The sequence below is a fragment of the Natator depressus genome, chromosome 13 (genome assembly GCF_965152275.1).
Source record: "Natator depressus isolate rNatDep1 chromosome 13, rNatDep2.hap1, whole genome shotgun sequence".
Taxonomy (NCBI): domain Eukaryota; kingdom Metazoa; phylum Chordata; order Testudines; family Cheloniidae; genus Natator; species Natator depressus.
This window is the reverse complement of record NC_134246.1, coordinates 35,839,636-35,911,724: the sequence shown is the minus strand read 5'-3', so window position 1 is coordinate 35,911,724 and position 72,089 is coordinate 35,839,636. Positions and strand designations below refer to the sequence as shown.

Sequence of the window (72,089 nt, the reverse complement as noted above, 5' to 3'; positions counted from 1 at the left end):
TTATCACTGCTGCTGGAGAAATCTAAACATTTTCCTCAGCAATATTGCTTGTATATTTCTCTTGCCACATGATCCATTGCTGGAGTGACACCTCTCCAATGCACTGTGGGTGGGCTGCATTGTAGCATGGAACTCAGAAGACCTGGGTTTTGTTTCCAACTTTTGGTCTGTCATTTCACCTCTCAGCCGAGAGACCATGCACAATGTTCTGCATTCAGAAATATAGAAACAACTTCCTCTTGCCATCATAGAATCATAGAATCATAGAATATCAGGGTTGGAAGGGACCTCAGGAGGTCATCTAGTCCAACCCCCTGCTCAAAGCAGGACCAATCCCCAATCAAATCATCCCAGCCAAGGCTTTGTCAAGCCTGACCTTAAAAACTTCCAAGGAAAGAGATTCTACCACCTCCCTAGGTAATGCATTCCAGTGTTTCACCACCCTCCTAGTGAAAAAGTTTTTCCTAATATCCAACCTAAACCTCCCCCACTGCAACTTGAGACCATTACTCCTTGTCCTGTCCTCTTCTACCACTGAGAATAGTCTAGAACCATCCTCTCTGAAACCACCTCTCAGGTAGTTGAAAGCAGCTATCAAATCCCCCCTCATTCTTCTCTTCCGCAGACTAAACAATCCCAGTTCCCTCAGCCTCTCCTCATAAGTCATGTGTTCCAGACCCCTAATCATTTTTGTTGCCCTTCACTGGACTCTCTCCAATTTATCCACATCCTTCTTGTAGTGTGGGGCCCAAAACTGGACACAGTACTCCAGATGAGGCCTCACCAATGTCGAATAGAGGGGAACGGTCACGTCCCTCGATCTGCTCGCTATGCCCCTACTTATACATCCCAAAATGCCATTGGCCTTCTTGGCAACAAGGGCACACTGCTGACTCATATCCAGCTTCTCGTCCACTGTAACCCCTAGGTCCTTTTCCGCAGAACTGCTGCCTAGCCATTCGGTCCCTAGTCTGTAGCTGTGCATTGGGTTCTTCCGTCCTAAGTGCAGGACTCTGCACTTATCCTTATTGAACCTTATCAGGTTTCTTTTGGCCCAATCCTCCAATTTGTCTAGGTCCCTCTGTATCCTATCTCTGCCCTCCAGCGTATCTACCACTCCTCCCAGTTTAGTATCATCCGCAAATTTGCTGAGAGTGCAATCCACACCATCCTCCAGATCATTTATGAAGATATTGAACAAAACCGGCCCCAGGACCGACCCCTGGGGCATTCCACTTGACACCGGCTGCCAACTAGACATGGAGCCATTGATCACTACCCGTTGAGCCCGACAATCTAGCCAACTTTCTACCCACCTTATAGTACATTCATCCAGCCCATACTTCTTTAACTTGCTGACAAGAATACTGTGGGAGACCGTGTCAAAAGCTTTGCTAAAGTCAAGAAACAATACATCCACTGCTTTCCCTTCATCCACAGAATCAGTAATCTCATCATAGAAGGCGATTAGATTAGTCAGGCATGACCTTCCCTTGGTGAATCCATGCTGACTGTTCCTGATCACTTTCCTCTCGTGTAAGTGCTTCAGGATTGATTCCTTGAGGACCTGCTCCATGATTTTTCCGGGGACTGAGGTGAGGCTGACTGGTCTGTAGTTCCCAGGATCCTCCTTCTTCCCTTTTTTAAAGATTGGCACTACATTAGCCTTTTTCCAGTCATCTGGGACTTCCCCCGTTTGCCACGAGTTTTCAAAGATAATGGCCAATGGCTCTGCAATCACATCCGCCAATTCCTTTAGCACTCTCGGATGCAACTCGTCCGGCCCCATGGACTTGTTTATATTTATCATGTCTGCTGTTTATATTTATGCCCATCAGTGTAGATTTTTTTTATAGCCATTTCACTCTGATCATTCTTAATGGAGGACAGATGGAAGGGTGCCTTGATTTCTCTACACTGGACCTTTTGGCAACCATATCACTTTACAACCACTCATTTTATTTTTAGTTTTTCCCCATATCACCCTTGGAGCCCAATAGTGCAATGAATGGAAGTCAATGGGACTGATTATAGTGTGCAAAATTAAGTACGTGGGCAATCTTTGTAAGATCAGGGCCTTAATTGTGATACCATAGTGATGTAGATAGATAGATAGATAGATAGATAGATTTTTCTGTCCTTGTTGCTAACCTCTCGCTCTGTCTGTTTCCTTCTGTCGTGTATGTCATTCAGAGATGTATTTGAAAATACTTTGGGTATTTCATTAACATGCCCCTTTCAGATAATTAACTCAGACGTTAAATGAAATGTGAGGTAACACTGGCCCTCTAACTTCCATTTTTTTTAAATCAACGCCCACTTGTATGGTCTGTTGGCCAATTCTCCACCACTAGCATTTCTCGAGAGGATTGAATAACAGAGAACAAAGAAGTTATTGCATGAATTGCAGCTTTTCATCATTTCTATTACTTTCTTTTTTGAATTGTCTGAGAACAGAAACAAAAATTCTCCAATATATTCATGATATAAAAGTGCTCATAGAGTTCATCAGTAAAGAATATTTTGTCTCCAGATCATTCTTAGAAAATGTGTTATTCAAAATTTACACAGTGCTGTTCTGTTACATTTCTCTGACGGTGTTTCCTCCACCCTTCATTGGATGACTGCCTAGCCTGGCATGTACTGTATGTTGAGGCTTAAAGGTATCATTTAACTTTGTCTCCTGGGCTGTATTTCAGCTTGTTAATCTTAAGGGTCATGTCCTCAGCTGATATAAATCACAATAGCTCCACCGGCATTAATGCAGCTACATCAGTTTATATGAGGTGTGGGTTTGGCCTTGTGTGCTCAAATGTTCATGGAACGCAAATGCAAAAGGGTTGTGTGACCGAATGCACCCCTCTATTGCAGTAATCTTGGTACAACTTATGCCTTGTGAGGTATCATTTGAAAACTAATAACTTGCTGGTCAATACTATCATGGTGAAATGTATGTAGCAACATGATATGTCAAGTTATGAAATCCCCCGCTTTGATGTTATAAGCCCATGTTCAAAAGCACATAGCCCTAAAGAAAGAAATGCATGTTTACCTCAGTTTACATATAAATAGTAAACAGGGTCCTCTGGACAGCAAGAGGGGGTAGACTGGTTTCTCAAAGACAAAGGACAAGCTGATGCCTCTAGCCATGTGTTATCAAAGTTGATGGGCAATTGCCTTTCAGGTGGCCATTCTTTGAGCAACTGGTTTGGAATGTAGTATCCAAAACAGAGATGAGAAAAGTATGGAACAAAGCAACAAGTTATGGAGCTGTTACAAACTGGTGGGTTGGATTTTCATGATGTATAGCATTTTGTAACTTGTCAAACCGTATTATAAAGGTAACTAGCTTCAATGCATATTTCTGGAGCATATCTTTTGATTTCCACCCTCTTTGTCACAGCCCGTCACATATCAGAAGACTGTTCTCAGGTCCCCCCTCGCTCATCTTTTCTCAAGCGTGAACACACCCAGTTTTTTTAACCTTTCCTCACAGCTCAGGTTTGCTAAACCCTTTGATCATTTTCATTGCTCTCCATTGGACTCTCTCCACTTTGTGCACATCTTTCTTAAGCCCTACACACAGTACTCCAGCTGAGGCCTCACTAGTGCTGAGATAATTACTTCTTGTATCTTACAGACGACACTCCTGTTAATACACCCCAGAATATTAGCTGTTTTTTCCGCAAATTCAATTTGTGATCCACTCTAACCCCCAGATCCTTTTTAGCCATAATTGTGCATTTGATTTTTTCTTCCTAACTTTGCATTTGTCTTTATTGAATTTCATCTTGTTGATTTCAGATGAAATCTCCAATTTGTCAAGGTCATTTTGAATTCTTATCCTGTCCTCCAAAGTGCTTGCAAAGACTTCCAGCTTGGTGTCATCTGCAGATTTTATAAGCATACACTCCACTCCATTATCCAAATCATTAATGAAAATATTGGATACTACCAGACGCAGGACAGAACCCTTTGGGACCCCACTAGATACATTCTCCCAGTTCAACAGAGAACCACTGATAACTACTCTTTGGGTACATCTAAATGGCAAAAACAAAACAAAACAAAAACACACCAAAAACTACTCAGCAGCAGTGAGTCTCAGAACCTGGGTCTGCAGACTTGGTCTTGTAGGGTTCATTCTGCAACAATAAAAATAGCCATGTAGACATTCTGGCTTGGGCTGGAGGTCAGGCTCTGAAACCCATTCCTCTCCCTGAGCTTCAAACTGGTAGTCTACATGGCTATTTTTAATGCCATAGCATAATCCCCGCAAGCCCAAGTCTATAATACGGGCTCTGAGACTTGCAGACACAGGGTTAGTTTTTTTGCTGTGTGGACGGACCCTTTCAGTACAGCCTTTCAATCAGTTTTTTACTCATATTATAGTAATTCAATCTAGATCACATTTCCCTGGTTTGCTTATGAAAAAGTCATGGAGGACTGCATCAAACGGCTTACTAAAATCAAAATATATCTTATCTATTGCTCCTCCCCTATTCAATAGACCAGTTTATATACATGTGAACATAAAAACAATGATGCACACAAGCATATGAACATGTGATCGTAATCACCAAAAATGCAATCAAATGCACGAGCACAATTCTATTCACATATATACACAAGGATGCAGAAACCTACAAATGCAAACACGCGGATGTATATATATACAAGGACATGACCCAAAAATATAGAAACAGATAAAACATGTTGGCTATAATTTATTAAACCATCTAGGGGATTTAGATACTTATTTCCCATTGGCAATTAAAAGCATAGATTATTTTTTCAGACATTCCAGTCGAAATGTAAACCTTTCAAGTTGGATGGGTGAAAAAATGTTTTGGGTTTGGTGTGGGTTTTTTGTTGTATTTTTCCCTTGTGGAAAATTTCAACTGTTCATTGAAAAACAAAAAAATCTCACAAAGCACTTTTTTGGGGGTACTTTTGCAACCAAACCTCCAAAATTTCCACCCAAAACCTGAAAATTAATCTGTTTTCAGGTTTTCTAATTATATATATATATAAATTTCATCCATTCCCCTCTAACTTACCTGCTTGGGAGCAAATTGCTTCTGCTTCAGCACAATTCTCCAAGTGACAAAAGGCACCCATTTATATACATTTTGGTGTTCACCAGGGAGGTACCCTGAAAGAGGCTCTGCTGTGATGTTTCCAAGCAACCAGAACTGCCCTTAGTTATCATAGATGAAGAGCGGAGGCTTCCAGACTTACACAGCTGGCTACACCTGATGTAGCGAGCTATCAAAAAAATGGGCAGCTTAGATCAGTCTGGTTTAGGCTCAGAGAGCTGGTGAGTTGGTTTGTGTTTGAACCAAGCCGTGAGTGATGTCATGCTGGGTTCCCGACCATTGCTTTGCAGTGATTGTGACTAGGGTAGCATCATGAAACACTGATGTCACCAGGACGCAGGCACTGTCGAAGCCACTGCCACTGTTTAGTGACTCCCAAGAAGTAATCAGTGGGTCCTCATGGAAATTGAACATGTGTAGTTGATTCTTTTTTTTTGCACTAGAGAAACACCCAGAGGCCCAGAGGTTAGAGGTCACAGAAAGTCCATCACAGCCTCAGAACGAGGCGGTATTTCTTTTTATGGCCACATGTTGCTGTAGCTTTTCTGCATTAGGATATATGATCAAAGCTGCCTTGCTAGGGTATGTGCAAATAATAGGCTTCCATGTGTCTCAGCTTACACACCACAGGCTCTAGAGGCCTCATAAAGCTCTGCCAAAGAGAAAAGAAGAAGGTGTGGGCTGGGGACATGGAAGAGGAGTCAGGGCAGAGCAATTGTCCAACTTACATGGAGAGTGTTGGCAAGAAATTTGGGCCCCATTAAAGTCAAAAGCAAAACTTCTGTTGAATTAACAATAGTAGTGACACAAGTTACTAGAGACTAGAGCAGATCTTGAATAAAGTGGAAATGAAATTGTTAAGGTGGATGCTTGGAGGTATAAGAATGGGCCATGCTTGGAACGAACAAATTAGAGGAAGTGTGAAGGTGGTACTGATTATAGAAAAGCTAAGAGAATCCAGGTTTAGATGATTTGGGCGTGTGAAAGGAAAACTGGAAGAACAGATGGGAAACAGCCTGTTGAACTTAGAAGAGGAGGGTAACAGAATGATGATCCAAAACTAGATGGATGGATGTCCTACAAAAGGATCTGGTTAGCTGAAAAGTTTCAGAGGAACTGCTTCAAGACAGACTGGAATGGAGAAGAAGGACTTGAAGAGCTGACTCTGTTTAGGTGGGATGCAAGCTAGAAGAAGAAAAGCAGTAGTAACATGGGTACAGGTTGTGGTGATGATGGTGGAATAGGTCACAGAAGCAGTAGTAGTATAATTAGTAAATGGCTTAATCGTGTCCTCACCATGAGCTCAGCTCCTGGATTAGACCAAGAGGCTGATTCTGACCGATATAGTGCTTCTCTGGTAAGGGGCTATGACTGATCTTCTCCTGGGCCCATACCATCCTCCGGTATCCAGTGCAGGAGTATACGGGGGTGCCCTGCACCCTTTCCATTCTCAGGGTTGGAGCAATGATCTGAAGGCTTGCTGTAGGTGCCTGGCTGGGGCTAAATGGTCACTACATTTGGGATTTGGAAGGCCTTTCCTCCAGGTCAGATTTGCAGGGACCTCATGGGATTTCACCTTTCTCTTCAGCATGGAGTGTGTGGATCACCTGCTAGGATCAAATGGTCACATCTCAGCTGATCAATTCCCTGCCACAGGGACCTCAACCATTCACAGCACCTAAGTCTATTTACCCCTTCCCATAACACAAGAACTAAGGATCACCCAATGAAATTAAGAGGCAGCAGGTTTAAAACAAACAAAAGGAAGTACTTTTTCACATCACATACAATCAACCTATGGAACTCATTGTCATGGGATGTTGCCAGGCCAAAATATAACTGGGTTAAAAAAAGATTGAGATAAGTTTATGGAGGATAGGTCCATCAATGGCTATTAGCCTAAACAGTCAGGGACTTAACCCCATGATTTAGGTGTCCCTAAACCTCCAACTGCCAGGAACTGGGATTGGATGACAGGGGATGGATCATTGACTAATTGCCCTGTTCTGTTCATTCCCTCTGAAGCACCTGGCATTGGCCACTGTCAGAAGACAGGATACTGGGCTAGACTGAACAATGGTCTGAGCTAGCATGGCCATTCTTATGTTCCTGTTCTGTGCCTGTGGCATACAACAGTTTAGTCTTCTGAGGGCTGAAATACCTTTAGTTTAACTGAAATCATTGTGCTTAGTATGTGGGTGAAGCATAATGACCTGTGATAACAGAAGGGCAGAATGGATGAGCTAATGGTCCCTTATGGCCTAAACCTTTATGAAACTATAGAAACCTTTGCCCCCTTTAGTACCACGGAATAACTCCTGCTGTGAAGTGTCCACGTAAATGTAGTAGCAGCAACAAGAGTAGTAATGGGCACTAAGATAATGTCCATGTTTGACTGCTTCTACGTCATTTACATATGCAGAACATCCTACCCTGTGTTCAAAATCCAATATGAATATTAACCAGGTAACCCCATCACACTCCTCTTACAAACTTTGGCCATCCATAACTCAAGCTATACGCATATTAAACCCCCTGGCAGGAAGGAAACATGAAGGAATCTCAAGCTTCCTCTTTTGTAATGCAACTGGTTTGTTGTGTGGTGATGTAACGTACACTATCCTTTCAGACCACTGATGGTTAGCAAGTTGTCTTTTTCCAGTTCTGATGGGGACTTGGATTTACACTGGGGTCTGTGATACATGGTGGTGTATTTGGATCCCTGTTCTCTCAATACCAGGTCCATTTTAGAAGACTATAGTGAAAGAAAGATATTGTTTTATTGATGTGTCTAAGATACAAGAGGTTTGTATCTATGAAACAACAAGGAATAGGGGAGAGAGAATATTTTATTTTATTTTAAAGAGAGAGAGAGAATCTGGAGTAGATTATGATGATGACAGACAGATTGTTAGAGAGGTTGGTAGATCGATAGATGAATGTGTGGAGGGATAGATCGATAGATAGATTGATACGTCATTCTTTACTGTGTTATTACTATTATGCAACGTAATTTAGAGTAGAAGAAAAGAGAGCTTTCCTGATGTGAAGATATCCTGAGACGCGTTTTTTCCCCCAATTATTTTTTACCATAATTTTGATTACCTACTCTGTCCATTCAGAAGACAGGATACTGGGCTAGACTGAACAATGGTCTGATCTAGCATGGCCATTCTTATGGTTCTTATGACTAGGGCCCTAACAAATTCACGGCCATGAAAAAGGCATCATGGATTGTGAAATCTGGTATCCCCCTGTGAAATCTGGTCTTTTGTGTGCTTTTTGTGTGCACTGTCTTCAGAGCTGAATGGCTAGAGAGCAGCAGCTTTTGGCTGGGCACCCAGATATGAAGGTAGCGCCCCACCATCAGCAGCACAGAATTAAGGGTGGCAATACCATTCCATGCCACCCTTACTTCTGTGCTGGTGGTGGCCCTGCCTTCAGAGCTGGGTGCCCAGCCAGCAGCCCCTGCTCTCCAGCTGCCCAGCTCCGACGGTAGCTCCACTGTCATCAGCAGCCCAGAAGTCAGGGTAGCAGTACCCCAACCTGCCCCCCACAATAACCCTGTGACCCCCCCACAACTCCTTTTTGGGTCAGGACCCCTCCAACTACAACACTGAGAAATTTCAGATTTGAATAGCTGAAATTATGAAATGTATGATTTTTAAAATCCTGTGAACATGAAATTGACCAAAATGGACCGTGAATTTGGTAGGGCCCTACTTATGACCAATAAGAGAAAAAAAATTACGAAAAAATTCAAAATTGCAAGAATCTGCGCATTTCCAAAGGTTTAAAAGAGTTTATTTCAATAGTTTTTCTAGAGTTTTTAACACAATTTTCTTCTCAATGTTTTTTAAACAATATTGAAATGACTGTTGAACTTTTGTCATTTACAAAATACCATGTAAATGAAACATTTTGATAACCCTTTAAATGGTATTTTCTCTTAAACTTGATAAAAATGTCATGATATATTTGTAGAGAATGAATATTTTTGAAAATCTTGGCTGTATTTTAGGGGTTATTTTCATTTCAAAGATGGACATTTTTGAAGTGAAATATTAAATATTTATTATTATTATTAACATTAATGCTAAAATAGTACATATCCATGAATACAAATATTCACATAACATAGCTACATAACATTTAATTTCATTATATTTTTAAGGACCTGTTTTCTATCTATACATGCACACACACATGTATGTGTAGAGAGATAGATATCTTTATACAACTACATGTGCCAGTGCACACATTTTGGAACTGGCATTATTTATGTTCCTCTTTTTATTTATTTCACTGATGTGCAAAATTTCAGTGTCAGAAGATCAATCAGACACTTTTTATCTCTTCACTTACACTCTGTCCCCACTTCTTCCATGCCCCTTCCCATCCCAGGACTTCCTGTATAATTTCAAATACCTCAGAAACTTGAAACAACAATCATATTTTCATTTAAAATCAACCTCTCACAGAAAAATATATTTTAATTTCCTATCACCCCATTCAAAATTACAGTGCCCTGGGGAGCGTTATGTCATGAAATCTTGAACTAAAATAGATATGATCAAAATTTTTTGAGAAGAATGTTTTTCCAGTGAAAAACAGCTTATCTTGAAAATTCAGCTTTCCATGAAAAGCTGTCCCCAACTTTGAAATGTTTCCATTTTCCACAAAAGTTTCAGTGACATTTTAATCTATACAGCAAAAACAACAAGGAGTCCTTGTGGCACCTTAGAGACTAACACATTTATTTGGGCATAAGCTTTCTTAGGCTAGAGCCCACTTCATCAGATACATCTCTAAGTTAGTCTCTAAGGTGCCACAAAGATTCCTCATTGTTTTTGCTGATGCAGACTAACACTGCTACCACTTTGAAACCTTTAATCTATATATTACTGTGGAATCAGCATTGTACAATTTTATTTGATAGATAGATAGATAGATAGAGCTTCTCAAAAAAATGGAAAATTGGAGTTTTGGCTAAAACTAAATTTTTCACAGAAAATTAAATTTTCATCAGAAAATCCAAAAAATATATATATACTTTTGTTTTAGAGCTGAAATATTTTCACTTCTTGGTAGTTTTTTGCCCTTTTTTAAAAATTTAAAGTCAAAATTTACTGGTGCTAATTTTCCCTATTGGGAAAAAAATCAACCAGCTTTGTCAGACAGTTAGATACATTGATTAAATGGCTAATCTTGCACACAATGTGTGAAAATATCCAATGGATGGAAGCTTATTCTAGAGAAATTCAAACTGTAAATAAGTAATATCTCTTCAACAGTGAGATTAAGTAACAATTGGAACTACTTATCCAGGGATGTGATGGATTTCTATCACCTGAAGTGTTTAAAGTATCTGGCTGGTGAATCTTGCCCATATACTCAGGGTTTAGCTGATCGCCATATTTGGGGTCGGGAAGGAATTTTCCTCCAGGGCAGATTGGAAGAGGCCCTGGAGGTTTTTTCCCTTCCTCTGTAGCATGGGGCACGGGTCACTTGCTGGAGGATTCTCTGCTCCTTGAAGTCTTTAAACCACGATTTGAGGACTTCAATAGCTCAGACATAGGTGAGGTTTTTTGCAGGAGTGGGTGGGTGAGATTCTGTGGCCTGTGTTGTGCAGGAGGTCAGACTAGATGATCATAATGGTCCCTTCTGACCTTAGTATCTATGAATCTAAAGCAAGACTAATGTAGGAAGTACTGAGAGAAATTATATTCCATATAGTATGCTGACTAGATGATTGTAATGGCCCCATTTGCCCTTAAAATCTATAGAAAGATAGATAATTCTTCACTGTATTGGAACTGACCTGCAAGGTAAATTGTTAAAGGAAAAGAGTGATTTCCTGACCCAAAGACATAGTGAGAACAAGGTTTTCTTCCCTGATGAATTTGCACATTTCGAGAAAATATTGTGTTAAGACAAAATTAAAAAATCGGGAATATTTTCATTTCAAGGAGTTAAAAAAAGTTTATTTCAATAGTTTTTGTACAATTTTTTCAATCCATTTTTTTCATGTTGTTGAACATATTATTGAAATGGCTATTAATTCTTTTCATTTACCAAACAGTGGATAAATGAAACATTTTAAGAATCCTTTAAATGTGATTTTCTTTGAAAAAATATTAAAAATGTCATGATATTTTTTGCAGAAAATTACATTTTTTGATTATTTTCATAGGAAAAAACACATATAACTAAGGACCACACACATGAACAAGAGTTTACCAGAGGGGTGGGTGTTAAGGGATGGGGCACAGCATGCTGAGCTCTGATTGGGCAGGGATGGTGTCCCTAGCCTCTGTTTGCCAAAAGCTGGGAATGGGTGACACAATGGGAGACACAACGGGTATCACTTAATGGTTACCTGTTCTGTTTATTCCCTCTGGGGCACCTGGCATTGGCCACTGTGATAAGACAGGATACTGGGTTAGATGGACCTTGGGTCTGACCCAGTATGGCCATTCTTATGTACCTCCATTTCATGCAAACGTTAGCAAATCGAGTTTGCCTTTACTGATTTTTGTGGGAAAGGCACACATTTCACAAGAGCTTTCCTCAGGGCCCTCTTCACCTCCTTGTTTCTCAGGCTGTAGATGAGGGGGTTGACCATGGGAGTCAGGACTGTGTAGAAGACAGAGAATACTTTGTTCAGGTTTCCCACTGTAGCACGATCTGGAAGCATGTAGACAATCATTAGCGTTCCATAGAAAATTGTCACCAAAATGAGGTGAGAAGAGCAGGTGGAAAAGGCCTTTTGCCTCTTGGTGGTGGAAGGGATTCTCAGGATAGAGGCGATGATAGAAATGTAGGATGTCACAGTTAATAGGAATGTGGGAAGGGTGAAGATGGAGGAGAGTATGAAGGTCACAAGTTCCATCTGGCTGGTGTCACTGCAGCAGAGTTTGATCAAAGGGGTGAAATCACAGAAGAAATGATCAATTTCATTTGGGCCGCAGAAAGTGAACTGTGCTAACAAAGATGTTGTGACAGTGCTAGCCAGAAAGCCACTAATCCAAGACAAAGATGCCATCTGGAGGCACAAGCTGACATTCATCTGCATTGCATAGTGCAGGGGTTTACATATTGCTAAGTACCGATCATAAGACATCACTGCTAGGAGAGCACATTCTACAGCTACCAGGGAGCTGAACCAATTAAATTGCATGATGCACCCACTAACAGAAATGGTTCTGTCCCCTGTCAGGAGACTGGCCAGCATCCTGGGCAGGATGGTGGAGGTATAGCCGATCTCCAAGCAGGACAGGTTCCCCAGGAAGAAGTACATGGGGGTGTGCAGGTGTTGGTTAGCCACAATTAGAACAACAATGAGGATGTTCCCAGACATGGTCACAAAGTAGATCACTAGGAACAGCGGGAAGAGAAGAATCTGTAGTTCAGGGAGATCCCCAAATCCCAGCAGGATGAATTTTATGATGGGCGTTTGATTTCCAGCTTCTGCATGGGTCTGGAAGTGAAGCTGGGGGAAGAAAAGAAACTTTATAGTATTCTTAGTATTAACTAAGTATCAACTAGTATTGCAAGGAGATCAGTTTTATACAAAATTGGTTTACATGTGTTCCAAATTGTATTTTTATTTTTTCTTGTGGCGTTTTCACTCGGATCTCTCCTAATGGCAATCATATGGAGGCTCAGTGTCTCTACAAAAAACATTACTGGCTTTATTGGTAACTCGATTATACTGAAAATGCATGTCCACTTTTTTGTCCTTTGATAAGGCACTCAGACACCGCAGCAATGATCATGTGAGAGAGAGAGAGGTTGTTTGAATCAAAGAATGGGAAGTCAGACAAACAGAGATAGATTGAGATCGATGGACAGAAGAATGGATAGGCAAACTGACAAAGAGAGAGACAGAGTGACACACACTCAAGAATGAATGAGCAGAGAGAGAGAGTAATTGTTGGACGTGAAGTATAGTGAGGCAGATGAACATAGATAGATATCTTTCATTATTCCCGCTTTCCAGGTTTTGCCCTCTGTCAAGGTTCCTTCCCCACTCTGAACTCTAGGGCACAGACGTGGGGACCTGCATGAAAAAACCCTTAAGCTTATTTTTACCAGCTTAGGTTAAAACTTCCCCAAGGGACAAACTATTTTACCTTTTGTCCCTGGACTTTATTGCTGCCACCACCAAGCGTCTAACAAATATATAACAGGGAAAGAGCCCGCTTGAAAATGTCTTTCCCCCCAAAATCCTCCCCAAACCCTACACCCCCTTTCCTGGGGAAGGCTTGATAAAAATCCTCACCAATTTGCATAGGTGACCACAGACCCAAACCCTTGGATCTTAAGAACAAGGAAAAAGCAATCAGGTTCTTCAAAGAAGAATTTTAATTGAAGAAAAAGTAAAAGAATCACCTCTGTAAAATCAGGATGGTAAATACCTTACAGGGTAATCAGATTCAAAACATAGAGAATCCCTCTAGGCAAAACCTTAAGTTCCAAAAAGACACACAGACAGGAATCTACATTCCATTCAGCACAGCTGTTTTATCAGCCATTTAAACAAAACAGAATCTAACGCATCTCTAGCTAGATTACTTACTAAGTTCTAAGACTCCATTCCTGTTCTGTCCCCGGCAAAAGCATCACACAGACAGAGAGAACCTTTGTTTCTCCTCCCCACCCCCTCCAGCTTTGAAAGTATCTTGTCTCCTCATTGGTCATTTTGGTCAGGTGCCAGCAAGGTTATCCTAGCTTCTTAACCCTTTACTGGTGAAACGGTTTTTCCTCTGGTCAGGAGGGATTTTAAAGGTGTTTACACTCCCTTTATATTGATGAGACCCTCTAATTCAATACATATTAATTTTGGCTTTCCCTCTCTGAATTGCCTGCATCTTCCCAGGCTGAATTTTGTTTTCTCCTTTTCTACCCATATTTCTAACCTCTGACTCTTTCTTCATCCTGACTTCAGACGCTCAATGGAATTCAGTTCCAAACCAATAATGGAGGAAGACATTCCTCTGAAACTCCTTCTACTTTCCCTCTGGCTAATACTGACTCTAAATCAACCCAGTGTGTTCTACATACATTTGCTACTCCCTGGTGAAGGAAATGTCAAAAAAAAGGTTATGTCTCCTTTCTGTCTAAAGCATTATGACCCCAATTCAAGAAGATACTCAACTTGCACTAGCTTTTAGCACAGGAGCAGTCCGATTAACTTACATGGGATTGCTCATAAGCTTAAAGTTATGCATATGTTTAAGTATCTTTCTGAATCAGAGTCTATAGTGGTTTCCAACTTAGAGGGGCAAATGTTGCAGTGGAAACAAAGGATTCGGCAAGATGATCTATCAAATCTTTTATCTTCCCTAAAGAGGATAGAAAACTGTGGAGCTACTTACAAATGGATGTGATATAGTCTCTGTCACTTAAAGTTATAAAAGTCATGACTGAATATGTTTCTTAAAGGTATGCCCTAATTTCAACCAGAAGTTGTCATTCTATGCAAGAATCACTGGCTGAAATTATCTTGCCTGTATTATGCAGGAGGTCAGACTAGATGACCATAATGGTTCTTTCTGTCCTTAAATTCCATAAATCTGTAAGTTGGTTTACCTTTAAGAAGGAGGTATTACCAGACAAAATCTCTGATGTGAACTCTTCACTCATAGTATTGACACCAGGATATGGGTTCTGCTGTCTATCTTCCATCCTCCTCATCATCATTATGATGCACGGGTGCTGGCTTCCTCTGGAGGAGCACCCATGGAGTCAGCGCCTATGTTCAGGTGAGGTCTTTCAATAAGGAGCCCTGCCTATGCTTGACTATATGTGTCAGTTCTGCTACCCAGCTGCATTCATTTTGCCTTCTATCCGTCTATTGAATGTCAGTGTCTCTCCTAATTCCTTATTTATTCGTTGTGGGAGAAGGGGAAACCTCCCTTGACATTTTAGCTGATGGCGGCAATAACAATGGCAGGGGTTTCCATGTGGGATTTGAACACAGTCCTCCCTTTTGTTCTTTTGAAAAAATCAGCCATTTTATTTATTGTTAGATATAGAGATGGTCCAGACTCTTTTTTAAAAACTTTTGTTTTCCACTGGAAAATGCCAGTTTATCAACACTGACACTGTTCTTTCAGAAGAGAAAGTTTTGACACATTTCCTTGTGTTGGGAATCCAAAATGACTGAGCTTGTCCAAACACCTCGTCTCAACATTTCCTAAATGAAAAGCTTCCAATTATTGTTGCAGCCACATTTGCATTTTTGCATTTCACATTGAAATTTATTTTAACTTATTGTAAAAAATAAAAAGGTCAAAATTGAAATGAAACATTTTGAAATTATGGGAGCAATGCATGTCAGCCGACCCAATCCCAGTTTTGTGGGGGGTGGGGGGGATTATCTTTTCACAGTAAAATTCAGGTTGAGATTTTCAGAGCTGCCCAAGGGAGTTAGATGCCTAATTTCCATTAGAAGGAAGGGGAATGGACATCCCATCCCTTAAAGGGCTTTGAATCTTTCATACTATCCATGTCCACTGATCAAAGGCAAACTATGTTATCTCAGTATGGTTTCTATATTTCTGTTGTTATTGGTCTAATGCCAAGAGATCTCAGCTGAGACCAGGGCCCCATTGTGCTAAGTCCTGTGCGTGTACATAGTAAAAAATCCTGCCGTGCTGAGAGTACAATCTAAATGGATTAAAGGTGGGAGTGGAAACTGAGTCACATAGCAGGGAAGTGACAGTGCTAGAAGTCAGTGGTAGCGCTAGAAAAGGAGCCCAGGTTTTCTGACTCCTTGTCCCAGGCTCTATAAAGTGTGCACAGCATTACTTCTACAAACTTTTGGCATTATCGAGTCATTTAAAGGCTCATATTTTCAAAGTTGCCCAGGAGATACGAACATACAGTTCCAACCACATCATGTGGGCATCTCTAAAAATCCCAGCTAAAATCTGTACATTTAACCCCGCAGGAAACTCAATATTTGTGACTTTATTTAGTCACAGGAACATTCAAACTCAGAGTGACCAAAATCACAAACACTTTTAGAGCTCATGTAGTGAATTTTGTGGATCTCAATTTAAATGTCAAGGTGCTGTTAAGTTATCAACATCATCTCTATGTCGATCTCTGCAGAGATTCTTTATAGCCTATGGACTCAGGCTTACAAGCACTTTCAATAGACTATGTACCTGAGAAAAGTTACTCATATGTATGTGTTGGTATGACCCACTCATGAATGTATGTTACCAGCCTCCGTCCCTAACCCCTAAGCCCCGTGCTGATCCATAGAGTATATGACTTTTACAGCCCATACTTACAAAGGTTTGGCTTTTTAGCTCATTCTGTACTGGTTCATATATTTAGCCCTTAACACTCCCTGTTCAGTTCTGGATGTGCCAGCCACAAGGGTGGTTGGAATATTTAGGACTAGGTCTCTATGAACATATATTAAAGCAGCAATCCTAAAAGTACAGTGCAAACCTTTGATCCTTAACATTTGAGGGTTTCCAAGCTGCCTAGGAGAATGGGCCCCCAATTCCCATTAGATTTAATGGGATTTGAGTATCCATATCACCAAGGCAGCTTTGAAAATCTCAGCTAAAATCTCTAAGTTTAAAATGACATGAAACTCAGCATTTATAATTCTATCAAGCCATATTAAGATGCAAAATTTGGACTGACAAAAAACACAGAAATCTTGTCCCTTTTTTGCTTGCAAAAAACCCCATAACTACCAAATAACAAACAAACAAAGAAACAAAAAACCCTCTTAACTGAAAAATCTGAAAACCAAACATTTTCAGTCCAAACACAACTTTTGTTTTCAGCTGAAATGTCTTGGTTTCCAACCAAACCCCTAATATTTTCATCTTGAAAACCCTAAATATATTTTATTTTGACAAAATTTTTTTTTTGGTTGGGGGAGCTAAAAGAAAAAAAGGATTGTCAGGGTTTCTTTTTGATAAGCAGAGTCACTTCTTTCCAGTATAAGTCCCCCATCCTGCAAGTATGACCAGTTTTTCTTTGTCCTAGATATATAACCTCTATTCAGCACTGGTGAGGCCACATCTGGAGTACTGCATCCAGTTTTTGGCCACCCACTACAGAAAGGATGTGGACAAATTGGAGTATGGGCTGTAAAAGTCATATACTCTATGGATCAGCAGTGATTTTGTATTTTCTTCCAGATCTTTGATGAAAATGTTGCAATGCTGCAATGACCTATCGGCCATGTTAAAACTCTCCTGTAGTGATACACACCAGGTCAGGCTGGTTACCTTTGTGTTGGTGTCTGTAGGGACATTACCCCATTTCTGCTACCTGTGGCCTCCTACGTTTATACCATCATCAGCATCCTGAGAATCAAGACCACCACCGGGAGGAAAAAGGATTTCTCCACCTGCTCCTCTCACCTGATTGTGGTGACCATCTTCTAAGGGACCTTGATCGTTATGTATCTGTCACCGACAGTTGACACTTGGAGAGAGCTGAATAAAGCCTTCCCTCCCTTTCACATGGTCCTGACTACCGCGATCAATCCCCTCATCTAAAGCAGTGAATCAGTGCATGCCTTTCAAAAGAAGCCACCATGTTCCATGTGTATTTTAGAGGCTTTTCAATGCTGAGATAAAATGGTCATTTTAAAAATAGCACGGGAAGACAATGAAAATATAGCTTGTCTTGTCATTTATTGAGCTTCTGTTTCTTCTCAAGAAAGTCATATGGGGAAAATTCTGCATGGCCAACACAATTATTATTATATACAGTAGAATTTCAGAGTTACAGACACCTCGGGAATGGAGGTTGTTCGTAACTCTTAAGTGTTCTGTAACTCTGAACAAGACGTTACGGGCTTCAGTGGGGGGAGGGGGATTGGATTATTTTATATTACAAATTGTATATTATAGTCATGCCTAGAAGCCCTACCTGGGATTGGGGCTCCATTGTACTAAGTACTGTACATACAAACAGTGAGAGACAGCCCCTGCCCCAAAGAACTCACAGTCCAAATAGACAAGGCAGACACAGGGTGGGAGGAGGAACAGAGGCACTGGGAGGGGAAAGGACTTTCCCAAGATTACACACTCAAGCCTGGGCTACACCTAAACATTAGGTTGACCTAGCTACATCGATGAGGACTGTGAAAAATGTCATGTCCTGTGCGATTTAGGGGGTCTAATGAAGACCGACTAAACTGACAGAGGAGCAATCTCCGGTCGACCACGGTACTCCAATCAAAGAATCATAGAATCATAGAATATCAGGGTTGGAAGGGACCTAAGGAGGTCATCTAGTCCAACCCCCTGCTCAAAGCAGGAACAATCCCCAACTAAACCATCCCAGCCGGGGCTTTGTCAAGCCTGACCTTAAAAACTTCAAAGGAAGGAGATTCCACCACCTCGCTAGGTAACGCATTCCAGTGCTTCACCACCTTCCTAGTAAAAAAGTTTTTTCCTAATATCCAACCTAAACCTCCCCCCCCTGCAACTTGAGACCATTACTCCTTGTTCTGTCATCTGCTACCACTGAGAACAGTCTCGATCCATCCTCTTTGGAACCCCCTTTCAAGTAGTTGAAAGCAGCTATCAAATCCCCCCTCAATCTTCTCTTCCGTAGACTAAACAATGCCAGTTCCCACTCCTCATAAGTCCTGTGTTCCAGTCCCCTAATCATTTTTGTTCCCCTCCGCTGGATGCTTTCCAACTTTTTCACATCCTTCTTGTAGTGTGGGGCCCAAAACTGGACACAGTACTCCAGATGAGGCCTCACCAATGTCCAATTGAGGGGAACGATCACGTCCCTCGATCTGCTGGCAATGCCACTTCTTATACATCCCAAAATGCCATTGGCCTTCTTGGCAACAAGGGCACACTGTTGACTCATATCCAGCTTCTCGTCCACTGTAACCCCTAGGTCCTTTTCTGCAGAACTGCTGCCGAGCCATTCGGTCCCTAGTCTGTAGCTGTGCATGGGATTCTTCCATCCTAAGTGCAGGACTCTGCACTTGTCCTTGTTGAACCTCATCAGATTTCTTTTGGCCCAATCCTCTAATTTGTCTACGTCCCTCTGTATCCTATCCCTACCCTCCAGCGTATCTACCTCTCCTCCCAGTTTAGTGTCATCTGCAAACTTGCTGAGGGTGCAATCCACACCATTCTCCAGATCATTTATGAAGATATTGAACAAAACCGGCCCCAGGACCGACCCTTGGGGCACTCCACTTGATACCGGCTGCCAACTAGAAATGGAGCCATTGATCACTACCCGTTGAGCCCGACGATCTAGCCAACTTTCTATCCACCTTATAGTCCATTCATCCAGCCCATACTTCTTTAACTTGCTGGCAAGAATACTGTGGGAGACTGTGTCAAAAGCTTTGCTAAAGTGAAGGAACAACACGTCCACTGCTTTCCCCTCATCCACAGAGCCAGTTATCTCATCATAGAAGGCAGTTAGATTAGTCAGGCATAACTTGCCCTTGTGGAATCCATGCTGACTGTTCCTGATCACTTTCCTCTCGTGTAAGTGCTTCAGGATTGATTCCTTGAGGACCTGCTCCATGATTTTTCCAGGAACTGAGGTGAGGCTGACTGGCCTGTAGTTCCCAGGATCCTCCTTCTTCCCTTTTTTAGAGATGGGCACTACATTAGCCTTTTTCCAGTTGTCCGAGACCTCCCCCGATCGCCATGAGTTTTCAAAGATAATGGCCAATGGCTCTGCAATCACATCCACCAACTCCTTTAGCACTCTCGGATGCAGCGCATCCGGCCCCATGGACTTGTGCATGTCCAGCTTTTCTAAATAGTCCCGAACCACTTCTTTCTCCACAGAGGGCTGGTCACCTCCTCCCCATGCTGTGCTGCCCACTGCAGTAGTCTGGGAGCTGACCTTGTTCGTGAAGACAGAGGCAAAAAAAGCATTGAGTACATTAGCTTTTTCCACATCCTCTGTCTCTAGGTTGCCTCCCTCATTCCGTAAGGAGCCCACACTTTCCTTGACTTTCTTCTTGTTGCTAACATACCTGAAGAAACCCTTCTTGTTACTCTTAACATCTCTTGCTAGCTGCAACTCCAGATGCGATTTGGCCTTCCTGATTTTACTCCTGCATGCCCGAGCAATATTTTTATACTCCTCCCTGGTCATTTGTCCAAACTTCCACTTCTTGTAAGCTTCTTTTTTGTGTTTAAGATCAGCAAGGATTTCACTGTTAAGCCAAACTGGTCGCCTGCCATATTTACTATTCTTTCTACACTTCGGGAGGGTTTGTCCCTGTAACCTCAATAAGGATTCTTTAAAATACAGCCAGCTCTCTTGGACTCCTTTCCCCCTCATGTTATTCTCCCAGGGGATCCTGCCCATCAGTTCCCTGAGGGAGTCAAAGTCTACTTTTCTGAAGTCCAGGGTCCGTATTCTGCTGCTCTCCTTTCTTCCTTGTGTCAGGATCCTGAGCTTGACCATCTCATGGTCACTGCTGCCCAGGTACCCATCCAATTTTGCTTCCCCTACTAATTCTTCCCGGTTTGTGTGCAGCAGGTCAAGAAGAGCTCTGCCCCTAGTTGGTTCCTCCAGCACTTGGACCAGGAAGTTGTCCCCTACTCTTTCCAAAAACTTCCTGGATTGTCTGTGCACCGCTGTATTGCTCTCCCAGCAGATTTCAGGGTGATTGAAGTCTCCCATGAGAACCAGAGCCTGTGATCTAGTAACTTCCTTTAGTTGCTGGAGTTCCAGCTCTCCAAGAAGACTTAGAGGGGAGATGATAACAGTTTTCAAGTACATAAGAGGTTGTTACAAGGAGGAGAGAGAAAAATTGTTCTTCTTAACTTCTGAGGATAGGACAAGAAGCAATGGGCTTGAACTGCAGCAAGGGAGGTTTAGGTTGGACACTAGGAAAAACTTCCTAACTGACAGGGTGGTTAAGCACTGGAATAAATTGCCTAGGGAAGTTGTGGAGTCTCCATCACTGGAGATTTTTAAGAGCAGGTTAGACAAACACCTGTCGGGGATGGACTAGATAATACTTAGTCCTGCCTTGAGTGCAGGGGACTGGACTAGATGACCTCTCAAGGTCCCTTCCAGTCCTATGATTCTATGTTTTTGACACAACTTTGTTCAAAAACATAAAGAAAACCAAATAAACAAACAAATAAAAATGGAATTCACTATGGTTGAAATATTCCGTTTTCACTTTATTAGGATGGAACATTTTGATTTTTTTATTTGAAATATCTTCTTTTGTTTAGAAATGTATTTTATGTTATATCATAACTTGTAGTGGAATATAATGTAAAATACTATACAATGCAATTAAAATAACATAAAAATAAAATATCAAAATTCGAATACAAAAATAAAAGTAAAATTATATATAATAAAACTTTAAAAAGTCAAAATTGAAACAATGTGTTTTATTATTTTGTATCAGGTCTATCTCTGCTATATACCAGAAAGAAAGAAAAAAATCCTGACCATCATTTGATAATCACATTGGTTGATAGCGCTAAATACGCCAGCTTGGTTCACTTCAGGTGCTATTCCCATTCATTCTCACCACCAAATATATTTTTTACCATCTTTTTAAGCCACTGGCCTGTATAACATCCTCAGTTAAGGATGCACTGAGAAGAAGTGGACTTTCACTTACTCTGCTTTTAACCTTATTTTCTATTTTATTGTTTCGCTATTTCTTTCTCTTGAGAAAGTTTGGCCTTCTCTAATAATTCATTACATTATATATGGGCTGGTCAAAAAAATTCTGCTGAAACTTCTTTTGAACAGAAAATTAGATTTTCAAGGAAATATTTCATGAAAAGTGTCTTTTTTCCATAGAAAATTGCCTTGAAAAATTAATACTCTAAAGATTCAATGGGAGATGGGCACCTAATTTCTATAGGAAATGTCCTCAAATCTCAGGGACATCAGAGTTCTCAGTGGGAATTGGGAGCATTTAAGGGCAATTCCCAGCACCTTGCAGGATTGAGCCCTGTACAGTTGTGGTGTTTTCAATCTCTCTGGCTGGGATTCTCAAAGAAACCCAAAAGATCAATGAATCTGTAAACTTCAGGGGTCGTACCCTATGACCGGAGAATTGCTAATATAGGTCCTATTTTTAAGAAAGGGAAAAAAGTGGTCCAGCAAACTGCAGACCTTTTAGTTTGACCTCAATTGTATGCAAGGTCTTGGAACAAATTTTGGAAGACAAAGCAGTTAAGAACATAGAGGTGAACAGTAATTGGGATAAAATGCAACACAGTTTTACAAAAGGTTGATCATGCTGGACCAACCTGATCTCCTTCTTTGAGAAGATAACGGATTTTTTAGACAAAGGAAATGTAGTAGATCTAATCTACCTGGCTTTCTGTAAGGCATTTGATACAGTTCCACCTGGGAAATTATTAGTTAAATTGGAGAAGATGGGGATTAATATGAAAATTGAAAGGTGGACAAAGAACTGGTTAAAGAGGAGACTACAATGGGTCATACCAAAAGGTGAACTATCACGGTTGAAGGAGGTTACTAGTGGAGTTCCTCCGGGATTGGTCTTGGGACCAATTTTATTTGACATTTTTATTACTGACCTTGGCACAAAAAGTGGGAGTGTGCTAATAACATTTGCTGATGACACAAAATTGGTAGGTATTGCCAATTTGGAGGAGGACCAGAATATCATATAAGATGATCTGGGCATCCCTGTAAACTGGAATTAATAGAAATGGAATGAAATGTAATAGTGCAAAGTGCAAGTTCATGCATTTAGGAACTAACAACAATAATTTTTGCTATAAACTGGGGACGTATCAGTTGGAAGTGGCAGAGGAGGAGAAAGACCTGGGCATATTGGTTGATCACAGGATGACTATGAGCCACCAATGTGATGCAGCTGTGAAAAAGGGCTAATGCAGTCCTAGGATGCATCAGGAAAGAAATTTCCAGTAGAGACAGAAAAGTGTTAATATATTATACAAGGCACTGATGAGAGCTCATCTGTAATACTGAGCAATTCTGGTCTCCCATGTTTGAGAAAGATGAATTCAAACTGGAACAGGTGCAGAGAAAGGTTACTAGGGTGATCAGAGGAATGGAAAACCTACCTTGCAAGAGGAGGCTCAAAGAGCGTGGCTTGTTTACCCTAACTAAAAGAAGACTGAGGGGAGATATGATTGATCTCTATAAATACATCAGAGGAAAAATATCAGGGAGGGAGAGGAGTTATTTAAGTTAAGCCCCAATGTGGACACAAGAACAAATGGATATAAACTGGCCATTAACACGTTTAGACTTGAAATTAGATAAAGGTTTCTATTCACCAGAGGAATGAAGTTTGGAACAGCCTTCCAAGGAGAGTGGTAGGGGCCAAAAAAACCTAACTGACCACCTTATTTGGGACTAGGAAGGAATTTCCCCCAGGTCAGACTGGCAGAGCCCCTGGGGGCTTCCACCTTCCTCTGCAGAATGGTGCATAGGTCACTTGCTGGTTTAAACTAGTGTAAATGGTGAATTCTCTGAAACTTGAAGTCTTTAAATCATTATTTGAGGTCTTCAGTATCTCAGATGGAGGTTAGGGGTCTATGAGAGGAGTGGGTGGATGAGGTTCTGTGGCCTGCAATGGGTAGGAGATCAGACTAGATGATCATGATGGTTCCTTCTGGACTTACAGTTTATGAATTTATGAGTCCCATAGCGGTATTTAGGTGCCTAAAAAAGCAGCTGGGTGTCCAGAGGGATATTCAATAGTGTCCAAGCCCCTAACTCCCTCTTGTATGCCTTTAAAAACTGTCCCTTATGCTCCTAAATCACATAGGTGCTTCTGTAAATTGCACTTGTTAGCTTCCAGTTTCCCGAGCCCTTACAAAGTCCTGAGGTGGGCTGCGGCTGCAGGTGCTACCATGATACAAACCATAAATTATCATAATAAAATATTGCTCTTTGGCTCAATCTGCCACAGTCCCAGTGATTTTCCCTGTGACCATTCCTGCCCAGCAATTCTCAGCTGCTAGTTCAGTTGCAGAGCTTCCCAAGGGGCTTTCCTGGTACTTGTGTACATGGAAAATGCTGTGAATGACCCAGCTCGACTCAAATCACAGGGGATGCACAAGGAGAGGGTGGTTTCACACATAATTCAATTATGGGCTCTGGCCAGGGATGTGGGACCCACAGTGAGAGGTTGATTAGATGTGAAATGACAAGCAATGGGAGTGTCAGTCATTGCAGTTACAGACACATCAAAGATGCTCCCAGCTTTGCCTCTGGGATGCCCAGCTGGTAAGAACCCCATTCATATAGTCTAATGAGACCCTACAGGACATGCACAGCTATACCGTTTCCTTGCCATGACTTCCTACCTTAATTAGCAGGGAGGCAATTTTTAACCAAGCTCTAAAAAGTCCCTGTAGACCCAGGGCACTGACTGGGCTTAGGGCCAAGAAAATCCTTCACCTAATGAAACACTCAGAAAAAAAAAAGGCTTCTGATTTTATTCTTTCACAGCTTGGTTCCCAACTAGCAAAAGACAGCAGAGAGACAAATCTCTGTTAGCATGCCTGCTTAATACATTAGGTGAAAGCAAGAGGAACAATCACAATACAAACACAAACCTATTGTCATTATTATTAATAAATTGGGCACATATTACAACAATAGTTTACTTTTATAGTCTTATTGATGATGATCAGAAATTGGCCTATGTTCATATGCCTATTGTCATATAGTGATAATAATAATTGGAATTGTGCTGTCTCTCTGCACAAGGGATGGAGTTTCCAAAGGGCCTAAGGGAGTTAGGCACTTTACTCCATTGTGATGCATTAGGAGTTGGGTGTTTTAACTGAAAATCCCCAGCTTGGGGAATTTCACCCAAAGTGATATCAAATGCATGTATTAGACAAAGTGACTCAGTCGAGGACAAGACAATTTTCCTCTAAACTCTTTCCAGTCTACCAATCTTAGGTGTCCGGCAACGACAATCGTTTATATTTAGGCTCAGAATGATTTGAATTTTATTAGTAAAAGTTGATTTCATCACATACATACAAACTGATGTAAGGTCTGAATGGAAAAGTTACAATTCATAAAATATTATTATCCTGGTTAAATCTATGTGTCATCTTTATAGCTAAAGTAATGAATATTGACTATGTATTTGTATCTCAAATGTGTCTGTTCTTCGGTGACACTTCAAAAATAGATTCATAGCAAGGCCAGACAGCTATGTGTTGATTTCCCATTGAGGACACCTCATTCTAACAATGGGCCATAGAAGAAACTCATTCCACCCAGATAGCTCTCCGTGAGGATGCCTCAGACACTGACCACCAATGACCACCCCCTGTGATTCAGCCAACTATGTAAGGACATGTGATATGCTCATGTGACCCTGGACACCATCTTGCTCCAGTAACTTTCCAAAACAGGGGCCGATGTCTGTGTTTGGAACAGTAATTTTCCACTCACATTGCAGAGGGTATAAACAAACACCTGAGACATCTCCATTTTCTCTTTATTTCCTGCTTCATTTCCCTGGGCCAGATTTCTACCAAGGAAGATCTAAAGAAGGTCTCATGACCCCCAATCTGTTTGGGTGATTCCAGAGAGACTTTTGTAAACTAGCAGTTTATTCCATTATTGCTGTAATCCTGAATTATGAATACTGAAAATCACTTGTATGTATATGATCGTTTCACCATTCAATAACAACCTTCTTTTCTTTCTTTTTTTATATTATTAAATGTTTATTTTTTGGTTACTAAAAGGATTGGCATCCGCCTGATTATTAGGTAAAATCGGAGTTATATATTGACCTGGCTAAGTAGCTGTCTCTTGGGATTGGAAGCACCCTATATCTGATAAAATTGGTTTTCAGCAACCACGCATCATAAAGTCCAGTGGCTGGGTGGTGAGCCAAGGGTTGGACTATGTAAGGAGACTGCGTTTTTGACTTCTTGTTAACGAGTGTGGTGAGACAGAAGTTCACTTTTGTTGCTGGCTTGGTATAATCTAATGAGAGTAAAACCACAAGTTTGGGGTAATCTGCCCTATTTCTCATCAGTTTGTCCTGAATTTGGCATTCTCAGTTGTGATCTATAGAGGCACGGAGACATAGCTTATTGCCCTTCCCATGGGGGAATAAGTGATACTGATATAGAGCACCATTGTACAGCATAACTGCATCCACACTGGGGTGGGTGTGTGTGCTGGTTTATATCAGTATTGCTAAAGCAGTATAACTCTGGTGTAGAGACAGCTCAGGGTGGCAGAGTTTGGGCTTCAACCCCCGTTATCTGCCCAGGGAAGCAGGGATCCGGCTCTGGCTCCAGCTCTGGCCACATGTCCCCTCCCGGGGTAATGTAGTCATTTTTGTTGTCAGAAGCGGGTTGCAATGAAGTCTGAAAACTGCTGCCTTAGTCATTGACAGAGATGGGACTAGAGCCTCAGGTTACATCTACACTGCAAAGTCGGTGGTGCTGAGTCTGAAAGCCTTGTTCAGTTGACTCAGATTCATGGGGCTCAGGCTGTGGGAGTGTAGACATTCAGTCTTGGGCTGGAGCCCGATCTCTGAATCCTGTTGAGGGGTAAGGGTCTTGGAGGCTGGGCTCTAGACCAGCTGGGTATGTCTACACTGAATTGTTTTGTTCTACAGCCCAAGCTCTGCGAGTTCTCATCAATTGTCCCAGGCTCTAAGACTTGGTGCTGTGTGGTTTTCGTTGCAGAGTAGACATACACACTGTCCCCTAACCTAATACTCGGTTCCCTGGATCACACTAGCAGTCCACTACAGAGGTATGCAGGAAATGGTTTTCCCATTGCACTAAATTTTTCAAGTTATGGAAAAAATGTTCCCATCCAGAACTGGGATGAACAGTAGAAATCTCAGAAATGTTCCTGAACAGAAAATCTGCAAAAAACTTTCCATTTGTGTCTGTTGAAAGATTTTGTTTTGATAATTTCCAAATGTGTTGTTTCAGGTTTGACCATTGCTTACATAGTTTTCTCTAATTAGCTTAAATTTTGAAAAGAAAGGTAGCTTTGAACTGGAAAATCCCATTTTCTGACCAACTCTACCAGTTATCACTCCACCTCTTTGCTAAATACCTCTACACACTCACTTTGTTAAGAACACCCTTTAAGTTTGCCTTCACTCTACTGCTGTTGGCTTGTGTGTCTGAATACTTTAACATTTGCAATGTTGTTGTAGCCATGTTGGTCCCATAATATTAGAAGAAGAGCTCTATGTCTCTTTCACCAATCGAAGTTGGTCCAATAAAAGATATTACCTCACCCACCTTCTCTCTTTAATGATTTAAATTATCTCATCACACAATAGACCACATCTCACTCTCAGATATACTGGTAACTCCAGACTACTCTAAGCACACAGGAATTGCAGGCTAGTGGTTAAGACTTTTCAGGAGACCAAGGTTCAGATCTTTCCTCTGCTATAAACCCCCTATGTGATAATAAACAAGTCACCTGGGGTTGGTTTTTCAAAGGTATTAAGGCACCTAGTGGGATTGTTAAAAGCCTTTCGGCACCTACAGTGGATAACAGGCAATAGAGGTGCCTTACATAGACTGACATTAAAGAACTTACTCCAGATTTACACAGGTAGAGTTGAGAACAAAATTTCCCCAATGTCTTTACACCGCTGAGATGTATTATTTATACCCCACAGTGTCCTCTGCCTCCTGTTATTTGATTTTGTGCTAAACATTCTCTGTAGCGCAAATGAGTCAGACTCTTCCCTCACAACTAGTGTAAGTGCATTAACTCCAATGGAGTTACTCCTGCTTCACACTAGGGGCCATGAGTTGGGAATCAGCTCCCTTGACTCCAATAGCATTATTGGAGAATTAGAGCAAGTGAGAGGGGAATCAGACTCATAGACTCTCATGGAGTCACTCCTGATTTACACCAGGATGGGTGAGGAGAGAATCAGGCATGTTAGAACTTCTGTTCAAGGAAGGACTTCAAGATTAGCACCATAGGCAGTGACTCCGAGGGTGCTCTGGGGCTGGAGCACCCACAGAAAAAATTGTGACATCCCCCCAGATCAGCACCTCTTCCTCCCCGCAGCACCTCTTGCCCACAGATCAGCTGTTTAGCAGCGTGCAGAGGGTCTTGGGAGGGAGGAGGAGGAGAAGGGAAGGAAGAGGTGGGGCAGGGTGGGGGCTTGGAGAAAGGGGTGGAGTGGGGGTGTGGCCTGGGATGGGAAGAAGTGTGGTGAGGTGGGAACTTGGAGGAAGGAGTGGAGTGGGGGGTGGGGCGGAGCGGGGGTTGAGCACCCCCCAGGATCTGCGTAAGTCAGTGCCTATGATTACCATTATAAAATTGATGTGAGAAGCATTTCAATAACACACTGATAGGTGCTATATACAAAACTAAAACACATAGACAGACAGAAAAGGAGTACTTGTGACACCTTAAGATAGACAGGTTATTATCAAATGATCAATTGCTCAATCCATAGGGATCATCGCATTCTGGGGAAGTCTGCTAAAGAAAGCCACTGAAAGTGACACATCAGGTGTTACATTTTCTAACCATTCACCCAGGGATTAGTTACTCATTAAATATTTCATTTCGAAACAAAATATTGAAATTTTCAATTCTGACAATGGAACGTTTGAACCTTGTCAGGTCCAATTTCTATGCCCTGTACTATACAGGCGGTCAGGTTACATTATCACAATTGTCCCTACTGGCTGCAGAATCTATGAATCGATTAATGTTTTTTTCCAATTTTTTCAAAACAAAAAATTGGCACATTATCATAGAAAGTTTCAGTGTCACTGAAACAGCAGTTTCCGATGGAAAAACATTGCACTGGAAAATTTTTGACCAGCTCCAGTCAAAACCGGCTTCAGTGAGGCGCTGACTGCACACAAGCATGCACTGTTTTAACTGAAGGTGTGTTTGTAAAACAAATGTCACGTGAGATTTTCCAAAGCACCTAAAGGTGTTAGGAGCAGAAGTCTAATTGAGATTAGCCTCTCTTAAATCCAAATAAAAAACATCCGCACATGGTTTTACACTGGGTCTGCTAAATAAGTTTCAAACCAATTTAAATAGAAACCAATGCAACTCTGAATATGGACAAGGTCGGGCGTTGGCCCTGATAGAATAACATCAAACAATAATCTCACAACGCGGGCAGTGGTAAACTTGAAAGGAGTGGAGTACATAGATATACATATTCCAAGGCCAGAAGGGACCATTTTGATCATCTAGTCTGACCTCCTGTAGAACACAGGCCATAGAATTTCCCCACAATAATTCCTAGAGCAGATCTTTTAGAAAAACATCCAATCTTGATTTAAAAATTACCAGTGATGAAGAATCCACCACGGTCCTTGGTAAATTGTTCCAATGGTTAATTACTCTCACTGTTAAAAATTTAGACATTTTTTCCAGTCTGAATTTGTCTAGCTTCAGTTTCTAGCCATTGTATTGTGTTTTACCTTTCTCTGCTAAATTGAAAAGCCCAGCATTAAATATTTGTTCCCCATATAGGTACTTGTAGACTGTAATCAAGTCACCCCTTAACCTTCTCTTTGTTAAGCTAACTTGATTATGCTCTTTGAGTCTATCACTACATGGCAAGTTTTCTAATCCTTTTATCATTCTCATGGCTCGTCTCTGACTCCTCCCCAATTTATCAACATCCTTCTTGAATTTTGGATGCCAGAATTGCTCACAGAATTCCAGCAGCAGTTGCACCAGTGCCATATGCAGAGGTCAAGTAACCTCTCTACTCCTACTCGAGATTCCCTTGTTTATGTATTCCTGGATCACATTAACCGTTTTGCCCACAGCATCTTGATGGGACCTCATGTTCACCTGATTATCCACCCCCCACCAAATCTGTTTCAGAGTCACTGCTTCCCAGGATTCTGCCCCCCATCGTATAGACATGGCCTACATTCTTTATTCTGAGATTTATGTTTACATGTAGCCATATTAAAATGCAAAAGTTCTCCCACATTTGTTCATTGATCTTGGAAGTGTAACAGGCTGAGAGTAATTGTCTTGGATTTTCAGTGGAGCCCAAGGGAGTTGTGTTCCCAAATCACATTGAAATTCAGTTGCCTATGATCTCCATTTTTAATCATCTCCGTTCCGTAGCCCTTCAGGAGTGAGACGTCTGCATATTCTATATTATATATCTGCTGATAGATCACACGTAGGTAATTATAGACTATGATCGAATCACCCCTTAACCTTCTCTTGCTTAAAATAAACAGATTTAGCTCCTTGTCTCTATCGCTGTAGGGCATGTTTTCGAATCCTTTAATCATTCAGATTCGAAAAGCATATGTGGTTTTGCCAACAGGGTTCCATATAAAGGTCAAACATTCCATTCAACATTTGTTTTAAAAAGTGGTCAGTTTTGACATCTTCAGCCTGATCTTCACCAAGCCAAGATGAAAAATGCAAATACTGTTTCATTTTTAATGCCCATGTTATGTTTTGATGATGAGTGTGTGTAATTTTTACATTTCTTAAATCTAAAGGTTTATAAGTCCAGTCAAAATGAAAATCTGTCATGTCATCTTCTCTATATCATCACTAGCATCCCCATTAATAAACATAACAATTCATAATAATGGTTCCCAAGTAGAGTTGGTCTAAACTTATCATTTGTTTGTTTGTTTGTTCATTCTTCTTAGGAAAAGCTGGGTTTTGACTCAACAAAATTGTTCATTGAACGTGTCTGCTTTCCTTTGAACTGTTTAATTTTTCATCAAAAAATTATGACCCCAAAACAAAACAAAACATTTTAAATCCCCCCAAATTTTTTTCACAGTTTTCAGGTGTATTCTTTTCAATATTTGGTTGTGAGAAACAAAAACATTTTTGGTTTTCAGGTTCTTAATGAGCAGTCAAACTTTTCCACTGAAAACTTAGCCAAAAATGAGTCCTCCGACCATCATTTTCACTAAACTTTTCCATTCTGGGGCAAAAGAAATATCTGCCCACTGCTATTTGCCACAGTAGATTTACTAAGCACAACCATAATAAAAACAATAACATCAACGATATTGTAGAATTCTAGGCATAGCTCTAAAACAATTAATAATGACAATGGTCAATTAGAAAGGTTCCCTAGAGTGTAATTTCCAGGCAATATTGTAATGCAAATAGTAAAATATTCAATAATTAATATGGTCCAATATAGTGTATTTTCAAGTGCATCTTGCAAGATTGTCCCTTAAAATTTACTGTCCATTTCTCCACTTCCATTGACAATATCAGAGATACTTTTTGAGTATTGTCTCTACTTTATTCATTTTTTCCCACAGAGAAGCTTTCTTTCCAGTGCTTTCCTCAAAGCAGATTTCACCTCCTGATTCCTCAGGGTGTAGATCAGGGGGTTCAGAACTGGGGTGACGATGGTGTATATGAGGGTGATGATCATCTCCCTTTCTGAGGAGCCTCCCACAGAATGTGGCATATAATTGAAGAGGACCGGCACATAAAGCAGTGCCACCACGGTGAGGTGGGAGGTGCAGGTGGAGAAAGCCTTTCTCCTGCCGTCCTGTGATTGGACCTTCAGGAAGAGGAAGAAGATGATGTAGAGGTAGGAGAGGAGCGTGATGATGAAGGGACTCAGAGCAATGGTCCCAGTGACGATGTTGAGGAGGCTCAGGTTGAGGCTGGTGCTGCTGCAGGCCAGGCTCAGCAGGGGCTTGATGTCACAGAAAAAGTGGTGCACACGGTTGCAGCCACAGAATTGCAGTCGGGAGGTCATGACCATGTGCAGCAGGGCATGTAGGAAGCCGGTGGTCCAGGTGGCTGCTGCCAGGAGCAGGCAGACCTGTGGGTTCATGACCAGCATGTAGCGAAGCGGGTTGCAGATGGCCACATAGCGGTCGTAGGCCATGACAGCCAGAAGAATGACCTCACTACTTCCCAGGAAGTGGAAGAAATGGAGCTGAGCCAGGCAGTCAGTAAAGGAGATGGTCTGGTGCCCTGAGAGGAAACCAGCCAGCATCTTGGGCACGGTGACTGTTGAGTAGAAGATGTCCAGACAGGAGAGGTTGCCCAAGAAGAAGTACATGGGGGTGTGAAGCCGGGGTTCAGCCATTACAATGGCCATGATTGCCCCATTCCCCAGAATGCTGGCCAAGTAAAGCATCAGGAAGAGAATGAAGAGGAAGCACCGCAGCTCCTGGAGATTGGTCAGGCCCAGGAGGATGAACTTGCTTATCTCCGTCTGGTTCTCCATCACTGGAATATACAAGAAAAGGAGACAGAATAGCTGCAGGGTGTCTCGTATCGCTCCACATGAGGAGTAGAGCTGAAAGTTTTCTTTTTTGAATAAAAAATTTAAATGAATAATTTCAAGAAAAAAATAATTCTTTTGAAATTTACTTCAGCATTCTCTTAGTTTGATAGAATCTCAGAATCAGTTATTATATTGGAGGCTAATAAATGTTTTCCTTACATTTTTAAAAGTCCTTAGAGGTGATCCAGGGAATTACAGACCAGTAAGCCTAACATATGAGCCCGGTAAAGGGGTTGAAAGAATAATTACAGATAGATTAATAAAAGACCCAGAGGATCATGATATGATAGTGTCTAAGCAGCACAGATTTTGCAAAGGAAAATTGGGTTTCACTTATCTAATAGAATTACGTGACTGTGTGACCGAAACAGTAGATAAAGCAGAATGGGTTGACATTTATTTAGACTTTCAAAATTCCTTTATGTGCCTCACAATAGGCTATGAAAGGATCTATGCGGTCATGGGGTGAGCGGCAAAGTATGAGAGATAACAAAGGGCAGCATTAAAGGGCCAATTTTCATGAAGTAACAAGCTTAGCAGCTCTTCACTCTTTGGATCCGTCCATTGGCTTCCCACTGGATATTGTGTCAAAGCTCAGGTTCTAGGCACCAGTTGGAAAGCTCTAAGTAACTCTGCCTTTCCCTGTATATCCTCCCTTGTCATGCTTTCTGATGCCTCCAATTCCTTCCACTCCATCAACGCTCTCCAGTTCACAGTCCTTCTGTTTGTCCCATTCTCACACCGTACCATGTATTGTAAACCTCTGCAAACTCATCCATAAATCCCCTATTCTACCCGCATTTATGTCCCTCTCACAGCCCCATTTCTGCTGTGTTGCCGGCTGTGATCAAAGCTGACTTGTTCATACACTAAAAAGTTGGAGAGGGTTCAGAAAAGAACCACAAAAATGATTATAGAAAATGCCTTTCAAAGGAGGCTTGTCTACACGAAAGCTGTATGTTGACCTAAGTTATGCAGGCCAAGACTATAACAGGGTTCAAAAAAGAACTAAATAAATTCATGGAGGATAGGTCCATCAATGGCTGTTAGCCAGGGTGGGTGGGGATGGTGTCTCCAGCCTCTGTTTGCCAGAAACTGGGAATGAGTGACAGGGAATGGGTCACTTGATGATTACCTGTTCAGTTCATTCCCTCTGGGGCACCTGGCATTGACCACTGTCGAAAGACAGGATACTGGGCTAGATGGACTTTTGGCCTGACCCAGTATGGCCATTCTTATGTTCTTACGTATAAGTTACATAACTGAAGTCAACATAACTTAGGTCAACTTACAGTGATGTCTACACCACGCTATGTTGACAGGAGACACTCTCCCAATGACTTACCTTATGCCTCTTGGGGAGGTGGAGTACAGACATTGATGGAAGAGTGTTCTGCTATCGACTTAGCTTGTCTTCACCAGACCCGCTAAATCGATATTGCTGCATTTATCACAGCTGTGCTGATTTAGCTGGAAGTATAGACAAATCCTGAGTGACTTGAAGAGCTCAATCCATTTAGTTTATCAAAAGGGAGGCTGAGAGGTGACTAAGTACTTTCATAGGGAGAGGTTTCAGAGTAGCAGCCGTGTTAGTCTGTATTTGCAAAAAGAAAAGGAGTACTTGTGGCACCTTAGAGACTAACAAATTTATTTGAGCATAAGCTTTCGTGAGCGACAGCTCACTTCATCGGATGCATTCAGTGGAAAATACAGTGGGGAGATTTATATACATAGAGAACATGAAACAATGGGTGTTACCATACACACTGTAACCAGGGTGATCACTTAAGATGAGCTATTACCAGCAGGAGAGCGGGGGGTGGGGGCGGTAAACCTTTTGTAGTGATAATCAAGGAGGGCCATTTCCAGCAGTTGACAAGAACGTCTGAGGAACAGAGGGCAACAAAGAAAATAATAGAATGCCACTAGCCATCACCTTCATCCCCCAACTAAAGCCTCTCCAACGCATCATCAAGGATCTACGACCTATCCTGAAGGACGACCCATCACTCTCACAGATCTTGGGAGACAGGCCAGTTCTCACTTACAGACAGCCCCCCAGCCTGAAACAAATACTCACCAGCAACCACACACCACACAACAGAACCACTAACCCAGGTACCTATCATTGCAACAAAACCCGTTGCCAACTGTGTCCACATATATATTCAGGGGACACCACCATAGGGCCTAATCACATCAGCCACACTATCAGAGGCTCGTTCACCTGCACATCTACCAATGTGATAAATGCCATCATGTGCCAGCAATGCCCCTCTGCCATGTACATTGGTCAAACTGGACCGTCTCTACGTAAAAGAATAAATGGACACAAATCAGATGTCAAGAATTATAACATTCAAAAACCAGTCGGAGAACACTTCAATCTCTCTGGTCACTTGATTACAGACCTAAAAGTTGCAATTCTTCAACAAAAAAACTTCAAAAACAGACTCCAACGAGAGACTGCTGAATTGGAATTAATTTGCAAACAGGATACAATTAAGTTAGGCTTGAATAGAGACTCGGAGTGGATGGGTCATTACACAAAGTAAAACTATTTCTCCCCCCCACCCCCCACTGTTCCTCAGAGGTTCTTGTCAACTGCTGGAAATGGTCCACCTTGATTATCACTACAAAAGGTTTACCCCCCCGCCCCCGCTCTCCTGCTGGTAATAGCTCATCTTAAGTGATCACTCTGGTTACAGTGTGTACGGTAACACCCATTGTTTCATGTTCTCTATGTATATAAATCTCCCCACTGTATTTTCCACTGAATCCATCCGATGAAGTGAGCTGTAGCTCACGAAAGCTTATGCTCAAATAAATGTGTTAGTCTCTAAGGTGCCACAAGTACTCCTTTTCTTTTTTTCATAGGGAGAAAATACTGGATACTAAAGGGCTCCTTAATTTAGTGGAGAAAGGTAGATCAAGAACCAATGTCTGGAAGTTAAAGCCAAACAAATTCAAAATGGACAGTTAGGCACAATGGTTTTTTAACAGTAAGGGTGCTGAACCGTAAGAAAACACTAACAAGGAAATCACTAACAAGAGATGGATTCTCCATCTCTTGATGTCTTTAAATGAAGACTGGTTGCCTTTCTGCAAGCTATGCCTTAGCCCAACAAATTATTGGGCTATGTACCGAGGCAGCAGGGTGAAATGAAATGGCTTGTACTATAAAGGTGATCAGACTAGATTATCTATTGGTCTCTTCTGAATTTACACTCAATACAATTTCCTGTTGTTATTCCCCTTTCCCTGATTTCTTTGTATTGATTTGACCTGAGACTATGAGCTCCTTCTGAGCAGTGACTGTCCTTCGTAAGCACTAGGAAAAGTGAAATAATTTAAGCACCACAAGGTTCCCTATAGGAGCTGGTGTCGTTATTTTATGTTTATTAACAATCCAGACAAGCGGGTGAACATTGAATACAGGGACAACATTTTGCAGATGACACAAATCTACAAAGAAATGTGGGAGATGACCGTGACAACAATGATGATGATTCTGCACTGATACGGCAGTTTCACCTGGAGTCTGCAAGAGAGCAGGCTGAAATATTTGGCTGAGAAACATTTCCATACATATTTAAGTTCTTGGGCTATTTCCTTTGCTTTGGCAGTGTCTCTCCAGCAAGCAGCAGCTCAGGAGTGCAGGAGGATGGGATGACAATCAGTCAACCACACACCTCATTTGGAACCAGGAGTATGCAATCATGCAGCAGTAGAGGCAAAAAAAAAAGCAAATATAGTACAGTACTGTGTTATACGTAAACAACTAAAAAAAGGGAAAGCAGCATTTTTCTTCTCCATAGTAAAGTTTCAAAACTGCATTAAATCAATGTTCCATTGTAAACTTTTGAAAGAACACCCATAACCAGTGGTGAGCTGGAGCCGGTTCGCACCGGTTCACGCGAACCGGTTGTTAAATTTTGAAGCAGTTTTAGAACCGGTTGTTAACCCGCTTCCCTGCAGGGGGCGCTGAGGCTTTGATGGGCTCCGGCCTGGAAGTGATGTAATTCCTCCTCCGGCCGCCGGGGGCGCTGTGCTGTGGGAGCCACGTGGGCTGCCGCCTGGCCCTGGGGCTCCTGCTGCTGCCGGGTGGGTCCCCGGCTGCTCTGCTGCGCCTGGGCTGCGTCCTGCTGCTCGGGCTGCTCTGAGCCGCTCTCCCTGTGAGCACCCACCACCCTGCCCGCACCAGCCCCTGTCTCCAGCCACCCCTGCACCGCTTGCCTGCAGCCGGCCCCTGCCGCACCCCCTGCCCTGTATGCAGCCAACCCCTGCTGCACGCACCCCCTGCCCTGCCCGCACCAGCCCCTGCCGTACCCCCTGCCCTGTATCCAGCCAACCCCTGCTGCACGAACCTCCTGCCCTGCCCACACCAGCCCCTGCCACACCCCCTGCCCTGCCCGCAGCCAGCCTTTGTCTCCAGCCAGCCCTGCACCCCCCTGCCCTGCCTGCAGCCAGCCCCTACCTCCAGTCAGCCCCTGCCCTGTCTCCAGCCAGCCCCACACCCCCTTGCCTTCAGCCAACCCCGCATCCTCTTGTCTCCAGCCAGCTCCGCACCCCCTGCCCTGCGTGCAGCCAGCCCCGCACCCCCTTGTCTCCAGCCAACCCCGCACCCTCCTGTCTCCAGCCAGCTCCGCACCCCCTACCCTGCCCGCAGCCAGCCCTGCACCCCTGCCTCCAGCTAGCCCTGCCCCACGCCCCTTTCTGCAGCTGGCCCCACGTCCACGGGTGCCCTGCAGTTCCCAGGGCAGTAACCCTGCACACCTGCTTCAATGAGGGGGGCAGGGGGCAGCTGGGACCCACACATGTGCACACCCTAGGGTGACCAGACAGCAAATGTGAAAAATCAGGACAGAGGGTGGGGGGTAATAGGAGCCTATATAAGAAAAAGACCCCAAAATCAGGACTGTCCCTATAAAATCGGGACATCTGGTCACCCTAGCAGACTCCCAGGGCGTGACGGGGCCCCACACATGTGACACGGAGCTCATTTCTAGTTCAGGCCCATCTTTTTAACAAAGAACTTTAGATAGGGTTAACACACACCCGTATTTTCCCAGACAGGTCAGGCTTTTTGGTTCTTAAATCGCCGTCCAGGAGGAATTTTTAAATTTTAAAAATTCCTCCCAGGAAAATACGGACATATGGTAACCTTGTTGGTACAAAAAATACATACTGGGGCACATCCCTTAAATCAGAACTTTTTATAGGGAATCGGTTGTTAAGATTTTGGCAGCTCATCACTGCCCATAACGTTTTGTTCAGAGTTATGCACATTTCAGAATTATGAACAACCGCCACTCCCAAGGTGTTTGTAACTCTGAGGTTCTACTGTAGATCTTTTTTGTATGAAAATGTTTCTCAGCCAAATAGTTCAACTTGCTCTCTTGTAGACTCCAGGTGAAACTACCGTATCAGTGAAGAATCATCATCATTGTTGTCACGGTCATCTCCCACATTTCTTTGTAGATTTGTATGTTCGCTATAGCAATGCGGAAGCAGGTGCCAAACTCTCACTGACATTCAATGGGAGGTACTTGGGTGTCTAACTTTCTAATCCCTAAACCTAACCTTAATTTGCTGTGCACTGCACCAGTCTCGTGTGTATGGAGGCAGCCCAGCAAATAAGGGACCTAACTGTGTTAAGGAATTTCCCATAACCTTGTCTTAGTGCAGTGGCTTTCAACACATGATACAAGGACCCCTGGGGGTCCACGGACTATGTCTAATATTTCCAATGGGGTACACACATCCATTTTTTAGGGGTCTGCAAATGAAAAAAAAAGTTGAAAACCGGTGTCTTAGGACATGTCCACAGTTTGGACAACAGGAGTGTAAGTCACAGCACTCTCTAGCATGATTGGTTGTAAATGCCCCATGTACCCCCTGCAAGTGTGAACTAAAAGGTACTTGATTTGCATTTGCACTCACAGGACAATTACAGTCCTGCATACTAGTGAATTCTGCAATTCATGCTCCCATAGACCAAAACACGGGGCCATGTAGACTAGGTCTGACTCAGCCTCTCCTTTTTATAATATACAAGAAAGAAAGAAAGAAAGAAAGAAAGAAAGAAAGAAAGAAAGAAACCAGTAATTCCAGACATCAGGAACATACTTGTATTTGTGGATTTAGAAAACTAGGGAGCGCTTTCCTGCTATTTCCCCTTCCAGCACTTACCTGAGTGATACTGGTCCTCTTTCTAGATGAGTTGTTTCAACAGTGACAGGTGACAAAGTGTGTTGTGGGGAAATTGCAGGAATTTCAGTCAGTTCAGACCATAGGAGAGGAGTGAGCCCTGGTTGTTCTGAAAACCTTTGATGACTGAGCAGGCAAGAAACCTTTTTATTATGTCCATATTCCATGGAGTACCCATGGCATTATCAGGGAAGCAAGATTTCCATTCAGTGGATGGCTCCTCTGGGACAGGATTAATGCACCACTGGAGAGTTACTGAATGAACAAACAAGCCAAGTGTTTCTTTAAGAAACTGAGGTCGGCACAGATGAGCTGGTTGAACGGTAAAAAACAAACAACAAGGTTACAGCCCTGGCTGAGTCCCCCAGGTGGATGCTTTGAAATCAATTAGGTCTAAGAAGAGTCCAGACACGGTCTCTAGTTCTGGCCCTTACTCAGTAACACTCCAATCTTTGTTAATAAACTCTTTGTTTTATCAGAAGTAGATCTCAGTGCTGTAACATTAAGCAAAGTGTGACTGCATAGCTAGATCAAACAGGCTGGTGTGTGCACTGTCTCTTTGGTGGCAGCTGACTTGGTAATTACTGTGACCATCCAGTGGCAGGGGCACAGAGACACAGAGAAGGTGAGGTCTGCAGAGACCTGGAGGACAGAGGCTGTTGGTTTCCAGGAGTGGAACCACAGCAGGCATAGACAAAGATTGCTTCACGCTAAGGGCAGGCACCGGCAAGGCATCTCACAACCTGAAGTACCTCTGGGAGGTGCCACACACAAAGGTCAACATGGGATAAGATTTTTTTGGTAACGTATCCCATTATACCCGATATCTCAGTGGTTAGAGCACTCAGCTGGGATGTGGAAGACCCACAGCCCTGGATCCCGCCCTCTGCCTAATTTGGAGGCGGGTCTGTGTGGCACTACACCCCATACTCATCATAGTGGTATCATTATGATAGATTTTGACATAATTATGGTGCATCCTGTACCAAATGTGTCAAACCAAATATGATTTGCTGAATATGATTATCCTATTTGTGTGCATGTATCATTTTTGTATCTGAAGTTAAGAATATTGACTATGTATCTGTATTTCAAATGTACCTACTCTGGGTGACACACACAACAAGCCTTTCATGCACAACAATGAAGAAGCTAGACAGTGCTAACGGCCCATCAGCAAAGACAATGGACCATGGAAAAGGTTTGTCCTCACCTGGGAACGTTTCAGCCAGCCTATGAATAATGGCTGCTGTGACTCAGCAAGGCTGGCAAGGGCATGTGACCAAACCACATGATACTGAACTCCATTTTGGTACCTGTATTTTTCCACAAACTGGGCTGAGAACTTAGCTTGTAACAAAGGGTTCCCACCATATGGAGAAACTCTATACGGTGTGCAGCGACAACATGATTTGTTCTCATTCCCCCACAATTCAACACCTGAAAGAAGTAATGGAAGACAAAGGACTTGGAATGAAGGAGGGGAACCCAAACTACAAGGCAGATGCAGCTTGTGCCTCAAGAATCTGCAAGCCTGCTTGTATCACCAGACAGGGTGAGATAGTGCTGATCCAAATCCTGTCTAGTTTGTAAAAGACTTAGATTGCAGTTTTGTTTATCATAGAAGATTAGGGTTGGAAGAGACCTCAGGAGGTCATCTAGTCCAACCTCCTGCTCAAAGCAGGACCAATCCCAACTAAATCATCCCAGCCAGGGCTTTGTCAAGCTGGGCCTTAAAAACCTCTAAGGATGGAGATTCTACCACCTCCCTAGGTAATCCATTCCAGTGCTTCACCACCCTTGTAGTGAAATAGTGTTTCCTAATATCCAACTTAGACCTCCCCCACTGCAACTTGAAACTATTGCTTCTTGTCCTGTTATCTGCCACCACTGAGAACAACCTAGCTCCCTCCTCTTTGGAACCTCCTTTCAGATAGTTGAAGGCTGCTATCAAATCCCTCCCCCCGCCCCCCATTCTTCTCTTCTGCAGACTAAATAAGCCCAGTTCCCTCAGCCTCTCCTCATAAGTCATGTGCCCCAGCCCCCTAATCATTTCTGTTGCCCTCCACTGGACTTTGTACAGATCCCTGTGCAGTGCAAGATGGTATAATTCTGGGTTTATCCCTCAGTAGGGGTGAAAGGCTGGGGAGCTGGGAAGTTGGCTAGGGGCCCCCTGTTTGTCCATGAGTGGGTTACATAAAGCACTCAGTTAATTCAGTTAGGTGTGTGGCACCACCTGCTGTCATGTTGGGTGATAACAGGGCCTGGAGAGGCTGGCTGAGTCACCAGCAGAGCAGTGTGAGAGAGGCCAACCCAGCTGAATGGTTAGGGGGCACAACGATTCCAACTGCTCCCAGACTACACCCCAGAGTAACAACCCATCACAGTCTGAAACCCATTTCTCCCGGCTCCCAGCAGAATGCCCTAACCACCACGCTATTTGGTGGGATGAGGTCTCTTTCTCTTTCTCTGTGTGTGTGTGAGGAAGGGCTGAGATGGCATGACCCACCCTATCTGGATTACACAAGTACCCACAATAATTCCATTTTAGAGCAGGAATGGTGAGTGAGTCCAGTATGTTTTGACCGTGGAACTCCCTCCTGTGGATAATACCACATCAGACAAATATGCAAATTGGGACAGTCATGGATGCCTGTAACCTGAATTGCTCCAGTTTGGAAGAAAGAAACAATAGTGCAGCAAAGGGGCTCCGACTAAAAAAAAATCTAGATATTTATAAGAGGACAATTTGAGGGTTATTGAAGACTCCTCATAAATCTAAACACAATCTTCTCATTACAGCACCACAGCAGGTACTATGCAAACAAACAAATAATAGTATTTAACATACAGATTTTTTTCAGTACCAGTCCGTACGCAGGCCACAAATCCTATGCGTTTAAAACATGCAGCATTGATTTGGAATTAATGTCACCGCACCGTCCTGAGTTGAACAAGCAGCAGGAGCCTAGTTCTTTGAATAAGCTGCTGTCCTTATCCTTGGGTTATATTCTGGCTGCAATTAGTAAAAGCAGGCCTGTGAGCATAAGTCTTCCCTGTAAACCCATATGCACCCCCTCTGCCCTCTGCCAGTTGGCATCAAGAAATCCCTGGGTCACAGATTCTTCCATAGAGGATCCATCAGGTACCAAAGGCAAAGTGTGCCCTTTGGCTTGTTTCTTCTGATACTGACTGATTAAGAGATACCTGAGCCATTGACTCTGGTGTTCTCTCAGGGACTATGGGGTCTGGATAATTCTTTGACACAGCAGTCTTTCCTGATCACTGCAGGTCAGCAGGCCACATTGGTACTGACTATGTCAGATGCTTACCCTGCGGATAGCGACTTATTCCGCCTGCTTATTGCTCTTGCCTTTGCTTCAGCATGAAGACCCTCATCTGACACCAATGACTCCTTCTATATTGTCTGCACTGGGTTGCTTGCCCATGGCATCATGCGCCTTTGTCTCAGTACCTCCCCTTTCCACAGAACTGGCTCCAGATCCCCACCACCACGTTACTGTGATCCTGGCTTGGGCCCTGTTCAAGGTCTCCAGGTACCTTTCCCCACATTGCACCACCCTTGTTCTCCAGATACTCCGAGTCATCACTGGACTCTCAAGCTGTCTCTTTAGTTTCCCAATACTGAGTGCCTAGAGCTTACTCATAGAACCATAGGACTGGGAGGGAACTCAACAGGTCATCTCGTCCAGTCCTCACTGTGGCAGGACTACACATTCTCTAGACTACCCCGTCTGGTGTTTGTCTAACCCATTCTTAAGTTTTTTTCCTAATGTTTAACCAAAATCCACCTTGCTGAAATTTAAGCCCATTACTTCTTGTCCTGTCCTCAGTGGTTCCGGAGAACAATTAATCACTTACTTCTTTATAACAAACTTTTACGTACTTGAAAACTGTTATCATGTTTCCCCCTCAGTCTTCACTTCTCCAAACTAAACAAACCCAGTCTTTTCAACCTTTCCACGTAGGTCATGTTTTAGTCATTTTTGTTGCTCTCTTGTGGATTTTCTCCAATTTGATGGAGACGCCTACATGCCTTTGTGGATCTAGTCCAAAGCCTGCTCTGTGACAGCCTCAACTGTAGAAGAAGCTCTGCCCATCCCTCTTCCTTTTAGATCCAAAATAGCCCTGTTCTGTTGACTCTCATGGCACACTGCAAGGAACAACTACTTGTCTGTGCTGCAGTAGGGAACATGGGTGGGGACCTATGTGGGCTTGATATAGGTTAGATCTCGGTGGGAGCTCGATGTTTTTTAGGGATTGAGTTCTGCAGCATGTTGGGGGCTGAACATGTTATGCAATTGTGCGTGGAGGATGAAATTTTCAAAGGGACTTAAGGGTGCCCAACTGTCATTAACAGCCAATAGGATTTGAGTGCCCTTCTGCACCAGACACCTTTAAAAATCCGAGACTCCACCCACAGATGCAAATGAAGAAGGCTTCTTAATAGGCATGAGTGAATTTTTCCATTGAAATCTTTCTGATGGAAAATGGGTTTTTCAACATACTTCTTTTTTTTTTTACTAAATTTTTTGTGCAAACTGTCTGCTTTTCTCAAAAAGAAAGACTTTCTATTGGGAAACCAACACCGCTGAACCACAAAACCGCTCAGTACATTTTTGAGTTTTGGCCATTTTCATTTCTTCCATGAAAAATCAAGATTTTCTACTGAAAATGTTGGCAAATTATTCGTTTGTTTCTTTTTGTCAAATGAAGATTCCCCATCAATTTCCAATGTATTGTTTATTTCCATCCAGGCTTCTTATTCCCTACTGTCAATTTTCTGCTGACCAGTGCACAACTAGTGTCAGTGGTGAATTCTCTTTTACCTGAAGTATTTAACCCATGATTTGAGGACTTCAGTTACTCTGCCAGAGGTTAGAGGTCTATTACAGGAGTGGATGAGTGAGGTTCTGTGGCCTGCAATGTACAGGAGGTTAGACCAGATGATCACAGTGGTCCCTTCTGACTTTCAAGGTTTCAGAGTAGCAGCTGTGTTAGTCTGTATCCACAAAAAGAAAAGGAGGACTTGTGGCACTTTAGAGACTAACAAATTTATTTGAGCATAAGCTTTCGTGAGCTACAGCTCACTTCATCGGATGCATTCCGATGCATTCATCGGATGCCACAAGTCCTCCTTTTCTTTATGACTTTAAAGTCTCCCTTGCTATTAACCTCCATTCTTGCTATTAACCTCCATTGCTATTAACCTCTCCCTTGCTATTAACCTCCATTCTCCAGTTTAGGAAGGTTCTCTACAGCCTATTTCCCAGTGCCCAATGCACAGTGATTCTCTGCACATTAATGGCCAGCTCCCAGTGCACAATAGACTCAACGAGAGAAAGCACATTACCCACTCTCATTCTCAGCATCAGAGACAGAGAAAAACATTCAGTTTTTTTCATGTTCTTCCAGGGAACAGTTTTCTTCCTACCACTTTCCTCAGGGCAGATTTCACCTCCCGGTTCCTCAGGGTATAGATCAGGGGGTTTAGGACAGAGGTGATGATGCTGTACATGAGGGTGGCTATCATGTCCCTCTCCTGGGAACCCCCCTGAGAGGGCAGTACATAGTTAAAGATAACAGGCACGTAGAGTAAAGTCACCACCGTGAGGTGGGAGGTGCAGGTGGAGAAGGCCTTCCGCCTGTTCTCCCGTGACTGTACCTTCAGGAGGAATCATAGAATCATAGAATAACAGAGTTGGAAGGGACCTCTGGAGGCCATCTAGTCCAACCCCCTGCCCAGAGCAGGACCAATCCCAACTAAATCATCCGAGCCAGGGCTTTGTCAAGCCTGATCTTAAAAACTTCTAGGGAAGGGGATTCCACCACCTCCCTAGGTAACGCATTCCAGTGTTTCACCACCCTCCTAGTGAAAAAGTTTTTCCTAATATCCAACCTAAATCTCCCCCTCTGCAACTTGAGACCATTACTCCTTGTCCTGTCATCTGCTATCACTGAGAATAGTCCAGATCCATCCTCTTTGGATCCACCTTTCAGGTAGTTAAAAGCAGCTATCAAATCCCCCCTCATTCTTCTCTTCTGTAGACTAAACAATCCCAGTTCCCTCAGCCTCTCCTCATAAGTCATGTGTTCCAGGCCCCTAATCATTTTTGTTGCCCTTCGCTGGACCCTCTTCAATTTCTCCACATCCTTCTGTTAGTGTGGGGCCCAAAACTGGACACAGTACTCCAGATGAGGCCTCACCAGTGTCGAATAGAGGGGAACGATCAGGTCCCTTGATCTGCTGGCAATGCCCCTACATATACGTCCCAAAATGCCATTGGCCTTCTTGGCAACAAGGGCACACTGCTGACTCATATCCAGCTTCTCGTCCGCTGTCACCCCTAGGTCATTCTCTGCAGAACTGCTGCCTAACCATTCAGTCCCTAGTCTGTAGCGGTGCATTGGATTCTTCCGTCCTAAGTGCAGGACTCTGCACTTGTCCTTGTTGAACCTCATCAGATTTCTTTTGGCCCAATCCTCCAATTTGTCTAGGGCTCTCTGTATGCTATCCCTACCCTCCAGCGTATCTACCACTCCTCCCAGTTTAGTGTCATTGGCAAACTTGCTGAGGGTGCAATCCACACCATCCTCCAGATCATTAATGAAGATATTGAACAAAACTGGCCCCAGGACCGACCCCTGGGGCACTCCGCTAGATACCGGCTGCCAACTAAACATGGAGCCATTGATTACTACCCGTTGAGCCCGACAATCTAGCCAACTTTCTACCCACCTTGTAGTGCATCCATCCAGCCCATACTTCTTTAACTTGCTGACAAGAATGCTGTGGGAGACCGTGTCAAAAGCTTTGCTAAAGTCGAGGAATAACACGTCCACTGCTTTCCCTTCATCCACAGAACCAGTTATCTCATCATAGAAGGCAATTAGATTAGTCAGGCATGACTTGCCCTTGGTGAATCCATTTTGACTGTTCCTGATCATTTTCCTGTCCTCTAAGTGCTTCAGAATTGATTCCTTGAGGACATGCTCCATGATTTTTCCGGGGACTGAGGTGAGGCTGACTGGCCTGTAGTTCCCAGGATCCTCCTTCTTCCCTTTTTTAAAAGATTGGCACTACATTAGCCTTTTTCCAGTCATCCGGGACTTCCCCAGATCGCCATGAGTTTTCAAAGATAATGGCCAATGGCCCTGCAATCACATCCACCAATTCCTTTAGCACTCTCGGAAGCAACGCATCCGGCCCCATGGACTTGTGCACGTCCAGTTTTTCTAAATAGTCCCGAACCACTTCTTCCTTCACAGAGGGCTGGCCACCTCCTCCCCATGCTGGGCTGCCCAGTGCAGCAGTCTGGGAGCTGTCCTTGTTCGTGAAGACAGAGGCAAAAAAAGCATTGAGTAGATTTGCTTTTTCCACATCCTCTGTCACTAGGTTGCCTCCCTCATTCAGTAAGGGGCCCACACTTTCCTTGGCTTTCTTTTTATTGCCAACATACTTGAAGAAACCCTTCTTGTTACTCTTAACATCCCTCGCTAGCTGCAACTCCAGGTGTGATTTAGCCTTCCTGATTTCATTCCTACATACCCAAGCAATATTTATATACTCATCCCTACATACCCGAGCAATATTTATATACTCATCCCTGGTCATTTGTCCAATCTTCCACTTCTTGTAAGCGTCTTTTTTGTGTTTAAGATCAGCAAGGATTTCACTGTTAAGCCAAGCTGGTCGACTGCCATATTTACTATTCTTTCTAGACATCGGGATTCTTTCTAGACACCTGTAACCTCAATAAGGATTCTTTAAAATACAGCCTGCTCTGCTGGACTCCTTTCCCCTTCATGTTATTTTCCCAGGGGATCTTGCCCATCAGTTCCCTGAGGGAGTCAAAGTCTGCTTTTCTGAAGTCCAGGGTCCATATTCTGCTGCTTTCCTTTCTTCCTTGTGTCAGGATCCTGAACTCGACCATCTCATGGTCACTGCCTCCCAGGTTCCCATCCACTTTTGCTTCCCCTACTAATTCTTCCCAGTTTGTGAGCAGCAGGTCAAGAAGAGCTCTGCCCCTAGTTGGTTCCTCCAGCACTTGCACCAGGAAATTGTCCCGTACAGTTTCCAAAAACTTCCTGGATTGTCTGTGCACCGCTGTATTGCTCTCCCAGCAGATATCAGGATGATTGAAGTTGCCCATGAGAACCAGGGCGTGCGATCTAGTAGCTTCTGCGAGTTGCCGGAAGAAAGCCTCGTCCACCTCATCCCCCTGGTCTGGTGGTCTATAGCAGACTCCCACCATGACATCACCCTTGTTGCTCACACTTCTAAACTTAATCCAGAGACTCTCATGTTTTTCTGCAGTTTCATACTTGAGCTCTGAGCAGTCATACTGCTCCCTTACATACAGTGCAACTCCCCACCTTTTCTGCCCTGCCTGTCCTTCCTGAACAGTTTATACCCATCCATGACAGTATTCCAGTCATGCGAGTTATCCCACCAAATCTCCGTTATTCCAATCACATCATAATTCCCTGACTTTGCCAGGACCTCCAGTTCTCCCTGCTTGTTTCCCAGGCTTTGTGCATTTGTATATAGGCACTTGAGATAACCTGCTGATCACCCCTCGTTCTCAGTATGAGGCAGGAGCCCTCCCCTCTCACACGCTCCTGCTCGTGCTTCCTCCTAGTATCCCACTTCCCCACTTACCTCAGAGCTTTGGTCTCCTTCCCCTGGTGAACCTAGTTTAAAGCCCTTCTCACTAGGTTAGCCAGCTTGCTCGCGAAGATGCTCTTCCCTCTCTTTGTTAAGTGGAGCCCGTCTCTGCCTAGCACTCCTCCTTCTTGGAACACCATCCCATGGTTGAAGAATCCAAAGCCTTCTCTCTGACACCACCTGCGTAGCCATTCGTTGACTTCCACGATTTGACGATCCCTACCCCGGCCTTTTCCTTCCACGGAGAGGATGGACGAGAACACCACTTGCGCCTCATACTCCTTTATCCTCCTTCCCAGAGCCACGTAGTCCGCAGTGATCCGCTCAGGGTCATTCTTGGCAGTATCATTGGTGCCCACGTGGAAAAGCAGGAAGGGGTAGTGGTCCGAGGGCTTGATGAGTCTCGGTAGACTCTCCGTCACATCGCGAATCTTAGCCCCTGGCAAGCAGCAGACTTCTCTGTTTTCCCGGTCAGGGCGGCAGATAGATGACTCAGTCCCCCTGAAGAGAGAGTCCCCGACCACCACCACCCGCCTCCTTCTCTTGGGAGTGGTGGTCGTGGAACACCCAACCTTAGGACAGTGCATCTCATACCGTTCAACTGGTGGAGTCTCCTTCTGCTCCCTTCCCCCAGACGTATCATCTGGGCCACTCCCCGCAATGGTACCTTTGGAGAGAACATGAAAACGGTTACTTACCTGTATCTGCGTTGCTGGTACATGGACATTCCCCCTTCTTCTTCTGGGGGAACCAAAACATGTTGCCAAATTTCTTCACCGTCCTCCTGTCCGCGCTGCGCAGCCTGCTCTGAATCTTCAGAACCTTGTGCCTGTAGAAGCATATCCTGACGTCTGTCCAGGAAATCTTCACTTTCTCTTATGCAACACAGGGTCGATACCTGTTGCTCCAGACCTTGAACGTTCTCTTCCAATATGGAGACCAGCTTGCACTTTGTACACATAAAGTCGCTTCTGTCCTGTGGAAGAAAGACAAACATGGCACATCCAGTGCAGGTCACAACAGCTGAACACTCCCAATCCATATTACCTTCCTACTATGAGCTTCCTCAGGAGATGCAGTAATTACTCAGAGAAGTCGTTAGGGTGTAAGCCTCAGTGGGCTCACCCCAGGCGAACTCCCAGGCAGACTCCTGCTGTTTGCTGCTCTGCTGTCCCCCGCTGCTCAGCTGGTTCCCCTCCGCTCAGCTGGTTCGTGGAGCGCCGGCTTTTTTAAACAGCCAGGCTCACCTGAAACAAAACACTCCCAACTCCCGCCCTTTTCAGCCAACCAATCAAGCACTCGCTCAAACTTTCAAGCTGCCCTCACTACAAACACTCCGATCCTCTCACCAAACACACACTCAGATACCCAGATACTCACCAACACAGATCTCAGGCTAACTTCTGCTGTTTGCTGCTCTGCTGTCCCCCGCTGCTCAGCTGGTTCCCCGCCGCTCAGCTGGTTCGCGGAGCGCCGGCTTTTTTAAACAGGAGGAAGGAGATGATGTACAGGTAGGAGAGGAGTGTTAGTATGAATGGACCTATCACAATGCCTCCGGTGACGATGTTGAGGATGCTCAGGTTGAGGCAGGTGCTGCTGCAGGCCAGGCTCAGCAGTGGTTTTATGTCACAGAAGAAGTGGTGGACATGGTTGGGGCCACAGAAATGCAGCTGGGAGGTCATGACCGTGTGCATCAGGGCATGCAGGAAACCACTGGACCAGGTGGCTGCTGCCAGGAGCAGGCAGACCTGTGTGCTCATGACCAGTCTGTAACGCAGTGGGTTGCAGATGGCCACATAGCGGTCGTAGGCCATGATGGCCAACAGCACGGCTTCGCTGCTGCCAAGGAAGTGGAAGAAATGGAGCTGGACCAGGCAGCCGGTGAAGGAGATGATCTGGTGTCTCAAGAGGAAGCCAGCCAGCATTTTGGGCATGGTCACCGTGGAGTAGCAGATGTCTAGGCAGGAGAGGTTGCCCAAGAAGAAGTACATGGGGGTGTGGAGCTGGGGCTCGGCCAGCACCACGGCCATGATAGCCCCATTCCCCACCACGCTGGCCATGTACGGAAGCAGGAAGAGAGCGAAAAGGAAGCACTGCAGCTCCTGGAGGTTGGTCAGGCCCAGGAGGATGAACTCGCCCACTTCTGTCTGGTTCTCCATCACTGCAGGGGGAACAGGAAATGCCAGAATAGAAAGAAATGCAGCAATCCCCATGATTTTTTATTTCTATACACACCTTCCATCTAAGGGCCACACAGTGCCTGCCAGTTATTAATTAATCCTTCCCATGGCTGCTGTGGGGTAACATCCCAATTTCACAGATGAAGTAATGGGGGCTAAGAGGGATAATGTGTGGTGTATATTTATATCTACATTGTGGTATTGAGGACTGTACTGGGATTGCAAGGTATCACTTTAAGTGTGTTTGTGTCTGTGTGTGTGGGGGGGTGTTTTTCTTATCATGCTCACATGCTTGTGCCTCTCTGCCTCAGGGAGCAGCCTGTTTTCTCTCTTTGTTTTTGGATTTTTGCATGTAGTCCTTCTACATTCTAAGAAATAAAATAGTGTTATGTTGCAACCTAAAAAAGCTGGCTAAGGAGGTCACTGGATATCTAATATTGATCTTCCTTAACTTTGGGACACTGGGTTAGTTCCAGAAGACTGAAAAAAATCTAATGATGGGCCCATTCTTAAAAAAGGATAAACGGGATGACCCAAGTAACTATAGGTATCTCAGTCTGACATAATTTCCAGGCATGGAGTGGCTAATACAAGACTTGATTAATAAATAATTAAAGGAGTATAGCATAATTAATTTGAATCCATGTGGGTTTATGGAAAATAACATCGATAGATAACACCGTTTTGGCTGATAAAAGAAATAGAGTTCATGCAATATACTTAGACTTCTGTAAAGTGTTTGATCTGGTAATGTATGACAATTTGATTTAAAAAATTGAAAGAGACAAAATTAGTATAGCATACATTATATGGGTTACAAACTGGCTAAATGATAGGTATCAGAATCTCACAATAAACAGGGAATCATGATCAAACAGGTGTATTTTTAATGGGATCCCGCAGGGCTCAATTCTTGTCCATATGCTACTGAACATTTTTATCAATGACCTAGAAGAAAACATAAAGTTTTCAGATGACACAAAAGTTGCATGTTTTAATTTAATAATGATTCAAGATTGTCAAATAACAGGCTCAAATGGCATTATTAATAGAAGATTATTAATCAAAGTTTAATACAGTACTATGAAGAATACAGAAAGTATAGACACTTTACCATCCCCTGTAGATGATGAAGAGAAGTCAGTTTGGGCCCTTTCTCTGTACCTGATGGAATGCTGACAGTATTCATACCGACTCTAACTTTTCTTTTATAGGTTGTGAGACAACTAAACTCCCTTCCTGGGGGGAAAATCCTTTCCCAAGCTTAACTCCACCATGTGTTCTGTTTTCCCAATTACTGATAGACTGTCTTTTATGGTTCTCAGTTTACCTGAGTGGCGAGTAAAATGTAATCTCTAACCTGGACATTATGACTAAGAGCTGTGACAACCAACAGTTCTCAATGAGTTAAAAACATCTTTCAGTGGGTCATTACTTTCCTCCATGACAGAACCCTGTGCAATTACAAGTATCCCTTATCAACCATCCACTTTTCTTTATAACATACATTTGTAGACACTTTGATTAGTTTGAGAGGTCCTTTCCCTGGACACGTGGTCTGTAGGGTCTTTTCCCTGGACACCTGGTCTGTATTAGTAAAGACAGGGTAAAAATGTTACACACATTCCATTGTAGAGACCATTTTCCCTTCACCCATCAGGTTAAATTGAAGGACAGGGAACTTTTTTTAGTTGAAATATATATAGGACAATAAATGTATAGATACAAAAAATGTAAAAGGCTGTTGTCTAGCCTGTAAAAGAATTCTCAGGGTTTAACATACAAAAATCATAAAAAGGGGGATTGTAAATAATGAAGAGGACAGGTCGCTGATACCGAGTCATCTGGATCAGTTTACAAACTGGGTGCATTTTTAAGTTGCAAAGTCAAGCCTGGTGGTATACAGTTGCCATGCAGCCATAACTCTGCCCCTTGTTCATCCATCCTATGCACTGAACAGGACAGATCTCTTGTGGAACAAAACAGCATATGATCACGCAATGAAAGAGTGTATCATAATGCATACGCACAAGGGGGCAGAGGTAAGGTTACACAGAAGCTGTAGAACCTGGCATTTCCCAGCTGCTGTGTGTCGTATTTGACTTTGCAACTTAAATAATGTTCTTTTGTGCATTAATTCTTATTCTGTGCAGCTATAAGAGCCCCCCTTCATGCCTTCTCAGCAAGGTTTAATCCTGAACCCCGAGCTCTTATCACTTACACTACACAATAAACTACATGAGCTGTCAGCAGACAGCTGCTAGTCAAGAGATCAGGGGAATGGGAGAAGACAGGAGCTTCCCACTAGCTCATCTGCATTGGGCTGCTCTTTCTACTCTACTGTGGATCCAACAGATGTAGGGCAACTGTGACTTAGCCAGGGAGCTGCTGGGTGCTAAATATGGTTTATGGGCTGGAAGTTAGGCATCCATGTCCCTGTGACTATCAATATGAGGCTGGCACCGAGAGCCCTTAGGCCTTTTTGAAAGTCCCAGCCTATAAGCTTTTCTCAGTTTTGGGGGGTTATCTAATTCCACATATCAGGGTAGTTTCTTTTGGTTCCTATGATTGAACATCTTGGCCATGGAATCAACTTCCTGAAGGCAATGAATGCATCAGATCTGTCTGTCTGACAGCCCCTCTTTGCATGTTGTCCCTCATATCCTCCTCCCTTAGTCCCCCACACTCCCTTCTCTCAAACTAAAGTGTAACAGAAAGAAAACAAGCCTTGATGAGAGGGCAGTGTGAGAGAAGGACAGTATCCACATGCTGCCTTCAGCAAGGCTGTTGCAAACGAAGAGTAACTCTGCTCACTGTGTTGGAGGCCAGATAAGAAAGAAAGAAAGAAAGAAAGAAAGAAAGAAAGAAAGAAAGAAAGAAAGAAAATCCAATTATTTTACCTATGGAAACACCTATGGCCCCGTTGTGCTAGAGACAATCCCTGCCCTGAAGAACCAGCCTAAACAAACAAAACTGAGAAAGGGGAAACAAATTTTCCAAGGTCTTACACCAGCTAGTCATGGCAGAAGTGGGGAACAGACCCCAGCTGTCCTGATTTGTAACCCTGTGCTCTACTCACTGAGCCAGGCTGTCTTACAAGCATTGGCTGTTATGGCTACTTGCCTTTGTGGAGTCAGAAGCTTTTCAAAGGAGTCTGAAGCAGTTTGAAAATCTTACCCTTGGTGACTCTTTCATGCTGTTTTCTTAGAGCTCAGCCAGGGAGGTTTTGGTCCTCCTTGTAATGGAAACAATAACAATCGCTGGCATGAAAGGGCACTGAGGAGAAATAGTAGGAATTTCTGTCTGTTCAGAAAGGAAGAGATATGTAATCTCTTACTGACTTGAATATCAGGACGGTTGTGCTGAATCTGTGGAACAAATGGGCCTTTTTATCATATTCATACCACAGGGGGAAAACAATTTCCATTTTCTGGATGGCTCCACTGGGGCAGAATGTCCGAACAACATGAGGGTTACTGGTCTGTGAATAACAAGCCAAGCGTTCCCTACAGAGATGAAAGTCAAGCATTATTGTGCGGACAAGAACTGCTGGGAAAATAAGTAAGCAAAGCAGTGATCCTAAGGGAATTAAACGCTCATATCTCTTTGAATATATTTGAATATCCCAATCTAAAAAAATAAGACACTGGTTTGCAAATATTGTGCTTTCTTTCTTTCTTTCTTTCTTTCTTTCTTTCTTTCTTTCTTTCTTTCTTTCTTTCTTTCTTAAAACTACTGAATTTGGTCCACCGTGATTCTGTACGTAGTTCCTTATGATTCCTGATCCCATTCGGCCATGGAGGGTTAAAACAGATGTAGCAAATTAGATGCAGTTTGCAGAGGGTTATAGTATCTATGAACACTCTGGCTGAAACCCCATCATGGTCCAGTGGTGACATGAAGGAAGCAGAAATTATTATTTTTTAAATGGAAAAATGAGGCAGTTGGTAGCAATCGATGTAAATTGGAAGTTCTGAATGTGGAAATTTGATGAGGAAATCTAAATACATCAGGAAAGAAATTAGAGCAGAGAATAGGAGAGAGGTGATTTTCCATCTGTAGACTTCATTGGGGAGATCAATATTTGAATTCTGCCTACAGTTCTGGCTGGAGTGCATATTTTTAAAGGGATGTTGAAAATCTAGAGAGAATTTTATAATTGGGGTAAAATCACAAAGGAAATGGTGACAGGTTTCAGAGTGGTAGTTGTGTTAGTCTGTATCAGCAAAAACAATGACGAGTCCTTGTGGCACCTTAGAGACAAACAAATTTATTTGGGCATAAGCTTTCATGGGCTACAACCCACTTCATCAGATGCATGGAGTGGAAAATACAGGAGCAGGTATAAATACATGAAAAGATGGGAGTTGCCTTAGCAAGTCTGAGGTCAGTCTAACGAGACAATTCAATTAACATCAGGATATAAAGGGAGGGAAAATAACTTTTGTAGTGGTAATGAGAGTGGCCCTTTTCAAACAGCTGACAAGAAGGTGTGAGTAACAGTAGGGGGAAATTAGTATGGGGGAAATTAGGTTTAGGTTTTCTAATGACCCAACCACTCCCAGTCTTTATTCAGGCCAAATTTGATGGTCAATTTCATTGGGGCCGCAGAAAGTTAATTGTGACAAAAAACATGTTATTATTATATAGTCTGGAAATCCATTTATCCAAGACTAGGTGAATGGCTGGAGGGAAAACCTGCCATTTATAAGGGCTGCATAATTGAGGGGTTTGTATATCATAGAATCATAGAATATCAGGGTTGGAAGGGACCTCAGGAGGTCATCTAGTCCAACCCCCTGCTCAAAGCAGGACTGATCCCCAATTAAATCATCCCAGCCAGGACTTTGTCAAGCCTGACCTTAAAAACTTCAAAGGAAGGAGATTCCACCACCTCCCTCGGTAACGCATTCCAGTGTTTCACCACCCTCCTAGTGAAAAAGTTTTTCCTAATATCCAACCTAAACCTCCCCCACTGCAACTTGAGACCATTACTCCTTCTTCTGTCATCTGCTACCACTGAGAACAGTCTCGATCCATCCTCTTTGGAACCCCCTTTCAGGTAGTTGAAAGCAGCTATCAAATCCCCCCTCATTCTTCTCTTCCGCAGACTAAACATCCCCAGTTCCCTCAGCCTCTCCTCATAACTCATGTATTCCAGTCCTCAAATCATTTTTGTTGCCCTCCGCTGGACTCTTTCCAATTTCTCCACATCCTTCTTGTAGTGTGGGGCCCAAAACTGGACACAGTACTCCAGATGAGGCCTCACCAATGTCGAATAGAGGGGAACGATCACGTCCCTCGATCTGCTGGCAATGCCCCTACTTATACATCCCAAAATGCCATTGGCCTTCTTGGCAACAAGGGCACACTGTTGACTCATATCCAGCTTCTCGTCCACTGTAACCCTTAGGTCCTTTTCTGCAGAACTGCTGCCGAGCCATTCAGTCCCTAGTCTGTAGCGGTGCATTGGATTCTTCCGTCCTAAGTGCAGGATTCTGCACTTGTCCTTGTTGAACCTCATCAGATTTCTTTTGATCCAATCCTCCAATTTGTCTAGGTCCCTCTGTATCTGTCAAGGTTCCTTCCCCACTCTGAACTCTAGGGTACAGATGTGGGGACCTGCATGAAAACCTTAAGCTTACTTTTACCAGCTTAGGTTAAAACTTCCCCAAGGTACAAACTATTTTACCCTTTGCCCCTGGACTTCCACTGCCACCACCAAACTTTATCTGGGTTCCTGAGAAAACGTAGTTTGGACACGTCTTTCCCCCCAAAATCCTCTCAACCCTTGCACCCCACTTCCTGGGGAAGGTTTGGTAAAAACCCTCACCAATTTGCATAGGTGACCACAGACCCAAACCCTTGGATCTTAGAACAATGAAAAAGCATTCAGTTTCCTTACAAGAAGACTTTTAATAGAAGAACAAAAAGAATCACCTCTGTAAAATCAGGATGGTAAATACCTTACAGGGTAATTAGATTCAAAACATAGAGAATCCCTCTAGGCAAAACCTTAAGTTACAAAAAAGACACACAGACAGGAATATTCATTCTATTCAGCACAGCTATTTTCTCAGCCATTTAGAGAAATCATAATCTAACACATACCTAGCTAGATTACTTACTAAGTTCTAAGGTTTCAGAGTAACAGCCGTGTTAGTCTGTATTCGCAAAAAGAAAAGGAGTACTTGTGGCACCTTAGAGACTAACCAATTTATTTGAGCATAAGCTTTCGTGAGCTACAGCTCACTTCATCGGATGCACTTCTCTGATGAAGTGAGCTGTAGCTCACAAAAGCTTATGCTCAAATAAATTGGTTAGTCTCTAAGGTGCCACAAGTACTCCTTTTCTTTTTACTAAGTTCTAAGACTCCATTCCTGTTCTGTCCCCGGCAAAAGCATCACACAGACAGACCCAGACCCTTTGTTTTTCTCCCTCCTCCCAGCTTTTGAAAGTATCTTGTCTCCTCATTGGTCATTTTGGTCAGGTGCCAGCGAGGTTACCTTTAGCTTCTTAACCCTTTATAGGTAAGAGGATTTTTCCTCTGGCCAGGAGGGATTTTAAAGGGGTTTACCCTTCCCTTTATATTTATGACAGTATCCTATCCCTACCCTCCAGCGTATCTACCTCTCCTCCCAGTTTAGTGTCATCTGCAAACTCGCTGAGGGTTATCCCACCAAGTCTCTGTTATTCCAATCACATCATAATTCCTTGACTTTGCCAGGACTTCCAGTTCTCCCTGCTTTTTTCCCCGGCTTCGTGCATTTGTCTATAGGCACTTGAGATAACCCGCTGATCGCCCCTCTTTCTCAGTATGAGGCAGGAGCCCTCCCTTCTCGTGCTCCTGCTCGCGCTCCTGCTCGTGCTTCCTCCCGGTATCCCACTTCCCCACTTACCTCAGGGCTTTGGTCTCCTTCCCCCGGTGAACCTAGTTTAAAGCCCTCCTCACTAGGTTAGCCAGCCTGCTTGCGAAGATGCTCTTCCCTCTCTTCGTTAGGTGGAGCCCGTCTCTGCCTAGCACTCCTCCTTCTTGGAACACCATCCCATGGTCAAAGAATCCAAAGCCTTCTCCCTGACACCACCTGCGTAGCCATTCGTTGACTTCCACGATTCGATGGTCTCTACCCCGGCCTTTTCCTTCCACGGGGAGGATGGATGAGAACACCACTTGCGCCTCAAACTCCTTTATCCTTCTTCCCAGAGCCACGTAGTCTGCAGTGATCCGCTCAAGGTCATTCTTGGCAGTATCATATCTCTTAATATGTATCATAAGATGTCACTGATAGGAGACACATTCTGCAGCTACCAGACAACCAAAGCAATACAATTGTACAATACAGCCCCCAACAGAAATGGTTCCATCCCCAGTCAGAGACTGTCCAGCATCCTGGGCAGGATGGTGGAGGTAAAGCAGGTCTCCAAGTAGACAAGTTCCCCAGGAAGCAGTACATGGGGTTGTGAAAGTGCCGATCAGCCACAGCTAGCACAATGATGAGGATGTTCTGAGCCATGGTCATGACATATATCACTAGAAACAGTAAAACTTGCAAGTTTATGGAGATTCCTGAATCCCAAGAGGATGAATTGAATGATGAATTTCAATTGTGCCCTTCCTCTTTCTCTCTTTTGAAAAGGAAATTCCTCAAACTGACCCCCCGCCCCAACAAATGATTCTGGCTTCAGCAAATCAGTGTTGTTTGATGGAAAAAAGAAAAACATTTTGTCAAAAAATTCCTGAACATCTCTACTCCTTAAATCCACAAGCTCCTACTCCCCCCCACCCAACCCACCTACACACACATTGCATGCCTACATTAAAGTTATCACTGATTTAGCAGAGAAGGGATCGAAGGTAGAATTAAACCTGGGAAAGTTTTATCAGGGTATTACTATATCCCATCTCCAAGGCATCATCAGTGATCTACAACCCATCCTGGACAACGATCCCCCACTTTCACAGGCCTTGGGAGGCAGGCCAGTCCTCGCCAAAAACAACCCGCAAACCTGAAGCATATTCGCATCAGCAACTACACACTGCACCATAGTGACTCTAACTCAGGAACCAATCCATGCAACAAACCTCGATGCCAGCTCTGCCCACATATCTACACCAGCAACACCATCACAGGACCTAACCCGATCAGCCACACCATCACCGGTGCATTCACCTGCACGTCCACCAATGTAATATACGCCATCATGTGCCAGCAATGCCCCTCTGCTATGTACATCAGCCAAACTGGACAGTCCCTACGTAAAAGGATAAATGGACACAAATCAGATATTAGGAATGGCAATATACAAAACCCTGTAGGAGAACACTTCAACCTCCCTGGGCTCACAATAGCAGATTTCAAGGCAGCCATCCCGCAGCAAAAGAACTTCAGGACCAGACTTAAAAGAGAAACTGCTGAGCTTCAGTTCACTTGCAAATTGGACACCATCAGCTCAGGGTTAAACACAGACTGTGACTGGCTCGCCAGCTTCAAAAGCAGTTTCTCCTCCCTTGGTGTTCAGACCTCCGCTGCTAGAAGAGGGCCTCATCCTCCCTGATTGAACTAACCTTGTTTTTCCTAGCCTGATTCTTGCTTGCATATTTATACCTGCCTCTGGAAATTTCCACTACATGCATCCTATGAAGTAGGTATTCACCGATGAAAGCTTATGCTCCAATACGTCTGTTAGTCGATAAGGTGCCACAGGACTCTTGGCCGTTTTTGTATATCCCATCTTGACCGACCAGATTCTGGTCTCATTTATGGTTGAGTTAATCTTGATCAATATCACTTAAACTGGATTGACACCAGTCTGATTAGGCTTGGCAGAATTTGATTTGCATTTTTCATAATTTAGACAGATATTTTAAGTACTTTTTCAATTTTTATTTATTTACATATTCACAGTTGTGGAAAATTTAGGGGGGCAGGTGTCAGACAATAGAGGAGGTCAGAATATAACTAATGACAGTAAATTCTGAGGTTTATGACTATAGCTTTAAACTTTTATAACTATTAAAACATAAATTGTCAATGTCACATGTCAAAATACACAAAGAAAAGATCCTCAAATGAGTCCTCGAGCAGCATTTTTCATACTTTGCATACCTGTACATTTCCTCTATTATAGATGGAAATATTTTTTATCTGTTTGTGTGTGTACAGTGAAACTGAGGTTTAGGACATTTACCAATAGAAATCGAATCCTTCCAAGCCTAAGTGTAAATGTGATTAGAATGCAGTTGGCTCTTTCATGCTTGAATTGACATATTCTGTATTGGAAATGAAGTGCAAACGGTTAGAATTAGTTCCAGTATCCATCCAATCCATTTATGGATTCATACAATCTAAGGACAGAAGCGAACCATGGTATTTATGTAGTCACATGTCCTGTGTAATAAACGTCATAGGACTTCCCTGAAATAACTTCTTATTGAACAAGAGCTGATTTCTTACGAAAAAACAAAACAAAACATCCATTCTTGTTTAAAAATTGACAGTGACAGAGAATCCACCAGAACCTCTCGTAAGTTGTCCCAATGATTAATTACCCACAGTATTAGAAATTTACAATTTATTTTGTCTTAATTTGTCTAGATTCAACTTCCAGCCATGGGGTTTTTATAAGAACATAAGAACATAAGAATGGTCATACTTGGTCAGACCAAAGGTCCATCCAGATCCAGTATCCTGTCTGCCAACAGTGGCCAATGCCAGCTGCCCAGAGGGAATGAACCTAACAGGTAATGATCAAGTGATCTCTCTCCTGCCATCCATCTCCACCATCTGACAAACAGAGGCTAGGGACACCATTCCTTACCCATCCTGGCTAATAGCCATTAATGGACGTAACCTCCATGAATTTATCTAGTTCTCTTTTAAACCCTCTTATAGTCCTAGCCTTCATAACCTCCTCAGGCAAGGAGTTCCACAGGTTGACTGTATGCTGTGTGAAGAAGAACTTCCTTTTATTTGTTTTAAACCTGCTGCCCATTAATTTCATTTGGTGGCCCCTAGTTCTTATATTATGGGAACAAGTAAATAACTTTTCCTTATTCACTTTCTCCACACCACTCATGATTTTATATACCTCTATCATATCCCCCCCTTAGTCTCCTCTTTTCCAAGCTGAAAAGTTCTAGTCTCTTTAATCTCTCCTCATATGGGACCTGTTCCAAACCCCTAATCATTTTAGTTGCCCATCTCTGAACCTTTTCTAATGCCAGTATATCTTTTCTGAGGTGAGGAGACCACATCTGTATGCAGTATTCAAGATGTGGGTGTACCATGGATTTATATAAGGGCAATATGATATTCTCCATCTTATTCTCTATCCCTTTTTTAATGATTCCTAACATCCTGTTTGCTTTTTTGACTGCCATTGCACACTGCGTGGACATCTTCAGAGAACTATCCACGATGACGCTAAGATCTCTTTCCTGATTAGTTGTAGCTAAATTAGCCCCCATCATATTGTATGCATAGTTGGGGTTATTTTTTCCAATGTGCATTACTTTACATTTATCCACATTGAATTTCATTTGCCATTTTGTTGCCCAATCACTTAGTTTTGTGAGATCTTTATGAAGTTCCTCACAGTCTACTTTGGTCTTAACTATCTTGAGCAGTTTATTATCATCTGCAGACTTTGCCACCTCACTGTTTACCCCTTTCTCCAGATCATTTATGAATAAGTTGAATTGGATTGGTCCTACGACTGATTTGTTGAACACCACTAGTTACCCCTCTCCATTCTGAAAATTTACCATTTATTCCTACCCTTTGTTCCCTGTCTTTTGACCAGTTCTCAATCTATGAAAGAATCTTCCCTCTTATCCCATGACAACTTAATTCACATAAGAGCCTTTGGTGAGGGATCTTGTCTAAGGCTTTCTGGAAATCTAAGTACACTATGTCCACTGAATCCCCCTTGCCCACATCTTTGTTGACCCTTTCAAAGAACTCTAATAGATTAGTAAGACATGATTTCCCTTTACAGAAACCATGTTGACTTTTCCCCAACAATTTATGTTCTTCTATGTGTCTGACAATTTTATTCTTTACTGTTGTTTCAACTAATTTGCCAGGTACTGACGTTAGACTTACGTTAGACTGTAATTGCCGGGATCACTTCTAGAGCCCTTTTTAAATATTGGCGTTACATTAGCTATCTTCCAGTCACTGGGTACAGAAGCTGCTTTAAAGGACAGGTTACAAATCATAGTTAATAGTTCCACAATATTACATTTGAGTTTTTTCGGAACTCTTGGGTGAATGCCTGCTAGATTAAAGAGCTCTCTATTAGCAAATATTTTTCCTTTTACAGGTACTTATAGACTGTGATCAAATCACACCTTATCATTCTCTTTCTTAAGAGAAATAGATGGAGCTCCTCGAGATTATCACTATAAGGCAGGTTTTCTAATCCTTTAATCATTCTCGTGGCTCTTCTTTGAATCCTCTCCAATTTAACAACATTCTTTTTTCAATGTGGACACCAGAAACGGACACAATATTCCATCACTGGCCACACTGGTGCAAAAAACAGAGGTAAAATAACCTCTTTCTTCCTTCCCAAGATTTCCCTGTTTATGCATCCAAAGATTGTATTAGCCCCTTTTGGCCAAAATGTCTCCACAGCATCAAAGCTGGGAGCTTGTGTTCTGCTGTTTAGCCATCATGGCACCTGGATCTTTTTTCAGAGTCACTGCTTCCCATGATAAAATCCCCCATCCTGTAAGTATGGTCTACATTCTTTGTTCTTAGATGTATAACTTTATATGTATCTGTATTAAAACACCTATTGTTTGCTAGTGCCCAGCTTACTAAGTGATCCAGATATCTCTGTGTCACTGACTTGTCGACTTCATTATTTACCACCTCCACAATTTTTGTGACATCAGCAAACTTTATCGGTGATGATATTATGTTCTCCTCCAGGTCATAGATGAAAATTATTCCCTATTTACAATTCCATTTTGAGACCTTTCAGTTAATCATTTATGAATGAATGAATAAAGAGAATTTTTAATATGATTTCCTCATTTTTTTACATATAATGATATTTCTTTGCTGCCAAACTACCCCAATGTCCAATAAATAACAGTACACATTAAAAAAAAACTAATATCAAAGTACACCAAATTATGTACTTTTAGTATTTACAGACCTGGGCTGAATTTTCCACCTTGCACTCTGTGCAACCTTTTCCACACCACACATGATTTCTGTCACCAAGAACCAATATCTGCATGACCCCCCAAAAAATTAGCCCTGGTCTTAACACGAAATGTAGAAGTAAATGCACCTCTCTGGAAACTGAGTGATAGATACAGTTGCCCAAAAACTCATCAGACCAGGTTGTTGCATGGTTCTATTTGATTCATTGACATTATCCCATTTAAAGTAAGATGGCCACTGAGTGCTAATTACCCTGATTGGCCAGACCTAAAATACATGGAGATTTAGTCTCTCTCCCTTGAGTTAACCCAGATTAATTTATCTTCCTGTCATTAAACCCCGCTCAGTTCTTATAAATACAATCCTTTTTCTGAGAGCTCTGTTCTGTTCTCAGGACTTCCTTGACCTCTTTGTTTCTCAAGCTGTTGAAGAGCAGATTGACCAGGGGAGTAAGGGTGGTGTAGAAGACAGAGAACATTTTGTGCAGGTCTCTAAGTTCATTGGTGTTGGGTAGCACATAGACAATAACGAGGGTGCCATAGAAAAATGAAATGACAGTGAGGTGGGAGGAGCAGGTGGAAAAGGCTTTTTGCTTCCCGCTAGTGGAAGGGATTCTCAGGATGGTGGAGATGATACAAATATGGGAAGTCAGGGTGAGTAGAAATGCTGGCAGGGTGTCTACAGAGGAGATGAGGGAACTCACCATATCAGCCAGGCTGGTGTCGCCACAGGAGACTTTAATCACTGGGGTGAACTCACAAAGGAAATGGTCAATGGTCAGAAAGTTGACAGTGACATCAGAAACATTCCTATTGTGCTAACTAGGAGTCCACTTGTCCAACAGCCTGTCATGAGCTGGAGGCAGAACCTGGCATTCATTTGGGCTGCATAATGCAGAGGTTCACATATCGCTAAATATCCGTCGTAAGACATCACGGCTAAAATGTAACATTCTGCTACTAACATGAAACCAAAACAATAAAATTGTATAAAGCACCCCCTGACAGAAATGGTTCTGTCCCCAGTCCGGAGACTTGCCAGCATCCTGGGCAGGATGGCTGAGCTGTAGCAGGTCTCCAAGCAGGACAAGTTCCCCAGGAAGAAGTACATGGGGGTGTGAAGGTGCTGATACACCACAACTAGCACAGTGATGAGGGTGTTGCCGGTCATGGTCATAACAAAGATCACTGGAAACAGCAGGAAGAGAAGAACATGCAGTTCTGGGACATTCCCAAATCCCAAGATCCCAAATCCCTTGGTCATTTGGGAATGGCGCTAAGAACATAAGAATGGCCATGCCATGACAGAACATTGGTCATTCTGGCTAATAACTATTGATGGAGCTATCCTCCAAGGAATTATCTAGTTCTTTTTTGAACCCAGTTATTCTTTTGGCCTTCACAAAATCCTCTGGCAACAATTCCACAGGTTGACTGTGAGTTTTCTGAAGAAATACTTCCTTTTGTTTGTTTTAAACCTGCTGCCTATTAATTTCATTGGGTAAAATTCTTGTGTTATGTGAAGGGATAATTAACACTTCCTTATTCACCATCGCCACACCATTAATGGTTTTATGGACCTCTAACATACCCCTTAGTCATCTCTTTTCTAATCTGAACACCAGTCTCTTTAATTCTCCTCATATGGAAGCTGTCCCATACCCCTAATCATTTTTGTTGCCCTTCTCTGTACCTTTTCCAATTCTAATATATCTTTTTTTCAGATGGGGCAACTAGACCTGCAGGCAGTATTCCAGGTGTGTATGTACCATGGATTATATAGGGGCATTATGATATTTACTGCCTCATTGTCTATCCCTTGGTGTTGTTTTGTCCCTTAATAAGCATAGCTGGCCATGAAGTACAATAATGAATTTAGTGGCTCTTACAGTGTCCTTTGCATGGAATTGATCCATGGTACCAAAGTGTCAAATCCAACGAGCACCACTTTACTTACAATACTGCTTTCAAAAGCATGGGCAGGTGTTAAAGTCTGCTACCAACACACTTTGAAAAATGGATATATCTTGCCCCCATTCCTATTAATTTTCATTCCTGAGGTTTACCCTCTTCATAGTATCCTCAGAATGGAGACTTCTGGCAGGGTCAAAAGTCTTAAGAATATATTTTTTTAAATACACAAAAAAAGGAATAGGGGAAAATCATGTTAATATCACTTAATACCTGACGGCGTTTTCATTGGACCAAGTGGTCACTTTTTACTTGGCTTGTTTTCCTGCAGGATGAGCAGTCAGAACCAGAACCCATTGTAAACCCCCATTTAGAACCAACATTTTTGAGGTTGGGCATTTTCCTTTTTTGGAATAAATAATGAAAAAAAAAAGTTTTGAAATTGTCCACAGAAGGGGGTGTGTGTATGTGGGGTGGGATGTGTGATTGGAATCATTCACCAGTTCTACTAAACAGATCCCTGCTTTTGTTTAATTTGAGAAAGAGGGAAATTTTCCTAAGACTGAAACAATTAATGGAGAATCTAGTAAATACAAAGTAGAAAGACTTTGTGTTACATCACAAATAGCTATTCTCGGTAGGCCTAGATTTTCTTGGTAAATATCAATAAATGTCAATTTCACCATTCACAAAATGGTTCTATCCAGTGCTATAATTATATGATTCTATGATTTCAATCAATTTCTCAGAGTTTATTGGAAGACCCGACATTTCTGCCGTGCTCTCCTCAGGGCCTCTTTGACCTTTTTGTTTCTCAGGCTGTAGATGAGGGGATTGATCAGGGGTGTCAAGACAGTGTAAAGGACAGAAACAAATTTGTTCAGGATTCTGAGTGCTCCAGTGTTTGGTAACATGTAGACAGTTATTAGAGTCCCATAATAAATTGTCACCATGATAAGATGGGAGGAGCAGGTGGAAAAGGCCTTTTGCTTGCCAGTGATGGAAGAGATTCTCAGGATGGTGGAGATGATATAAACATAAGATGCCAGGGTCAAAAGAAATGGTAGAATGATGTTTGTGGAAGAGAAGATGAGGGTTGCCAGATTAACCAGACCGGTGTCGCTGCAGGAGAGGTTAATCATTTGGGTGAGATCACAGAAGAAATTATCAATTTCATTAGGGCCACAGAAGGCTAATTGTGATACCAAATATATTATTATAGCAAGAATGATGAATGAACTTAGCCAAGATCCAGCTGCTAGCTGCATACAGAACCTGCCATTCATAAGTGTTGCATAGCGCAGGGGTTTACATATCGCTAAGTACCGATCATAAGACATCGAAACTAGCAGATAACACTCAACAGTCAATAGGACACCAAACCAATAAAACTGAACCATGCAGCCGGTAACAGAAACAGTTCTGTCCCCAGTCAGGAAACTGGCCATCATCCTGGGCACAATGGTTGAGGAGTAGCAGATTTCCAACCAGGACAAGTTCCCCAGGAAGAAGTACATGGGACTGTGAAGGTGCTGATCAACCACAACCAGCACAACAATGACCAAGTTCGCAGCCATGGTGACAATGTAGATACCTAGAAACAGCAAGAAGAACAGAATTTGCAGTCCAGGGAGATTCCCGAATCCCAGCAGGATGAATTCGGAGATAGACGTTTGATTTTCCCCTTCTCCTTTCTCCATTCTTCATCTGATTCAACTAGTGATTGAGAAAAAGTAATGATTAGTTAAGGAGTTTGTTGTACAATGCTGTGATTTCCCTCTATGTGATTCCTTACAAATTCAGTGTGCCATCTAAGATCAAAGTTTATGATCTCACCCAACTGAGGAACTGCTTCTCACCCAGGTATTGCATAGAGCTAAGAATAGAATTTCTCCACCACAGAGCAGCATCCCAACAAAAGAACAGCAACACAGTGTATTTGTGACTTTCCTACACCTGTTCTCAACTTCTTTCATTCACCAATTCATAGATTTACTGGCCAAAAGGTACCCTGAAATCATGTCGTCAGATGTCTACTACAAAAACACACCAACGAATGTTCCTAGATAGACGTGCACTCAGCTCAATTAATTGTTTATGGCTAAAACATATTTTCTAGGAAAGCAGGAGATTCATAGATGTCTAAGCAGAAAGATAGACAGAGGGATGTGAAAGGGGGTTGGTACAGGGATAGATAAAAACAGGTACAGAGACTGTGACAGAGGCTTGACAGAGGGATAGATATAAGGGATTAGAAGCATGAATAAAGGGTTTATTAGAGAGCTCGATAGACAAGTGGGTGGCAGGCAGATCTCCTTGTCCTTCATCAATCTCTCTAGAAATAAATCATGATGAGATGCTAAGGTCCTTACTCAGGCAAAGCTCCCAGTGAGTGAAGACACTGACCAAGAGGAGTGTCCTTCAGTGTGAGGGCTGAGTTTGAGGATTTGCAATGAGATTGCTTACACTCACCTTTAATCCTCAGCTTGAAGCTGTGATCTCTCTATCGACAGTGACTGGATCTGGCCTCACAGTCAGTCTTGTCCTTTCATCTCCTAGGGAGATAGCTGTGTGTTGCTGTTGGGACGGGGTCTCTCTCCTGCTGCCCAGCATGCCTGTCAACATGACACAAATCCATAATGTCCCCTGCTCTGGATTCTTTCACCCTTTATTGGGGAAAGCAGCCTCCCCTTGGCCACCTCTGCTGCTGGGATCTCCCTTGGGCCCCCTGCTGGTGATCACTTAAAATGTTCTTCATAGGAAAATTAACATTGTGTATCATTTGTTAAAAGAGAATAACACCAAAGCTGATGGCATAGGAATGGGGTGAAGGGGTCCCCCTGGGATTAATTAATTAAAGGGGGGACGCCATATCCTTGTATAGAGAATAGGCAAAGTAGAGGCAGGTGGTAATGAGGAACAGTCTCTAGTAATAGAGTCACATTTAAAAACCACACTTGAAGGTAATCAACTGAATATTGATACAATGTAGAAGTGCTTATATACCAAGGCTAGAAGTCTAATTACTAAGATGGGTGAAAAGGAATGCCTGGCTTCAAGTGGGGGTATTGATATAATAGGCATCATGTTGTTGGTGGAAAGTTGGAGGAATGAGGATAATCAATGGGACACGTAGTACCAGGGTATAAAATATGTAGGAATGGCAGAGTAGATTACACTGGGACTGGGAGTGACATTATATGTTTAAAGCATGGAGTCAAATCATGTAAAAATCTTAAATGGATTCAACTCATAGAATCAATCATAGAATCATAGAATATCAGGGTTGGAAGGGACCTCAGGAGGTCATCTAGTCCAACCCCCTGCTCAAAGCAGGACCAATCAACCAACTAAATCATCCCAGCCGGGGCTTTGTCAAGCCTGACCTTAAAAACTTCAAAGGAAGGAGATTCCACCACCTCCCTAGGTAATGCATTCCAGTGTTTCACCACCCTCCTAGTGAAAAAGTTTTTCCTAATATCCAACCTAAACCTCCCTCACTGCAACTTGAGACCATTACTCCTTGTTCTGTCATCTGCTACCACTGAGAACAGTCTAGATCCATCCTCTTTGGAACCCCCTTTCAGGTAGTTGAAAGCAGCTATCAAATCCCCCCTCATTCTTCTCTTCCGTAGACTAAACAATCCCAGTTCCCTCAGCCTCTCCTCATAAGTCATGTGTTCCAGTCCCCTAATCATTTTTGTTGCCCTCCGCTGGACTCTTTCCAATTTTTCCACATCCTTCTTGTAGTGTGGGGCCCAAAACTGGACACAGTACTCCAGATGAGGCCTCACCAATGTTGAATAGAGGGGAACGATCACGTCTCTCGATCTGCTGGCAATGCCCCTACGTATACATCCCAAAATGCCATTGGCCTTCTTGGCAACAGGGGCACACTGTTGACTCATATCCAGCTTCTCGTTCACTGTAACCCCTAGGTCCTTTTCTACAGAACTGCTGCCGAGCCATTTGGTCCCTAGTCTGTAGCGGTGCATGGGGTTCTTCCGTCCTAAAGTGCAGGACTCTGCACTTGTCCTTGTTGAACCTCATCAGATTTATTTTGGCCCAATCCTCTAATTTGTCTAGGTCCCTCTGTATCCTATCCCTATCCTCCAGCGTATCTACCAGCGTATCATAGAATCTCTATGGATAGAAATTACATGCTTCAAGAATAAGTGTATAGAAGTGGGAATATACTACTGACCATCTGACGAACATGGTGACTGGGATGGTGAATTGCTAATGAAGCTTAGAGAGGCAACAAAATCAGAAAATACAAGTGGCCTGCAAGCAGAATGGGAAGTATTTAAAAATAGCGTAATAGAGATTCAGATTAAATGTATATCCTAAATCAGAAAGGACAATAAGAAGACCAAAAGAATGCCACCATGGCTAAACAGCAGAGTAATGGAGGTCATTGGATGCAAAAAGGCATCCTGTAAAATTTGGAAGTCCAGTGCCAGTAAGAATAGTGGGAAGTAGCACAAAATCTGTCAGATTAAGTGTAAATGTACCATAACCAGGCCATAAAAGAATTTGAAAAGCAAATGCTGAAGAAGAATACAAACAAACAAACAAACAAACAATCAAACTATATATATGTAGATCAGAAGCGGGAAGCCTGCCCAAAAGGCAGTGGGGACATTAGATGACCAAGGTGTTAAAGGAGCACTCAAGGAAAACAAGGCCATTGCAGAGTACCTCAATGAACTTTTTGTGCTGGTCTTCACTGCAGAGGATGTGGGGGGAGATCCCCATCATCAGACATTCTTTTTTGGGCAACAAATCTGAAATAAGTTCCCACACTGATGTGTCAGTAGAAAAGGTTTTAGAACAAATTGATAAATGAAACAGTAATAAGTAACCAGGACCAGATGGGCTTCATCCACAAATTCTGTAGCACCTCAGATATGAAATTGCAGATCGCTAACTGTGTGAAATCAGCCTCTGTACAAGATGACTGGAAGGTAGGAAATGCAATACCAATTTTCAAAAATGGGGTGACCCTGGTAATGACAGGCTGGTAAGCCTACCTTCAATACCAGGAAAACTGGTTGAAATTATAGTAGAGAACAGAATTATCAGACATATAGGCGAACATGATTTGTTGGGGAAGAGTCTGTACACCTATTGTAAAGGGAAATCATGCCTCACCAATCTATTAGAATTCTTTGGGGGTGTCAACAAGCATGTGGATAAGGGTGATTCTGTTGATATAGGGTACCTGGAATTTCAGAAAACTTTTGACAAGATCCCTCAGCAGAGACTCTTAAGCAAAATAAGCAGTCATGGTATAAAAGGGGAGGTCCTCTCATGGATCAATGACAGGTTAAAAGACAGGAAACAGAGGGTAGGAATAAATGGTTCGTTTTCACAATGAGACAGATAAACAGCAGACACCCCCAAGGATCTGTATGCTAGCCAACATATTAATTAATGATCTGGAAAAGGGAGTAAATAGTAAAGTGGCAAAGTTTGCAGATGATAAAAAACTATAGCAGATAGATATAGCAGATGATAAAAAACAAAGTTTGCAGATGATAAAAAGCTATAGTACTATAGCAGATAGCTATTTCCAAAGCTGACTGTAAAAAATTACAGGGAGATCTCACAAAATTGGTTAACTGGGTAACAAAACGAAAGATGAAATTTAATATTTAATATTTTAATATTATAAGTGTAAAGTAATGCATAGTGGGAAAAATAGTCCAAAGTATGTATACATAATGATGGGTTCTAAATTAGCTGGCACTCCTCAGGAAAGAGATCTGGGAGTCATCGAGGATAATGTGGAAAAGTGAATAGAGAAGTCTTATCTAACCTTTCTCACAATACAAAAACAGAGGTCACCTGATGAAATTCATAGGCAGCAGGTTTAATACAACAAGAGGAAACACTTTTTTTATACAATGCAAAATTAACCTGTGGAACTCATTTCCATGCCAAACGTATAGCTGTGTTCAGAATAAAGGTTAATGATGTTGACAGATTTGTATCTATATAATATAGCATTCCAAATGTGTCCTGTTGTAAGGCCGTTCCACTCCAGTAGCTTTGTATAAACACTGGCCTGGTTTGAGACTGAAAAATCTTAGCTATGTCATTTGCTTCCCCCTCTTCTATTATAAATCTTAAGAGATACTGACTCCCTTAAAGAAAAATCCAATCTTTACATCTACATGGGCCATCATACAGTGTTTTAAGATGATCATAGCATCTGTTTTTACACATTCTCTTCTCATAACACTATGGGCTAGCCCATGCATCAGGATCAAACCGTACTTAAAACAATTTGGATAGAAAAAGTATTAACAAAAATTAAAGATATAATACAAGATGATAGACTGGCCTCCTTTGATTGCATATGCAACAAATATCATCTACCACTGTCACACAGTTCCTTCCTTCAGTGGCTAAGCTCAAGGATTCATGCAGGGATAGAGGGGAATTGGTCTGTTTCTATGCTATCATCTTTAAGAGCATGTTAAGAAATACGGAAACAAAAGTCCTTTTATAGGAATGACTTATAGGTGGCTTAATGCTTTGCATTACCTCTCAATCTCAGTCTCAAAGAAAAAATGGGAAAAGTAACCTAGCCGTACTATCACAAGAGAAAACTGATTCTTCAGGTTCTTTATCCTTGCAATTGTTCTAGAACAAAATATTAAACAGGTGCTGCTGGACTCCAGAATGTTGGTTTAATGCTAGATTGGCACCACACAATGAATGTTGGAGGTGCCAAGAGCCCCATGCCAACCTTCCACATGTCCTCTCTACCTGTCAAAAATGCATGTTTTCTGGAACGTCTACCTGTCAGGGTGGTTGAGCACTGGAATAAATTGCCTAGGGAGGTTGAGGAATCTCCATCACTGGAGATTTTTAAGAGCAGGTTAGACAAACAACTGTCAGGGATGGTCTAAATAGTCCTGCCATGAGTGGACCTCTCAAGGTCTCTTCCAGTCCTATGATTCTATGAGTTAGTGCTCTCACAAAAACTCTAAGTTTTTCCTTCTGCAAGTTTGTGTATTTTGGGGGTGCTGGAGGAGTTGATATTACCAGGCAGTAATTATTTTAGTGACCAAAAGAGTTATTTTGAGAAAATGGAAATATGCAATTTCTCCATCCTACACAGACTTGCTTAGTGAGCTCTCCATGATGGCATTAATGGAAAAAATGACTCTGTCTTATAGAAACACTTGGAAAACATATGAAGATATCTGGTCACACATGAAACTATTGCATACTTTTGCAGTTTAGTATTTATTAGTCTTCGATACTCAGAGGATATGTTCTCACACTTTTACCTATTTAGTCACTTTAATAGTTGATGCCCTGGATGACCTCTGCGGGTTCAGGTTTTTAGCTGTTTACTTGTTTGGTTCCGGGTTTAGAAAATAACGAACATTGAATTTTGGTTATTTATATGCTATATCCATCTTGGGCATGTATTTATAGATGTTTCATTTTGTTATGTGTTTAATGTCAAAACAATAAAATTAAGGTTTAAAGATGGATCTCTCATTCACACCATGGCTTCCCACTGTCCCCATTTTCCTATTTCTCATTGCAATGGGAGAACCACTGGCTTATCTTAGAGAGACTGAGATAAGATAGGGAATAACAACCAATGCAGCTGTGTCAATTTACACCTGCTGAGGATCTGCCCAATTTACCTAAATAAATACAACTGAATAGGAGATGCAAATGTAAAAAATGCTGAGTATCTCCTTGCTATAACTCAGGAGGGCTGACAAGGACTTGGGCCACCTAAATGGGTCATTTCAGACCAGAACTGATTTATTGCCATATCAATTACCCTCTCTAAATCCTACCTTTCTGGAGAGCTCTCCTCAGGGCCTCCTTGACCTCTTTGTTTCTCAGGCTGTAGATGAGGAGATTGAGCTGGGGTGTCAAGACAGTGTAAAGCAGTGGTCCACTGCTTTTTTAGGGAAAGCCCCTGGCAGGCCAGGCCAGTTTGTTTGCCTGCCGCGCCCACAGGTTCATCCGATCGCGGCTCCCACTGGCCATGGTTCACTGCTCCAGGACAATGGGGGCTGCAGAAAGTGTGGCCAGCACTTCCCTAGGCCTGCGCCACTTCCCGCAGCCCCCACTGACCAGGAGTGGCGAACAGCGGCCAGTGGGAGCCGTGATTGTCCAAACCTGTGGACGCAGCAGATAAACAAACAGTCAAGGCCCGCCAGGGGCTTTCCCTGAACAAGTGGCGAACCAGCTTTGAGAACCAGTGATGTAAAGGACAGAAAACACTTTGTGTAGGGCTCTGAGTGCTTGTTTAGGGCTCTGGTGTTTGATAATATGTAGACAGTCATTAGGGTCACATAGAAAATTGTAACCACAATAAGGTGGGAGGAGCAGGTAGAAAAGGCCTTTTGCCTTCCAGGGGTAGATTCTCAGGATGGTGGAGATGATATAAACATAAGATGTCAGGGTCAAAAGAAATGGGGGGACAGTGTCTACTGAGAAGAACATGAGGGTCACCAGGGTAACCAGACTGATGTTGCTGCAGGAGAGTTTAATTACTGGGGTGAGATGACAA

At 42.8% G+C, this 72,089-nt stretch overlaps 4 protein-coding genes and 1 pseudogene across 4 annotated transcripts; all 5 read right to left on the bottom strand.

The window, feature by feature from the left end:
- Positions 1 to 11,604: 11,604 nt before the first annotated feature.
- Positions 11,605 to 14,789, bottom strand: LOC141997085 (olfactory receptor 11A1-like). Its single transcript, XM_074969400.1, has 2 exons — positions 14,694 to 14,789; positions 11,605 to 12,591 (listed from the first exon to the last, which is right to left on the bottom strand). Exons 1-2 carry the CDS (start codon positions 14,787 to 14,789, stop codon positions 11,605 to 11,607), a joined length of 1,083 nt encoding a protein of 360 aa, XP_074825501.1.
- Positions 14,790 to 31,365: 16,576 nt separating this feature from the next.
- Positions 31,366 to 32,307, bottom strand: LOC141997084 (olfactory receptor 12D1-like). The gene has a single exon (XM_074969399.1). The coding sequence runs from the start codon at positions 32,305 to 32,307 to the stop codon at positions 31,366 to 31,368; it is 942 nt and encodes a 313-aa protein (XP_074825500.1).
- Positions 32,308 to 43,999: 11,692 nt separating this feature from the next.
- On the bottom strand, positions 44,000 to 49,425 carry LOC141997523 (olfactory receptor 12D1-like). Its single transcript, XM_074969897.1, has 3 exons — positions 48,755 to 49,425; positions 48,576 to 48,582; positions 44,000 to 44,263 (listed from the first exon to the last, which is right to left on the bottom strand). Exons 1-3 carry the CDS (start codon positions 49,423 to 49,425, stop codon positions 44,000 to 44,002), a joined length of 942 nt encoding a protein of 313 aa, XP_074825998.1.
- A 12,543-nt stretch (positions 49,426 to 61,968) lies between these two features.
- Positions 61,969 to 62,888, bottom strand: LOC141997083 (olfactory receptor 5D18-like; annotated as a pseudogene).
- Positions 62,889 to 64,287: 1,399 nt separating this feature from the next.
- Positions 64,288 to 65,211, bottom strand: LOC141997082 (olfactory receptor 11A1-like). The gene has a single exon (XM_074969398.1). The coding sequence runs from the start codon at positions 65,110 to 65,112 to the stop codon at positions 64,288 to 64,290; it is 825 nt and encodes a 274-aa protein (XP_074825499.1). The 5' UTR covers positions 65,113 to 65,211.
- Positions 65,212 to 72,089: the final 6,878 nt, after the last annotated feature.

Excerpts from the sequence above, each read along its gene's own strand:
- LOC141997085 (XM_074969400.1), bottom strand. The coding sequence starts at position 14,789 with ATGGAAGATAGACAGCAGAACCCATATCCTGGTGTCAATACTATGAGT. Across the intron at positions 12,592-14,693 it reads GTAATACCTCCTTCTTAAAG|CTTCACTTCCAGACCCATGC; the intron begins GTAAACCAACTT and ends TTCTTCCCCCAG.
- LOC141997084 (XM_074969399.1), bottom strand. The coding sequence starts at position 32,307 with ATGGAGAACCAGACGGAGATAAGCAAGTTCATCCTCCTGGGCCTGACC.
- LOC141997523 (XM_074969897.1), bottom strand. The coding sequence starts at position 49,425 with ATGGAGAACCAGACAGAAGTGGGCGAGTTCATCCTCCTGGGCCTGACC.
- LOC141997082 (XM_074969398.1), bottom strand. The coding sequence starts at position 65,112 with ATGGCTGCGAACTTGGTCATTGTTGTGCTGGTTGTGGTTGATCAGCAC.